At 41.5% G+C, this 72,089-nt stretch overlaps 2 protein-coding genes across 7 annotated transcripts; one reads left to right on the top strand and one right to left on the bottom strand.

The window, feature by feature from the left end:
* Positions 1-5,228: 5,228 nt before the first annotated feature.
* Positions 5,229-14,239, top strand: LOC139447906 (monocarboxylate transporter 14-like). 2 transcript variants are annotated; one of them, XM_071229385.1, is made up of 7 exons: positions 5,229-5,310; positions 5,500-5,721; positions 6,375-6,518; positions 7,293-8,222; positions 10,151-10,201; positions 11,179-11,299; positions 14,110-14,239. In XM_071229385.1, exons 2-7 carry the CDS (start codon positions 5,529-5,531, stop codon positions 14,132-14,134), a joined length of 1,464 nt encoding a protein of 487 aa, XP_071085486.1. In that variant the 5' UTR covers positions 5,229-5,310; positions 5,500-5,528; the 3' UTR covers positions 14,135-14,239. The 2 variants fall into 2 exon arrangements, with proteins under 2 accessions (XP_071085486.1, XP_071085487.1); XM_071229386.1 differs by lacking the exon at positions 5,229-5,310 and having other exon boundaries at positions 5,355-5,721.
* A 9,369-nt stretch (positions 14,240-23,608) lies between these two features.
* On the bottom strand, positions 23,609-69,673 carry LOC139447403 (monocarboxylate transporter 12-like). 5 transcript variants are annotated; one of them, XM_071228734.1, is made up of 7 exons: positions 69,663-69,673; positions 31,406-31,540; positions 29,490-29,714; positions 27,165-27,308; positions 25,882-26,823; positions 25,547-25,597; positions 23,609-24,057 (listed from the first exon to the last, which is right to left on the bottom strand). In XM_071228734.1, exons 3-7 carry the CDS (start codon positions 29,689-29,691, stop codon positions 23,921-23,923), a joined length of 1,476 nt encoding a protein of 491 aa, XP_071084835.1. In that variant the 5' UTR covers positions 29,692-29,714; positions 31,406-31,540; positions 69,663-69,673; the 3' UTR covers positions 23,609-23,920. The 5 variants fall into 5 exon arrangements, with proteins under 5 accessions (XP_071084835.1, XP_071084833.1, XP_071084837.1 ...); XM_071228732.1 differs by lacking the exons at positions 31,406-31,540; positions 69,663-69,673 and adding an exon at positions 68,108-68,195; XM_071228736.1 differs by lacking the exons at positions 31,406-31,540; positions 69,663-69,673 and adding an exon at positions 59,143-59,250.
* Positions 69,674-72,089: the final 2,416 nt, after the last annotated feature.

Genomic DNA, 72,089 nt, shown 5'->3' with positions numbered 1-72,089 from the left:
TGAGCTTGCAGTCTGTGTTGAGAAACTTGTACCTGCCATGTTCTCCACTAATAATGTGTGCTTAGACATTTCATGGGTGTTGTGCTTCACGTGCTGTATTGTGAAACATCAAGCACCTTGACAGTGGCATTGGCAATGGTATTGTTATCGTGCGCCATTTGTTCTAATATTTTATTAAATTTTACTTTTTCATAAAATGTCATATTGTTTTTTATGTCATTATGTATTACATAATTGGGCTATTATTTTATCATAATTTTTTTATATGTCATTATGCATAACATAATTGGGCTATTTTTTATCATAATTTTTTATATATGTCATTATGCATAACATAATTGGGCTATTTTCCATCGTTCAATTGTAACACAATCAGTGTAGCTTTTGAAATAGCATTGCTTCATGCAAACTCAACACAAAGGCCAAGCCTGTCTTGCCGCTAGAGTGGGCACTATGTGTCGCAATGACACAATATATAGAATCATAATTAATGATTGCCTAAAGTTTGGGTACTATTGAAACTGGGAGATGGAGAAAAATACCTTTAACCGAAAGGAAATGCCCACTTTGCAAATTATCTGACATAGGTGATGAATTCCATTATTTGTTTATTTGTCCATCTAAAACAACGAAGGAAATCATTTTTGCACATATTCTACTACATCAAACACAATATGCATACAACGAATTTACTTTTCAATAATTCACGATAAGGAACATTGAGAAAACTGTCCAAATTCTATAAAATCATCATGTCATTGTTTAAACCTATCAAGTAACTCTCCCTCTTGTTTGAATTGCACATATATTGCTACCCCAGTAAATCTGTATAAATATGCATACATGCTCGGCCAAGATGTTTTTGTATATATTCTATGTTTATATGTATATTTATCATGTAATTTTGTACCTCTGATGCCGCTGATATCGGCCTGAGTGTAAATAAAGTTCAGTTCAGTTCAGTCACACTTTTAATCACATGAAAAGAAACTATATGCCAGTTCAATGTTAGCCATAAACAAACTAAAACATACAGTTTGATCAAACACAGCCATCTGTGCGTTCTACCCCAGTAATATTAAAGCAAAGCAGAGCTGTCTAAATCATATTGTGAGTAGTATGATCAAAGCTATTTAATGACCTGTCATTAGGGAAGCACGGTATTCAGTAACGTGAATACCGTAGTCATTCTAAAATAAGGTACCACTAATATGACATATATTAAGCTGGCATTGGCAATGCTTGTATTTCGATTTTGTATGAAATCTATATAGTCATGTTCAAATTTAGTTACCTAAACTGATGTAGTTATTTATAACAATTGTTTTGTGTAATAATGTATGTATTCCGTTTGTTTACAACTTATCATCTATTATATGTATTACATATACTGAACCGCAAAAGAAACGTCACCATGGACAGATATATGAGGAACCTTATTTGTCCAAACACTTTGAGACATATCAAAAAGATGAAACTTGGCAAAACTGATCATCAAGGTTGAAATTGAAGTGTCAAATGTTCTTAATGTGAAACACAACACCAGTCTCTTAGAAAATGGCATCACAAGTCTGTATCTCGTGTGTCCTCCATGTGCATTGATGATTGCCGTGCAACGTCGATACATGGAATGGATGAGGCGGTTGATTAAGGCCATAGGCACTTGAGCCCACACTCTGAGGAACGCCTGATGCAGTTCACCTGCAGTTGTCAGCCTTGGTCAGACGTCATTCAGCCGTCTTTGAATCTCGTCCCACAGGTGCTCATTGGTATTTAAATCGGGACTGGGGGCAAACCACTGCATGATTCTGAAGTCATTCTGCTTGAGGAAGTATGAGGTATGGCGTGTGGTCTCAAGACTTGATCAATGTACCGAGCTGCTGTGACACCATTGCCTCTCCCTGGACCGATGTTCTGGAATTCCACAAGGCCGACCCTATGTGCAAGACCAATTCCACCCCACACCACGATGCTCGGACCACCCCACGAGTCTCTCTCAACAAGACAAGCATCCGAATAACGTTCCCCACGGCGTCGCCAACTGCTGTTGAGATACAGTAACGGCTCTCGTCAAGAAGAGGACTCTTCTCCACTGCTGGTGGCACCAATGCTGGTGCTGTGTTGCCCACTGAAGACGGTCCCGGCGATGACGTGGTGTCAGAATGGGTCCTCCGTGTGACCTGTGACAGTGGATGTGTCTGTTCGTCAATCGTCGACGCACGGTGTCCGAACTAATGTGTCGCTGGTGTGTCCCCATGGTCTGTCGAGCATTTTCCGCAGCAGTAACAAAGCGATCTTGAAGATGCTGTCGCACAATCTGACGATGCTTACGTCGGGTCGTGACCCTTGGTCTTCCACTTCGTGGTCGGTCATCTGCAGTATTGGTGGTCTGGTACCGTTGCTGGAGCCTGCATATGGTCCTTACGTGGACTTGAAATGCATTGGCTACTTGCCGGGTGGTTTGTCCAGCTTGCAATCGTCCAAGGGCTTGGTGTCGCTGCTTTCTTGTCAATCTTGGCATGTGGTAGCAATTCAATAACGAATGAATGTTATCCGATCTGGGTGGATTTTTATAGGGCAAGAAATGGGGGAACGCATGTGCATTTCAATTTGCAGGGAACTCACGTGCATCATGTTACCATGGCCGTTGTCGTGATGCGTTTGGGTGATCGGTTTTATTGTCATTTGTATTGTTTTTTATCATTAAGCTTCATTTTTCCCGGCAAGGTAATGTTGAATTTTAGACTCAAAAACAAAAATTAGAATTAGAAACAGAAATTACTCAGATATTTAAATGACATCTTTTCATGCAATGTTACTTGGGGTGACGTTTCTTTTGCGGTTCAGTATATATTCTACAAAAAGAGAATATAAATGCAGAAGGAATATAAATAATCAACAGATGGTAATCGATTGTTCAATATTGGCACACATCATTGTCATTGACCCAGGGTCCATATGGCACACATAGAACAGTAGATTTTCAAGGTGAAGGCCATCTGTTCTTAATATCTTGTATGGTCATCATTAGAGTCCAAAACTGACCCCGAATTGTGGCCTTGGGAATGTTCACCCACTCTACCTGCATTGTGCCAACTGTGGGAGGTTTTGTGGTCGTTGCTGGCGTTCGCAGTCGTTGATACAGTACATTCCATAAATGTTCGATTGGGTTTAAATCTGAGACCCGGGGGGAAATGGCAGGACTTGGACTTTGTGAATCCTGTAAAGGGCTGTTTTTCGTCTTGCCGTGGGACGTCGGGCGTCATCTTGTTGAAAATTTACTTTCGCTTGTTGCATAAGCGATGGAAATGTAGCCGAAGATTCTCATCCGTGTGACATTTACCGTCAAATTTTCCAGAACTTGCACCAAGTCCTAGCAATGTAGGAGATTTCTGCCCACATCATCACACTGCCACCATCAAATCTGTCCTCTTCCTGTATGCAGTTTCGTGTATATCGTTCCCCGCGACGTCATTAAACGTGGCGTCTACCATCCGCACGGCAAAGCATGAAATGTGACTCTTCACAAAACCAAATGTGTCATTATGGCGGTTGTGGCTGTACGCTATGACCGTGACTCCATTGACGTCGCAACCTGATCACAAACTGATCGTCTTGCGCGAATACCCCCAGCGTGTAAACGGTTCTTCTCTGCCTGGGCGGATATTATTCGCAATCGTGTATTGCCGTAGTTGTAGAGGTGGCCGTGGTGGGTCTTTCACGTAAGTGACGTAGCCGTATGAATCTGGGACCGAATCTTTGAAGGTCCCGTGTTGTCCCTTGTGTTTGATAACGGTTCCATGGTTGTAATGGTGCGTGGTGCAGCGCGCAAAACCTGGCTACAACTGAAGATGATTCTCCTGTTTGCAGACGGTCGATGTTTTCGCTGTTCACCTGCTGTAAGATTGTGGTGGCAAGCAAATGAAAACCCAACGTTTTTATAGCCCAACAAGTGATGTTGCACGTTGATGTTACGATGGTGTGTTTCGGCACCAAGCTCTCACGTGGTTGCGTTTTTGCGATTTTACCATCTTTTCACAAAATGACTACATCACCTCATATTTTTCACACAAATCACTCCCAATCCATGCAGAAATGATCAATTGTTTTTTAGCATTTTCTTTGTATGGATGTCGGCAACACTCCGTCAGATATGTACGCTTTTACTTATTTTGTGTTTCTTTCTTTGCAGAGTATATATACATGTATTGCTATCACTGTAAACTTATCAGTTTGAACGAATTATGTATCTACACCAGTCTGCTCCTGTAATAAACTTTGGAACCCTAACGTTACTCTACCTCATCTTGATCTACATTATTCTGACACTACTTTAAGGACTATTAAGGTTGAGACGAACGCCATCTCAATATGCTGTGAGGAAATATCTAACATATCGACACAACTTGCCCAATTTCAAAACGTTTGATTCTCTGTCATTTTGATTTTGGTGGTGCTTTATTAATTTCCAAGTTTAAATTTACATGTTTTGAGCCCCGCTTCTAGTTAACACATTCCACATTTCATTACATTTTGAACACAAATGGCCACAAATATTTGTTTCAATATGGCCGACGTGATATGAACCTCTTGAACAACTTGAGCGTCGTCATTGATGGGAACAAACCTGAAGATCTGAGAAAATATTTAAGACAGATGACACAATTTTTATACATATTACAATATGACTGATTATAGACACTGTCCCTTGTTTCTGATGTTTGCATGAATCTTCCTATAGTAACAAGCATCCACACAAAAGTTAAGCTGCATCCATCAAGCCATTTCGAAGAAGTCGAAAATGTAAATTGTTCAGACCAGGTGAGCTAAACATATATGGTGTTTCAAGAAGACATATCAGGCTGAACTAATGTGACGTTGTCCATTAGCATTCCAGCTAAATTCTACTCCATGCATTCGTTATTGGTGATAATCCAGGTAGACTATGGGAATTCCGGGTAAGAATATGGGTTTTGAGCAACCTACGCTGATGGCAAGAAGCGTGCAAATGTATCGGAATCAGAATCAGTCGATGACTTGGTTGATAGCGTGTTGTTATTGTAACAAGACAGCTTGGATCATTACACATTATGTCAATCATTGTATTTTCTGGTCAAGACTTGATTATTTATAAACCGCCATCACATAGTGCGTAGAATAGAGCATGTGTTTTTAGTTGCAATCTTTGTGTCCTATCTGTCACCACATGTGGTATTTCGCATGAGGAATCATGACGTAGATTGTATGCCTCATTGTATGTACCTAAGTGTTTGTGCTCGGTTAAACACTACGTGTATTACTACATGCCGTGTATGTACATATTGTTCGAGTTTCACAACTTTTGTAGCATTTATTTTATTATTTTTTCATTTCTCAACTGTGATTCTGAAGGTGTACATGGCCGAATTGGTTCCCAATGTCACATAGCTTACTACTGGCAAAACTTTTAAAACATACTGAAGATCAGGAGCGTCATAAGTGCTACAATATTTTTCACAGGTGACATCTAGGTCGACACAGTTGACGTGATGACGAAGAAGGACGTAGACGAAGGCTGGGCGTGGGTGGTCCTGGTGGCGGCCTACATGAACGGATTCCTGCTGTCGGGTGTGTGTTACATGGGAGGGATGTTCCAGGTGGTTCTGTTGGAGCACTTCCAGGAGGGTGTTGGCCTTACAGCCTGGGTCACGTCAGTGTATGGTTCACTCATGTTTTTCGCAGGTAAAGTCTATTTTGCGGTATTTTGGGAGATGTTACAGCTGATGATTCTTCAACCATTTGTTTTGTAATAACCAGGATTATGAAGACTTTTACAGTTGGTGGTGTGTTTCGTGTTAATCACTACAACATTCTAGTTTCATATTCGAAATAATCGAGCCATGGTCCGACATACCATTGACTCACATCAGGAACAACGAAAATGAATTTGAAAATTTTGAAAATTTAATACTTATGTATGTCCAGTGGTAACAATAATATATCAGTGGTAGGTTATTTCGTTGTTACGTAACGGTACGGTCACCTAGGGACATATTTGGTTTATATGCTTATGCAATGGAGAACTAGGGAGAATGTCAAACTACTATTAGCTGAGATTAAAACCCCAATTCAATGTCATGTATTTTGTTGTTGATAACCCAAGGCGTGTTCACATTAGTAGGTGAAAGTTGATGTTTATGGCGCCACATTCCATTGGTAAAGTTTTAAGCGACCTTCATATATGATGGTCACTGAAATGGTCATTAGCAAGAAGACCCGTGAAGATCCGGGGTAGAATAGGTCATCATTAGGTTGCACTGGCAAAACTCTTATGGCTCTATATTCTATACACAGCATTGTCTGATTGTGATGATGATGACCGTGTTTACTTCCAGGTCCTCTTGCGAGTGTCATCACTTCCTACTTCGACTGTCGGACGTCCGTGATGCTCGGCGGTCTGCTGCTCGCGGGGGGTCTCGTTGCAAGTAGTTTTGCAACATCTCTGGGTTTATTTTTTGTCTTCTTCGGAATTATTGCCGGTAAGTATTTAGGTTCTACTCAAGTTCATGCCTCAGTGAAAGGAGACTAAATAAATTAAGGGTTTATATACCAGTTCACGACTTAAAGATTTGGTCTCTCTTCAAAGTCGAAGCTTGTCATTATGAACTTAAGATAGTATGCCGTTTTCTTATGTCATGTCATTAACAGAAACGTCTCTTAATACTGCAGATAAGTTATCTATTTATGTCAAGTGTTTTTATCAGTTTTAACAGTGACTCAACACTTTACGTTATATACTAGTATCAGGTGGGAATGAACCATACCTGTGTATTGTCATATACGTTTAGACGGAAGAAGTGTTATTGACTGCAGGCAGAATTGATCAAGTTGAGACGTCGCTCAGTCTGATAGTTACAGTCTTTTTTTTACATATTATCAAATTGTACTTGAACACCGACGAGTGCCTGTTGTGTCCTTGTTGTTTGCTTGTTTGTCTACAATGCCACATAATAATCCAGCTACACAAGGCTGGTCTGTAAATACCACTCCTCATGCTGCAAAGAGGGTTTGGGTGATCCTGGCACAGTCAGGCTGGTTAGGCTCATCAGCTCAGGGCCCTTGCCCCCTCTACACGCAGCTCAGACAGCGAATGGGACTTCTCCCAGGAAGCGCTGCCTTGTCAAAGTCACCCAGAACTTTTCGAGGAGTGTGAAGACTCCCCAACAATGCAGTCTTCTGCCATTGTTGTTGTTATGTATTTTTAGGTATTTGTGATTTGCCTACATCATTCATAACTTGCTATTTGTACACAGGTCTTGGATTAGGATTAAGTTACACGCCCTGTGTCGTCATTGTCAGCTACTACTTTGCCAAGAAACGGACTTTTGTGACAAGTGTTGCCCTCTCAGCCGCCGGTACCGGACTCTTGGTCGCGCCATTACTGTTCCGATACCTACTGGACAACTTTGCATGGCGAGAATGTCTGGTCATTTTGGCGGGAATCTGTATTCATATAACCCTGTTTGGAGCACTTATGTTTCCTATACACGAAAGAAAAAAGGAACGGGTTCTCTCAGCGTTTTGCAAACATAGACGTGCAGGCATTTCAGAGGATGTCACTTCCTGTGACTTGATCAATGGATGTACAAACGATGACCTTAATCAATCAAGGGTAACGTCATGTGAGCCCGGTAGGTTTGAAAGTAGAATTCTTGAAGACGACAGTGAACCTTTGCAAATTGGAACAGACACCCAGAGTCGTAGGACTACTGAAAGTCAATTGGACATTTTCAGGAATCTGGCCTTCGTTGTGCTTTGTGTGAATCAGGTCATGGTGAACGCATCGTGTGGTATACTCAATATTCATTTGGCAGCTTTCTGTGAATTTTATGGTACGAAACCTCAACATGTCGCCTGGGTTCTATCTGTCAACGGCCCAGCCAACATTGTGTCGCGAATCCTGCTGGGGGCGTTTGCACACGCCAGCGAGAAGAATGTGTGGATCCTTTATTATGGAGTTTTGATGACTGCTGGTACAGTATTCTGTTTGATGCCACTATTTGCGAAGACATACGTCACTCAACTGATAGCTGTAATTCTCATAGGAACGTACCTGGGTGGATCATACGCTCTGATCCCTGCCCTGACACTAGAATGTGTTGGCTTGATGCGGCTAGCAACAGCGTTTGGTGTAACCATGATCTGTTCTGGGCTTGGCTTGCTAGTGGCGCCACCTTTAGCAGGTAAGCATGAATAAGTATATCACCAGGGTTTGGTAAAAAACATATTTGTTTCCTTTATGGTGAAAGTACTATGAATAATTTCTTTTGAAAATAACATAACACAAAACAATGCAAAACAATTATTGTGTTTCTGAAAAGGATCTAATTATCCGGAATATTAAATGGTAGGGATTCCTAGTAACAATATAGGTACCCAGCTATGCTTGTCGTAAGAGGCGACTATGCTTGTTATAAGAGGCGACTAAATGGATCGGGTTTTCAGGCTCGGTGACTTGGTTGATGCATGGCATCGTATCTCAATTGCATGGGATAATGCGGATGATGTCAATCACTGAATTGTCTGGTCCACACTATTATTTACAGATCGCCGTCATATATTGTTAGAGGGAAAGAAATTCCTGTGCACCATAGAATCAAATAAAAATAAATTGCCATTATTTTTTTTTTAGAATCATGCTTGATAATCACATTACAAACACTTTGTCATGATTACCCAGTGTTTCAACAAGGAAAAGCAACTTTATTGACAGCCAAGCATCGTAAGCGTTATACTACGCCTATCTGAAAAAATAGCTGTTCCGTGCAAATGGAATGCTTAGATCCGGAATTGTTTAAAGTATTTTGCAAGGTGTTTTTGTGTTAATCGTAACACCGTGAAGTTAATTTTGGGTCGGTACCACAATACTGGCAACACCTTCGACCGACCACGTTCTGGAATGTCCACGAATAACATCAGCAAGATAATCCTGACCGTTTTGTTCACCTGAGACATCTGTTTCAAGCTGCACCTTTGACAGCCCACAGCTACCCTGGCTTACTCCCGATTAGTACACCGATTATGACATCCGATCACGGCGTCCAGCGGTATATATACTTTTGCTGACACGTCATCGAGCTACACGACAACATGGTCATCTGAGGTTCAGATCACAGGACTGGAGGTCAGTCCTCTTCAGAGATGAGTCCAGGTTTCATCTTGAAAGCAGTGATGGCCGTCAGCGTGTTTATCGACGTCGGATGCCAGAACATCATGCCACGCATGTGTTGGTCAACGTTCAGCATTCGGCGGTGGATGTGGGAAGGCATCACATCCCTTCACAGCAGGACAATACACGCCCTTACGTTGCGGGGGCACGGGTGGCCCAGTCGTCTAAGGCGCCGCGATTCGCTGTGCAGAGTTTCGTCCCTTGGGCACGCCAGAAACCTATGATTGTGGGTTCGAATCCCGGTTCGCCCCGATTATGTTTCTAGGTTTGTCAGCACCATACCCGTGCTCGTGGGTTTCACCGAAGTTGTAAATGTCAGAGACCTGCATCCCTTCGGGCTTTCCTCCCACATTAAGCTGACACGCAGTGATATAACTGGAATACTGTTAAAAGCGGCGTAAAACCCAACTCACTCACTCACTCACTCACCCTTACGTTGCACGTGTGGTGACAGACTTCATTGGACAACAGAACATCCCACACTCCCTTGGCCTACAGTTTCGCCAGATCTGTCTCCCATTGACCATGTGTGGGATGAAATGAAACGTCGTTTACCCCCTGTTCCAAACCACCAGGGGAATTGGTGTAGTTGCAACAGACCTTGATCCAGATTGGCATGACATCCCACACGCCTTCCTCAATCATAGCGTGTCGTCGATGAGGCGCCGTTGTCAAGCGTATGACACTGCTAATGGTGACTTGTGACCTAACAATTGATCCCACGCCTCTTTCAGTCTGACTGTTTCATGTTTCATAACATCGATATATTGTTCTTCTTCCTTGTTTGCGTATTATTTTCCATGATAGTCAGTGATGCACAGGAACATTTTTTCAGCTAGTTTTGCTTGTATAATCAAAATTGTAAGATAAATCCTCGTAGAGTTACAGACCCAAGTCACATCATTGAACTACAGTAGTACAAACAGCCGTTGTCATTTTCAGGCTGGTTTGTGGATATAACTGGATCATATGACTGCAGCATGTATCTGGCAGGTGAGACTCAGTTAATACCAGATTGTTATCTTTTGTGTAGAAGTTACACTTGCAAATGTAAAACGTCAACGCCAGAGAATAACCAGTCTCGATTATCCGCCGAAACAGATTCAACCGGACTCAAAAGGCAAAATACACGTATATGAATAGATCATGAAGATCACTGATGACACCAGGTGTTCGCGAAAAGGGTAAGCATTCCCTGCCCCCCCCCCCCCCCAACCCCAACCCCCCCCAACCCCCAACCCCAACCCCACCCCCCCCACCCCCCAACCCCACCCCACCACCCCCCAAACACACCACCCCCACACCACCCCACCCCACCCCCACACACACCGGTAGCAGCAGCCACTCAAACATAATGTTCATGTTAACCCATAATTAACGTGTATCCGTTCAGATGACGATACTAAGGCATTTGCTCTCGTAATTAGCAACAAGGCTGCAAAAGAATGTTTCGTACTTTGTCTCAAATATAGGTCTAAGATACAGAAATTTGTTGTGCATGGTTGCGTCCCTTAAGCGTGCCAGAATCCGTTGCTCTTGGGTTCAAATCAGTTATTCGCCCTTTGTGTGTAATCACCTTACCTAATCTAGTTGGTTTTACTGAAGTGGTAAACAAGGATCTGCATCATATAGTGAGTGATTGAGTGATGGAGTGAGTGAGTGATTGAGTGAGTGAGTGATGGAGTTGGGCTTGAACGCCGCTTTGTAATATCATTCCAGTTGTATACCAGCGTGTCAGGTTAATCTGAAAGGCAACAACGAGCACGAATACAGTGCTGATAAACTCAGAAACATAATCGGGGAGAACTGGGATTCGAACCCACGATAAATAGGTTTCTGGCGTGCCCAAGGGACGCAACTCTGCTCAGGCGACTTAGACGACTGGGCAACCACCATCCCTCCCAACTTATTATATAAAACGAAGTCATGGTGACCATTTCTAAATATTCATTCAGTCTTCTCTGTCCCAGGTGTCTTGATGTTCCTGTCTGTGCCTGTGGGGTTGGTGGTGCCACAGCTGATCCAGCCTAAGAAAGAGCACAATATCCAGAGAGAATATGCTGTTGTCATGGCAACCAGTAGGGACTCCGGGTGAGAATATAGATTCCCAGCAACACATGCTTGTCGTAAGAGGTGACTAAATGGATCGGGTGGTCAAGCTCCCTGACTTGGCTGATGCATGTCATCGTATACCAATTGCGCAGATCGAGGCTCATGATGTCAATCACTGAACTGATCTGAACTCCAATATTTAGAGACCGCCGTCATATAGCTGCAATATTTATGAATATGGCGTCAAACATCCAACAATATTGTTGTCGTGCGAGTTTGGGGAAGGGCGAGGAAGGGTATTGCTATCTGTCCATATACGCAGAGCTGTATTTATTCAAAGTTTCGTAATCAAAGTGCCAAGACGAAACTGAGCAGATCTATAACATTTGGCTGCGCCAAACTTTCGTGTAAACGAAAAAGTCACGTGATTTTATTAATGATAATATTAATAAATGGGACAAAACACTTTCCATTTTCATAAGAAATCAGCAAAAAGCAGAGTCGATTCTGCGATTCCGACTAAATCATGAGCATGTGGTTATGAATCACTATCAAATAGAGATGATAACAGGTGTTCGCGAAAAGGTGAACTTATTCTGCCCCACCAATGATCCCTGTCACAAACACATGCAAATGCAAGTCAAAACATGGATAAAGCAGAGGTGGTAGTATGGTTTTACGCCGCTTTTAGCAATATTCCAGCAATATCACGGCGGGGGACACCACAAATGGGCTTCACACATTGTACCCACGTCGGGAATCGAACCCGGGTCTTCTGCGTGACGAGCGAACGCTTCAACCACTAGGCTACCCGACCGCCTTATAGCTGATTGCATTAGACAATTGTAAAATAAGCATAAAAGGCCACAACTCTGTCTTGTCAATATGTTGCTAATATCAATAAAGGTTTTTAAATTGTATTTAACCCATATGCGAGTAAATATAAATATGGTCATAGACTTCAATTTTTCATAGTGCTTTTTATTTAATTTGTAATAATCGACTGAATGGACTGTGAGAACTTCAAGCCAACAAACGACAGTACAACGGCTGGTAAAGCCTCTCATAATTATTTCTAAAACTACTTTTAACATACCACCATTCAAATATGCAAGACTATAAGTTATTGTCTATTAATGTGTTTAACTGTAAACCTCTCCACTGGAGGTTTGATTTTACGCCGCTTTTAGCACTATTTCATCAATATCACGGCGGGGGACACCAGAAATGGGCTTCACACATTGTACCCATGTCAGGAATGGAACCCGGGTCTTCGGCGTGACGAGCAAACGCTTTAACCACTAGGCTACCAGACCACCCCCTGTGTTATTATGATAACGGATATATATCCTTCGTAAAAATTAGCTGTGATCTCTTTACGTCACATTTCAAATTCAACCCATGGGACGAATGTCAACATTTTCACCCTGTACACTGAAATATAATAACTATGCGAAGTCGGTTACTTTAAAACAGAGCAATGGAAAAAGCAGTATTATAAAGCACTTTTATATAAGAAAAGACCATGTTTTACAATACCATGTGTGTAGCAGCAACAACCCAGTTTGCAGTTTTCGTCAAGTTGACAGAACACTTGTCAACTTGACATGTTTGTGTTCACAGCTGCTGGGGAAAAGTACTTTTCAATTACTAAGATTGTGGATGACATTTAATGTGAACTAACGACAAAAGAAATGTTACCAAACTGATAGTACGACAGGTTGGGTCCAAACCCCGAATAGTGTTACAAAATGGTTGAGTTTTAAACAATTTGCTGAGGAATGCAAGTGCTATAGTATCCAGATCAGTGGAAATTCAGTTTGAAGTGGATAGGGACAAATAACGCTGCAACAGAGAGAACAAGCCCTTGGTATGATACATCGAGGAGCAACACATCTACACGTCACAAGGTATTTTGGCTGTAGCCGAATGACAGTCACCGGGCTGATGGTCCAGTCACCCTGTCAGTCACTGGACAGTGTCCAGAAGACTGTGTCGGTACTATATGGTAGCTTACAGACCATTGGGAAACGTAACGTTGACACCAGAAGACCGACATCGATGGGCTCGAACACAAGTAGGACATAAACTGGTAAAGAGCCGTGTTCACAGGAGAGAGCATATTCCAGGTATTCACACATGTTGTTGCGTTGAAGATGTCGAACCGTTTGGAGGTGGCGGCATCGTTGTTAATGGCGGCATCTGTAGCCAAGTCGAGGCGGCATCATTAGCCAAGTTATGACAGATCTGGTGATTTTGGAAGAAAACATCACAGGACAGCTTTGCATTGACCAATCTCTCAAGCCTGTACTACCGTTGTGGCAACAGAAACCCCGGGCCCTTCAGCAAGATACCACGAAGCCCCACACAACGTCTTTCCTTGACCAACACAATCACCAGACCTATTACCTTTAGAACACTTGTGGGATCACCTTGACTGACAAATTTGAGCACGCCCAGATCGCCCTTATAACAATGAACAGTCAGCACAAGCCCTCCGAATAGAATGGCGTCAAATCCCATTTCTTGTGATCAGCCGTCTCACATCTGTACGTCGTCGTTGGGCGTGCATTGATGTCCGTGGATACTGACTGACAAAGTGTGACATACTGACGGATTAAACTGAGTTTCAAGTGCTGATTTTAGACTTGATGGTTGATCGATTAATGAACAACTGACCCCCATCCTTGGTGTCGTAACGCAAGCGTGCATTATTATTATGGTTGTATTTCATTTTATTTAAAAGAAATTGGTAAAACATATTTATGCATATATATACTAGTTTAAAACATAGTAACATAATATTTGAAAAACACTGACGTAAATATGCCTTTTCAATTGCGTTTCAGGGTCGAGATGAGAACAAGCGTTTAGTGACATGCACTGGTGCCATCAACATCTGTGATAATCAAACAGAAGTATATGTGTGCAAACGTCAAGGTGTGACTAACACGGAATAAAGGGTTTGATGCGTGTGAATGAATGTTGTTTAACGCTGCACTGACCCACGCCATCAGAACACAGTGACACACAGCAGTCAAGTCACAGAACCTGACCCCAGATCCCCATTTTAGTCAGCAGTTGTGACCAGCACGAGTTATTAGCAACCTTTTCTGATCATACACTCCACAAAACTGATTTGTGATGTGATTAAATGCTAGGTCTCAGTTATTCGTTAGATCATGTTAAAGCTGTCGATCACGTCATTTGTAGACCATGTGAAGAGAGAGAGAGAGTCGGCGGTTTGATTTGTTTGTTGTTTAAGGATACACTCAGCAATATTCCAGCTATATGGCGGCTGTCTGTAAATATTCGAGTCAATCTAGACAATCTAGTGGTCGATATTGTGAGCAAAGATCCACGCTACCGGTGTACGATGACACGATATCAGCCAAGTCACCGACCGAACCTGACCACCCGATCCATTTCGATTTCACTTATGACCAGCATAAGGTGCTGGGTACCCTTTCTAACACAGAATTCCAAACATGTTCGCTGGCTTGACGCGAGAGAGACAGAAGTCTTACCAATAGAAACAACATACACACAATAAATTCCGAAAATAGCATGAACTATTTATGGAACACAATGGTTTGTTTGGTGTCAAAAACGCAAATATATATAATAAAATATATTGCTTTCATTGCAACACCCGGTGGTCGTTCTTGCACCATTCTCTTATAGTTCTTGCACCACCCTGTCCATTGGGGCGGATAAGGCTGGATTTTGCCATAATTGTGCACTTTGGGTTAAAAGCACCAAACTTATACATTGAACCATTCCGAACATTTGTGGATATGGATCCACCCCAGCAGCGCCATCTGGTGGTAAAAATCCAAGATGGCCGCAAAAATCTCATAAAAATGCCAATTTATATTCAACATATGATAATTATTTTGTCAATTTCAGTCATTTATGCAAAAGTAATAGCAACGATGTTGTATCTTGTATGTAGCGTCCAATGGTGGTGAGGAAAAAATCCAAGATGGCCGCCAAAATGACCTAATCTTAAAAAAATGTCAAATATTTGTCCACAATATCAGTATCATTTATTCATTTCAATCATTTGAATCAAACTTGGCTTTAAAACAATTCCAAGTAATGCTTTAATGAATGTATAAGCTTTTGGTACTAAAATTAATTCATTTGAAGCAAGATCTGTATTCCGTGAGGCAGGTCTTGGGAATATAGTAGACTGCCTGAACTTGGTTTAAATTCTGTAACTGAACACAATACAAGACTGGAATCGAATCTTGTCAGCAATTCTGAGAGATTACAATCAAGCCAAAAAGGTCATATAGGAATTTTTTATTTTTTTTGTAATATTGGTATTTGGTAGTATATTTTGAACTCTACATCTGTAGATAAAGTATTTTGTGAACAGGATGATAAAATCAAACACTTTATCAGTAATAAGATTTTTTTTAAAGCCAAAAATAATAAATTCTGCTGAAAGATTTAGATTATGAATGTGTCCACATTTGTCATTTATCCAGCTCATAAACTGTTTCCAAAAATTCTGTACAATATCACATTCCCACATATAGGAATTTGATAAAGATATTGGACCAGCACTGAAACATGCCTTTTTGATTCTGCATCATCAAGGCTAACTGGACGAGCAACACTTATCCGCAGAGATGTTGAAATAAACTTTCAGGGGAACATTTCCTTCTGACTGCCATAAACAGTCTGTACCCGCCTCTTTGAAAGGAAATTTGAAGGACCAGGTATAACAAAAACCAATCCTCAAGCATCCAAAACTATCACAGAACATCTTGTCTTCAAAGCGTGAAATCTCGGTGCACCAGTTCATCAAAACAAAGACACCACTGAGACCGAGAAATGCAAGTCCCAGTTTACTTGGTGTTAAACAAGAAACGTGATCCTGTTGACACATTTCACAATATGGGTGTGTGCATTCAGCATGACTGTCTGGTGTATTTCCACAGATATAGCACAGTCTGTGGTGTTGATGAAGACGAAAGTGTGGTATGCCCACCGGCATTCTCAAAAGATAACATCTATCATAATCCATGCCCTACAGACCCGTGAAGATTCCGGGTTAGATTAGGTCTTCAGCAACCCATGCTTGCCGTAAAAGGTGACTATGCTTGTCGTAAAAGGCGACTAGTTGGATCGGGTGGCAAGGCTCGCTGACTTGATTGATGCATGTCATCGATCCCAATTGCGTGGATCGATGATCATGATTAATCACTGGATTGTCTGGTCCAGACTCGATTACTTACAGACCGCCGTCATATAGCTGGAATATTGCTGAGTGCTGCGTTAAACAACAAACCAAACCAACCAACAAACAAACCCTGCCCTACAACAGCAACATGTCGACAGATCAGCAAGGATAGGGAACATCACATGTTGTTCTTTTGACTGAAGAAAGCACACATACAAGGAAAACCATTTCCAAACAGCCCACATTATGTACTAAGGTACCCCATTCTGTTTTAGCAAGATGTGTAATTATGTTCCTCAATTAAAAAGACCTCACCCAAGATGTAGATAGTGTTAACACAATGCCTGACAATGAGTAAAACTGGTCATGTCACATGAAAGAAGTACTGGGAACACAAGACAAACATAGCCTCCAAAACCAATTGCGCATATGCCAATGTTCTAGAATGTGTCTTTTGCTATGATACAGCATTCAATTAATGTGGTAGAAAAGGGTAGTGGTCATTTGAATCCTGGCGAGATGCATGTGCTTGCTTGAATGAACCACTATACACAATTGCCATAACAATCCAGTGAAAATGTCCTGAATTATATGATGAAGTTCCTCATCATGTTTGGTAGATTTGCATGTTTAAATAGTTGCTTTAAGGATTCTCAGAAACTGCCCCGAAGGCAATAGATGGAAAACTGACAATATGTGCTGCAGAAACTGCCTCAGGGAGATTTGCTGATTCCTTCATCGTGTTGAACCTACCTTGCAAACAACATGAGGCATATGTGCAACATAAGGAAACAGAAGCGAACACAGAAGATCCTTTCAGAAACTGGTGTGCACCGAAGTAAGCTGCACAGTCCCTGTTTTAATCCTGGCCCCTTGTTCTTGAACAAGAACTATGAATGTTGGGCCTGGTGGGTGCAATTCAAAAAGCAGATTTCCCAAAGTTTGCAGCATCACTTGTCATATCAATGGCTTGCATTTTACAGGTATGTCCCTCTTACAGTAGAACACGTGCACCGCTTTACCACGAATATTATTCCGGTGGATAAGTGACACACAAGGGGGTGGCACAAGATCAGACAAAGGAACAATTCAATGGCCGTATGAAAGGAGATAAAGGTGCAGTTGGATTGACTGAAACAGCCGAGAGTTTTCTGCTAGATGCCCACGGAATTAAAAGACATTGTCACTATTTCATGTCTTCACCGGTTCATATGTTTGGGATACGTGTCAAGTATACTGAACAACAAAAGTTCCTGTGACATTGAATAAGATTTAATGCAAAGTTATATTTTTTACCAAATCTGAAACAATTTCGGTTTGCAACAGATAAAAGACTCCTGTAAGTGTTCAAATGGTTTCATTTGCCATACTGACTTCAGAAAATGCGTGATTTCATAAAAAAAAATCATGAATATGCCAAAATGTCAATTTACAAATCAATAGCGTGTGTGTCCACCTCTGGTTGCGATGCAAGCAACACATCGTCGTCTCATGGAATGGACCAGGCGTCGCACAAAGTCCTGTGGGATATCTGTTCATATCTGCTGGAGCATGTTTTGAAGTTCCTGGAGTGTCTGTGGAACACGTGGTTGACGTCGAAGGCGCCGATCCATCTCATCCCACATGTGCTCGATTAGTGAGAGATCAGGGAAGCAAGCCGGCAAGGGGATTACATTCACGTTGTTGTGTTGAATAGAATTCTGAACAAGTCGAGCAATATGAGGCCGGGCGTTGTCATGTTGAAAGGTAATGTCTGGGTCATGACGACGCAAGAACGGTAGAACAACAGGGCCGATGATCTCGTCGCGGTAGCGCTGTCCATTGAGATTTTCCTCTACCACTATCAAACGTGTCTTCTTCCATGACACAATGATTGACGTAACGTTCATGTCGACGTCGGTACACTCGAATCCGTCCATCGCTGTTGCTGAGGTGAAAACGAGACTCGTCAGTGAATAGAACTTGTCTCCACTGCATGTCCGTCCATCGTAGACGCTGTCTGCCCCACTGTAGACGTGCTTGACGGTGGTTTCCTGTCAAAATGGGACGTCTGGTGGGTCTTCTGGCGACAATCCCTGCACATCTTAGGCGACGACGTATGGTTTGTGAAGATATTCGTCGAAGGCCAGGGATGCTTCTTGCAGTCACTGTTGCTGGCTGGAATCCATTTCGTAGGTGTGTTGTTCGAATCCAGTTGTCTTGTCGATTATTGGTTATGCGTGGCCTGCCACTCCGAGGATGGTCTCTGACTGTATTTGTCTGTTGCCAACGTTGCCATAAACACCAAATGGTGTTTCTGTGGACGTTAAATTGTAACATCACATTGACTCGATCCTGCTTTAAGCATACCAATGGCTCGCAGACGATCATTTTCGGACAGGCGTGGCATTTCGTACTGTAGAATAATTGCGTAATTTTGTATTTTTTTGGAGTGGTTGTTGTCAGCACGATGCTAAACAATGCATACGGCTCTCGTCTGAGAAGAGGACTCCCCCACTGCTGGTGGCACCAATGCTGGTGCTGTGTTGCCCACTGAAGACGGTCCCGGCGATGACGTGGTGTTAGAATGGGTCCTCGGTGTGGCCTGTGACAGTGGAGGTGTCTGCTCGTCAATCGTCGACGCACGGTGTCCGCACTAATGTGTCGCTGGTGTGTCCCTATGGTCTGTCGAGCAGTTTCAACAGCAGTAACAAAGCAATCTTGAAGATGCTGTCGCACAATCTGACGATCCCGACGTCGGGTGGTGACTCTAGGTCTTCCACTACGTGGTCGGTCATCTGTAGTGCTGGTGGTCTGGTACCGTTGGTGGAGCCTGTATAGGGTCCTTACATGGACTTGAAATGCATTGGCTACTTGCCGGGTGGTTTGTCCAGCTTGCAATCGTCCAAGGGCTTGGTGTCGCTGTTCTCTTGTCAATCTTGGCATGTGGTCGCAATTCAATAACTAATGAATGTTTCCCGATCTGGGTGGATTTTTATAGGGCAAGAAATGGGGGAACGCATGTGCATTTCAATTTGCAGGGAACTCATGAGCATCGGGTTACCACGGCGGGTGCCGTGATGCGTTTGGGCGTTTATTGTCATTGTTTTTTTTATCATCAAATTTCATTTTTGCGGACAAGGTAAAGTTAACTTTAAGAAACTTTGACAAAAATTACCCAGATATTTACATGACAACTTTGCAAGCAATGTTACTTGCGGTTTGCGGTTCAGTATATGTATAAATGGATCAGATAAGTATCGTATGTTAAGTATATATTGATATCATAGGAGATTTCAGCTATGTTTGCGGCCATCTTGGATTTTCTACCACCAGGTGGCGCTGCTGGTTCCATATCCAGAAATGTTCGGAAAGGTTCAATGTATAAGTGTGCCAAGTTTGGTGCTTTTAACCCAAAGTGTACAAATTTAGCCTTTACCGCCCCACTGGTGGTAGTTCTTGCATTGTACAGGGAAATGTCAGAGTATAATGACTACAATGTAGATATCACTTGATCTCACCCAAGCGATATCTCCTGTGGGAGCCAGTTTTGGATGATAATTAGTATCTCTAAACATTTAAGGATTGAAGTTGTATTTGTTGACGTGCATCAGCTGATGAAGACAGTGCCTCACGTGAGCATATTCCTTATATTGACAGATACATATATCATAACAAAACTATCCATTAAACATCAAACTTAAATTATTTGAAGCGAACTATATTCACGTTAAGAGTCGTGACGTCGTGACGTCATTCGTCCCAAACATTCCATGTGGAGTGACATCCCTTGGTTTTACAAACAGCAGAAAATGGCGGCTACGGCAATGTCATTCACTTGAAATGATCACCCATTAAAAGTTGGCGTTGGAAAGAAATCCAGACCCGGATGATGCTGAAAATGGATTTATATTAACGTTCTGTGAACTTTGGGTGTGTGTTTGAGTCATACTACGGCTGCTGATGACGGGGATTACCGCTTGAGGCGGCGCGGTTGGATTTCCCGAAGCAATACACGACAGTTTGGAGCTCAGTGATTTCTTTTGGTAAGTCGAGCATTCTCTGTTATAGCTGCCAAAGAACGCTTCATGTCGGTGACCCGACATAAACATGATCTGTCTGCCGTCAAAGCCCGCAACATTCTTAGCCTGAATCCATGTCGTCAGTTGTCTCTAATGATTTTTAATGTTAATTTTAGATATTGAGGCATTCCCGTAAAGTAGTTCTGTATGTCTACGCTCGCTGGACAAGGTAATCACGTGACATACTGACGTTCAGCGGGAAATGAACGACAGTCAGCTTGGTAGTATTCACCCATTCGAGGTCACCCACTACAGTCAATTTTGAGGAATAAAGGACAATTCTACTTGTTTTTCAAAAGATATCAATTTGATATGTGCATAAGTCCTTATTGCTGAAATCAAAACCGTCGTATTCTAGAAAGTTGTTTTTTAGTTTTTTAGTTGATACAGTTCAGTTAGAAAGTTGTTTTTTAGTTGATACAGTTCAGTGAATTCATCATAACACAAAAACATACCATCGCATTTCAGACAATCGTTGACAAAGTTAACATTTGCTTTTAAATAGTGCTTATATAAAATTCTACCATGAATTTTGAATTTACTCGATTCTGATTGGTCAATCAGAGGCTATTAAATCACAATAAACCCCCTCTGATTGAAACAGCTGGTTTGACGGCCGCATCACCGCGGAAGCTAATATTCACAGAATAGTATTATTTTCAGTTATTGTCGGTAGGCATATTTAAATAATTATATCTACAATTACAGGTTACGAAATGCACAGATGCGGTTACTACAATATTCAAAGGATGTGTGGCAATACATTTCGTGCAGAAAAACACGACAGAAATCAACAAAGGGAATGTATTTACGTTTTGGAGACAACAGAGAGCTTGGAATTTTGGCGCTTTTCTATATACGACTGTGACGTCATATCTTTTGCGTCACAATGAGCGATATGACGTCATAATGGTGATGCGCGATGTAGAGCGAAAGCCTTGCAAAGCTTGCTTTGTTTTCTTTAGGGATGCCCACGTCATGTTAGCTTACCAAGTTGCCGTGCTTATATGCTTTCAATGCTTGTCATATGTTCGAGTGAAGTATAACGGTGTAAACAAACTGCTTGAGTATATACAGCACCATATTTTGTTCGGTTATTCCGTAATTCAGATCGATAACCCACTCAAAAGACTGAACTCAACCCATGCCGCTTCACTCAGTATATTTGCTAACACCAAAGAGTTCGCGGTTTTTTTTTGTCATGGTAGAATGGAGATAAACATACTGTGTTTTCAATGTAGAGCTAGGTTACCTGTAGATTTAACCGCGCTAAATTTAACATTTGAAACCTCACGCTGCGCGTTCGGTTCCAAATTCAATTTAGCGGGGTTAAATCTACAGGTAACCTAGCTCTACATTGAAAACACAGTATGTTTATCTCCTAATTGGTTTTTTCTATTTTTATAGTATCAGTTGTCCATATATATTGCGTGCGAATATCTCTACATTCTGTTTGTTTAAATGACTGTAATTTTGACCACGAATTATATATCTTTTCACTAAGGATTTCTGACGTTTTTTAGTTATTAGTTATTTATTTGTACGTTATAAGTATTTTGAGTGAGTGAGTGTGGTTTTACGCCGCTTTTAGCAATATTCTAGCAATGTCACAGCGGGGGACACCAGAAATGGGCTTCACCCATTGTACCCATGTCGGGAATCGAACCCGTGTCTTCGGCGTGACGAGCATCAAGTATTTTGAATCAACTTCTGTTAGGTGCAAAGTGTAATAAGGAATAAATATATCAATTCGATGTTTGGGATTTGTGATTTTAGTGTAAGTAAGCGGTCCCGACCCCTAGGGCATGCTCTGTCCACCAAAACCGAGGTAAAAGTGTTTTTCCATACTTATAAACCGTCTAAATTGATAAATTGTTATAACGAACATCTATAAATGAGGCGCTTCATTATAGCGCTTCCTTGAAGACGTGATATCATAACTTGCACGTGCAATTCGCTGACTTGCCAGGCGTTCAAGAGCACTTGGATGTGTCAACAACAAAACACAACTGAAATACTTACTTTTAAATGAAAGTGAAATCTTCGATTTCTAAATGTTTGTGTTGCAATATTCCACTTCTTTTAAACTTTTCAAAACAAATATTCGCAAATTTTAAAGGTGTTTTTTTGCTTTACAAGATTTTCGACTTTAAACAATCTAACTGTTTCATAGAGATATTTGTGACGTAACGGTTAGCAGTTACTGCACGTGCAAATTGTGCAGCATTGATAAGCACTTGTTTAAAAGCACGTGTTTTGAAACCTCGCTGTCTTTTCACCAGAGACTCTGAAGTGATGTCGCTTTTAAATGTCCACGTGGAACTGTACACATGACATTCAATTATAATTGAATTAATATTTTGAATTGCTACTTGTCATTTTTTCATTTACTTGGTTAAACCTGGGAATTGAGGTTTTACATTCAAAGTAAAACCTCCCGAACGAAAATAAAACCTCATAATAGGTTTTTAATGCCTATAGAAAGAACTCTCTTACTTCATAGAGATCCAATGAATAGGTTTATAATCAGTGTAATAACTTTTTGATATTTGCACAGTGTACAATTAGTGATTCTCGAAGCTGATTGGACAGTTGAACCAGTTGATCAGACCAAAATCCTGTTGTTTTCGGCGAAAGTCACACTGCCAAACGGACATGGTAATCTCAATACCAAACTGTCACTCGGATCAACTCGGCTTATTCCGTTACCTGCATCATACCTCGGCCGGGGTAGGGATATTGCATAACCGCGTAACGCCAGATCCCGCCGCATATACATGTAGTTGGCCATACTTGGTGGCCATTTTTGAAGACAGGTGCTTCTGTGCGATACAGAAAATAAGTTTTCACTCAGATTTGAAGATGAAACCAAACGGATATAATTCTACTGTTATATAATGTTCCCGTCAGGTTATGTTGTGGTATGTGATAATCACGTGATAGTTATGTGATACGTTCTTGAATCAAATTCCAATATGGATTCCTGCCGGTGGTGGATGAGGCCGTATTTAACCGTGTCTAGCCGAATGATTATCCCGACTTACCTATCGAGGGACAGTTAACGAAATCATAACAAGACAAATGTTTTTGTTTGATAGCAATGTTTGTTCAGTATCGTGTACATGGTAGAGCGACCCGTGAAGATCAGAGGTAGCATAGGTCTTCAGCAACCCATGCTTGCCGTCCAAGGCGACTCTGCTTGCCATAAGAGTCGACTAACGGAATTGGGTGGTCAGGCTCGCTGACTTGGCTGATGCAAGTCATCGTATCCCAACTGCGTGGATCCTCATGATGTCAATCACTTGATTGTCTTGTCCGGGCTCGATTATTTACAGACCGTCGTAACATAGCTGGACTATTGCGGCGTTAAACAACAACCAACATGGTAGAGCACAGCGGGGTACATCAGGTCCATGTCTGGCTTTCTTGTTGGTCAACCTCAAGCGACATGTCGTCGGGGTGATGGAGAGGGTGTTGATGACGACGTCCACCGCAGACGGGCATCAGCATGATCACCAACACTGACACAAACAACAGCGCACCTGAAAAGTGGAGACTGATAACTTGTAAATCGGAAAAATCTAAAAGAACTTATCAGCCGGCGAAAGAATGTGTTTGTTTGTATTGTTATCGCCTAAGTGGTGTAGCTGATAACAGAATGGTAGTTTAAGGTCGGCTGCTGTGACATAACAAAAAAAAGCCTAGAAAATGGAAAGTAATACTTAATGACTGAGACCGCCCGTAAAGACCAGGGTTACAAAAGGTCTTCATCAACCCTTGTTTGTTGTAAGAGGCGATTATGCTTGCCGTAAGAGGCGACTAACGGGATCGGGTGGACAGGCTCGCTGACTTGGTTGATGCATATTATATAATTATCGTATCCCTATTGGGTAGATCGATGCTCATGATTTCAAGCACTGGATTGTCTGGTATTTACAGACCGCCGTCTTTTAGACGGAAGTGGTGCTTTAAACTAACTAACTAACTATTTAACTAACTAACTGACCGAGAGGTTTACGTTATATGGTTGTGGCACCATGTAGTGCAAGGATACAAGGTGGGGGTGAGTACACTATTTTACACACCGTCAGAGAAGAATAAAGTCCGATTTAACGACTATGAGTGAGTGAGTGAGTTGGGTTCTATCGCCGCTTTTAACAGTATTACAGTTATATCACTGCGTGTCAGCTTAATGTGGGAGGAAAGCCCGAAGTGATGCAGGTCTCAGACGTGTACCACTTCGGTGAAACCCACGAGCACGGGTATGGTGCTGACAAACCTAGAAACATAATCAGGGCGAATCGGGATACGAACCCACAATCATAGGTTTCTGGCGTGCCCAAGGGACGCAACTCTGCACAGCGAATCGAGGCGCCTTAGACGCCTGGTCCACCCGTGCCCGCCTATGAATGTGCAAATGAATACCTGGGCACTTGTATTGAGACTGGTGATTCAGGGATATGAACACCTGTGAGAAACAATCGAGAGAGTGTTTAATTGTTGTTACATTGCCTGGCGCTCGATTAAAGATAAAGGACTGGTCGACCTAGAGTCGGTATAATGTGTCTGAGTTGGCTGACTGTTTAAACTGTGGCAAGGGAGCTCAGTGGGCTATCAGTATAAAACCGCATACGTCAAGTACAAGCACACACACACACACACACACACACACACACACACACACACACACATATGCACGCAAGCACGCAAGCACGCATACACACACATTCAAGCAAGCACGCACGCACGCACGCACGCACGCACGCACACACACGTGCATGCAAGTCGCTGTGTGTCATATGGCTGAATGTTGCGTTTGCAAGTATTTCACTTTTATCTTTTAACATGGGAGCCCAAATTCAGTGTTCACACTTTGTCACAACCCATGTGAGGTGGGAGCTGACGAATCAGCAGCTCATAATCCGGGAATCGACCTCGCACCCACTCGCATCCTGACGTCAATCTGAAGCAAGCTGTGAATCTTTAGTACATAAATATGGAATCAAAGTTAACATTTCTCTCTTGAATTACCTGACAGATATATACTGTTGGAATAGGAACCAGTAGAATCGACAACCCAACCTGAAAACAAAACGAAAGACTGAATAAACTGATTTTTTTCAGTTTTAAAAACATGGGTGCTATATATGCCTGCAAGTAAAAAAACAAGTCAAACACGATATTATCTGAGCGACATGAAATCATAAAGTAACGAAAATGTTAAGTAACAGTATTTAAATTTGACGCCCATTTTAGCCTTGATACTGCATTATACATACTCCACTAAACCATTACGCTGCCAAAGGGGCGGTTTCAATTGTAAGCTAATTTACCACTATAGTCCAATATTGTCCAAAGATACTAACCGGCAATAGGTGGCGCTACTAGGTATCCGCTTCCGGCAGCAATCATTTCCCAGCCAAAGGCAGCAGCTAGTTTCTCAATGCCAACACATTCGATGGTTAAAACGGTCAGAAGCGAGTACGACCCACCGCAATACAAACCAATTAACACCATGACGAGCGTCTGTGTAGCAATCGAGGTAGCTATGACAGGCGTCAGCATTACGACAACACTTGATATTAGCATCAAACCAACAAAGACAGAGAGAGGGTCCGTTTTTCTATCATTTCCCATTGCACCGATCATAACTCTCGAGATTATTAGTGATGGGCCGTTCATCGCCATGGCGAAGGCCACTTCCGTTTGGGTGACGCCAAAAGTTTTAGCGAAGCTCGGAAAATGAATTAGAAATATACCTAGGCCAGAATTAAGGAGAAAAAGACTAAGACACAGAATTAAAAAGCCTACATTAACGTAAAGTGGTTTGGATTCTAAGTTTTTAATCTTTGACATTTCAAAGCTGATAGAACTTGAAATGTTCATGGCTGAATTTATTGAGTCTTTGACAACCAAATGTTGGTCTTTCCAAGAAACAGCCCGTTCTGTCTGAGCTGAATCGTTATCCTGTTTCAACATTTTGCCCTTCTCTGGTTCTGTATTTGCCTTACATGATTCACTGGCTTTGCGGTTCCTAAACAGCTTGAGGCACATACTATTGTCGTTGTGTTCGTGAACAGGAAACATAACAGCTCCGCACACCACCATCTGCAAGGACAAACCTGCAAGGATTGCCAGAGTTTCTCGCCACGACAAAACGTCGAGCAGGTGGCGACACACAAGCGGAAGTATGAGTATTCCCGCGCCGGATGCAGACAGCGCTAGTCCCGTGACAAAGGTCCGCCGCTTCACGAAGAACAGATTAACGATGACTATGGAGGCAGAGTAGGTTAGTCCGAGGCCTATTCCTGTGCAGAAGAAACAGAATCATTGGAAATAGGTCACAATTTCAAATACATACCTGATCTACATTTCAGACGGAAAAGTATGGATGAATATGAATGACATATACGACCGGATTTGTTTATATTACCAGTCTAGTCACGATCTAATGACCGCACCGCTTCCCCCTCTTTTCATTGTTCGGCTTCCGTCCGTCACCATTCGGCAAAGTCCGGAAGAATGAGTGAGTATGGTTTTATGTCGCTTTTAGCAATATTCCAGCAATATCACGGAGACATCAGAAATGGGCGTCACACGTTGTACCCATGTCGGGAATAGAACCTGAGACAATACCTTGCATCCTTACCTGAAACAATGCCCATGAAAACGAGAAGGAGACGTATACTGTGGACGAAGCTGCTGATTATGAGGCCAGCCGCCAACAACGTCCCCCCTGTGATGACCGACGCCCGGCAGCTGACTTGTGATGATATAATGCTGGACACTGGGCCTGGTGGAGAAATCTGACATATGATATAACACTTGACACTGGGCCTTGTGGAGAAATCTGACATATGATATAACACTGGACACTGGGTCTGGTGGAGAAATCTAACATATGATATAACACTGGACACTGGGCCTGGTGGAGAAATCTAACATATGATATAACACTGGACACTGGGCCTGGTGGAGAAATCTAAATATGATATAACACTTGACACTGGGCCTTGTGGAGAAATCTGACATATGATATAACGCTGGACACTGGGCCTGGTGGAGAAATCTGACATATGATATAACACTGGACACTGGGCCTGGTGGAGAAATCTAACATATGATATAACACTGGACACTGGGCCTGGTGGAGAAATCTGACATATGATATAACACTTGACACTGGGCCTGGTGGAGAAATCTAACATATGATATAACACTGGACACTGGGCCTGGTGGAGAAATCTAAATATGATATAACACTTGACACTGGGCCTTGTGGAGAAATCTGACATATGATATAACGCTGGACACTGGGCCTGGTGGAGAAATCTGACATATGATATAACACTGGACACTGGGCCTGGTGGAGAAATCTAACATATGATATAACACTGGACACTGGGCCTGGTGGAGAAATCTGACATATGATATAACACTTGACACTGGGCCTGGTGGAGAAATCTAACATATGATATAACACTGGACACTGGGCCTGGTGGAGAAATCTGACATATGATATAACACTTGACACTGGGCCTGGTGGAGAAATCTAACATATGATATAACGCTGGACACTGGGCCTGGTGGAGAAATCTGACATATGATATAACACTGGACACTGGGCCTGGTGGAGAAATCTAACATATGATATAACACTGGACACTGGGCCTGGTGGAGAAATCTGACATATGATATAACACTTGACACTGGGCCTGGTGGAGAAATCTAACATATGATATAACACTGGACACTGGGCCTGGTGGAGAAATCTGACATATGATATAACACTGGACACTGGGCCTGGTGGAGAAATCTAACATATGATATAACACTGGACACTGGGCCTGGTGGAGAAACCTAACGTATGATATAACACTGGACACTGGGCCTGGTGGAGAAACCTAACATATGATATAACACTGGACACTGGGCCTGGTGGAGAAATCTAACATATGATATACCGCTGGACACTGGGCCTGGTGGAGAAATCTAACATATGATATACCGCTGGACACTGGGCCTGGTGGAGAAACCTAACATATGATATAACACTTGACACTGGGCCTGGTGGAGAAATCTAACATATGATATAACATTGGACACTGGGCCTGGTGGAGAAATCTAACATATGATATACCGCTGGACACTTAGGCTGGAAGACAAAACTGAGATACCATTTAACGCTGGGCCTGTAACATTTAGAAACGATATAATGCTGGACACCGAGACTGGATAGTGACTGAGTTTGATTTTACGCCGCTTTTAGCAATATTCCAGCAATATCACGATGGGGGACACCAGAAATGGGCTTCACACATTGTACCCATCGAACCCGGATCGAACCCGCTTTAACCACCGGAATAAGACATATAACGCTGGACGCTGAATTCCAGTATGTAGGAGAAAAGTGAATATTGTTTAAAGCCAGCAATATGCGATTTATGTCTAGCTGACATGCCAATTATCGAGACAAAGACAAAACAGTGATTGATAGTCACCGAGCCTGACCAACCGATCCACCGTGTCGTCTCCCACATCAGGCACAGGGTGCTGGGTCAAGTCTAACCCGGACTCGGTTCAACTGCCACGCCCATTCCAGATTCAATGAGCTCATAAAATGATTAGCATATTTAATACAATCAATAGTTACAGCCAGGTTTACTTCACGGCCGACCCGTGAAGATCCGGATTAGAATAGGTCTTCAACCCATGTCGCAACGGGCAACTGTACCCGTCGAAAGAGGCGACTTACGGGATCGGGTCGCTGACTTGGTCGATGCATGTCATCGTATCACGATTGCGTGGATCAATACATATGATTATCAACCACTGGATTGTCTGGCCCAGTATATTTACAGACCGCCGTCATATAGCTTGAATAGCGATGAATGTGGCGTTACAGAACAAACAAACAAACTGAACGGCCAGTCTGGCCACAGCTATTACAAACAGGCTGTGTTCTATTCCGTACCTGCCAGCTGCAAGAGTGACGCAAAGAGTGACGTCACCCATGACGTCATTGCGACACTCTCCTGAAACTGTTCCAGGAATACCGTCTGGAAGATGCCTCCCACATACGCCAGGCCGGGGCCTATCAGGAGATTTATGTAGGCCGCAAACAGCACGACCCAAGCCCAGCCGCCGTCTATGTCACGTGACTGTCGTGACGTCATGTCCGGACCCCTTTAAATCATATCTGAAAGAGATCAGTTATAGTTGCAATATTTGTTTGAACATTTCTTTACAAAAACATATTGTGTTTGTCCATTGACAAAGAGTGAGTGAGTATTCGCTTTTAACAGTATTCAAGTCATATCACGGCGTGTCAGCTTAATGTGGGAGGAAATCCCGAAGTGATGCAGGTCTCAGACGTTTACCACTTCGGTGAAAGCCACGAGCACGGGTATGGTGCTGACAAACCTAGAAACATAATTGGGGCGAACCGGGATTCGAACCCACAATCCCACAATCATAGGTTTCTGGTGAGCCCAAGGGATGCAACTCTGCACAGCGAATCGCGGCGCCTTAGACGACTAGGCCATCCGAGTTTCGGTATGGCCATCTTGCCATCCGTCATGCAATAGTGCAATGGTGATCACTCTGTCAATAAGATTCGGTACCTAACTGTGGGGGTCTCAATATGTAAGTTCCGTTTCTTTGCGATATTTTTAATTCGGACCTTATTTTGACAATGCTCTTAATATATATACTCTCGTTGGTACGCTGACTCTGTAAACCTCCTCTGAACCTTTAGCATGTATATTTCTCCTGCTGTTTTCATATTTTGTTAAAAGCATTAGATTTCAGTCTTATTTTTAGTCCTTAGAATTTTTTTTGAATATCTGGCAATTGTTTAACTGTCTGTCTTTGTTGACATTATAAACTGGTGACTACATATGCAGGTGAGCTACAGTGTAATATATGTACATTATTTAATAAATATAGTTAATAAATTACCTTAAACAAGCAAATAAAGTGAAACATAACAATAAAACATCACACACACACACACGCACACACACACAAACAAGAGTTTGCCACTAACGTGGCTATATCCCCCACCCCTGTTGCAGAATTTATGACATAATTAAATCTAAACAAACCCTAACCTTTTTTAACCGAGGTGGAACTTGTCATGGAAATTGTAAAAAAGAAGAGTTTGGAACCTAAGTCCATCTTGTTCATTTCTAAATAGCAAAAGGCACCAGTTTAGCATGTACTTGACAGACCTGCAAAGTTTGATGAAAAAATATTGAACGGTTTCTGAGTTATGCTCCGGAAACGAAACATGACGGACGGAGTCCGTTTCTATATCCCCCGACAACTTTGTTGGGCGGGGCATAATAAACGAAAGGTAACGTTGGAGCATACAGGCTTCACGTCCCTCCCAACACGATGACAAAATGAGTCCAAACTTCACTCCAATGTGTGACTCTTAACAATACTACTCAATTCCTGATAGGGATACTGTGCCAGCTGACACTGTTACCAAAGTTGTATGAACAACGCATATAAACGTTTATTTTTGTTTATTATGAAATAAAGATTTATCCCACAATTTGACACCCAGAGTGGGTGAGTTGGGTTTAACGCCGCTTTTAACAGTATTCCAGTGACGCATGTGTCAGACGTTTATCACTTCGGTGAAACCCACGAGCACGGGTATGGTGCTGACAAACATAGAAACATAATCGAGGCGAACCGGGATTCGAACCCACAATCATAGGTTACGCAACTCTGCACAGCGAATCGTGGCGCCTTAGACGACTGGGTCACCCGTTCCCCCTGGACACCCAAAATATCCCTATCAAATGTTGAATAGTCACAGAATGTCACCTATGTTTAGCATCTATTGTATCTGATCGACACCGCATGTCACATACATACCAGTGTTTCCAGCAATGGTTGATCAGATATGTGAGATCACCTCCACAGAGTGTTAGAAAAATGCTCGTCTTGCAAATGTCGCACACTGCTTCGTCTTGACCTTGTCCTACAGTTTGGGCTTCAGTCACTGTACACCTTATTTGAACAGGACAGAGCGCTCGGGGACAAAAAACATACAAGCAAATAGGACAGACGGGCAAAGAAACACTTGTCAAATATTTACTGTGTCGTTCGTACAGCGATCACTGACTGTCTTCGGTCATACACGAAATGAGGGCGCCTTTTCAAGGTCGTATTGACCTGTCGCCGACATACATTAATGGGAATATGATACCTTCGTGGCGGGACGGAATGCGTGTTGTGTTTGAAGCTGTGGTAGGATATAGCCCGTATCTACCACATATGCAAATTGTGTCGGTGGGAGAGTACACCAGGTGTATGATGAAGTATAATCGGGTGTATGATGAAGTATAATCAGGTGTATGATTCAGTGCATCCAGGTGTATGATGGAGTACGCTCAGCTGCATTATGCAATGCACCCAGGTGTATGATGAAATACACTCAGGTGTATGATGAAGTACAACCAGCTGTATGATGAAGTACCACCAGCTGTACGATGAAGTACAACCAGCTGTATGATGAAGTACAACTAGCTGTATGATGAAGTACAACCAGCTGTATGATGATGTACACTCAGCTGTATGATGAAGTACAACCAGCTGTATGATGGAGTACAACCAGCTGTATGATGAAGTACACTCAGCTGTATGATGAAGTACAACCAGCTGTATGATGAAGTACAACCAGCTGTATGATGAAGTACAACCAGCTGTATGATGAAGTACAACCAGCTGCATGATGAAGTACACTCAGCTGTATGATGAAGTACACTCAGCTGTATGATGAAGTACAACCAGCTGTATGATGAAGTACAACAGCTGTATGATGAAGTACAACCAGCTGTATGATGAATTACAACCAGCTGTATGATGAAGTACAACCAGCTGCATGATGGAGTACAGCCAGCTGTATGATGAAGTACAACCAGCTGTATGATGAAGTACAACCAGCTGTATGATGAAGTACAACCAGCTGTATGATGAAGTACAACCAGCTGCATGATGGAGTACAGCCAGCTGTATGATGAAGTACAACCAGCTGTATGATGAATTACAACCAGCTGTATGATGAAGTACAACCAGCTGCATGATGGAGTACAGCCAGCTGTATGATGAATTACAACCAGCTGTATGATGAAGTACAACCAGCTGTATGATGAAGTACAACCAGCTGTATGATGAAGTACAACCAGCTGTATGATGAAGTACAACCAGCTGTATGATGAAGTACAACCAGCTGCATGATGAAGTACAACCAGCTGTATGATGAAGTACAACCAGCTGTATGATGAAGTACAACCAGCTGTATGATGAAGTACAACAGCTGTATGATGAAGTACGTGATATAACCAGGGTCCTAGCTACCCACATGTTGTTAGGTCATTGTATAAAATGTGTATATGGCTACAAATAGCACGATAATGTATGCAGCGCTTTGGCTGATGACTACCTCCATCGCGCAGTTGCGCAGTTGCTGATCTTGTTCTAAGTTATCAAAACGTCCGCGGATAACTAGTGTGAAGATCGGCCGTACGTTTACTAGTACATGACAGTTCTCTGTTACAATAGCATCTGGAGAGGCATACCAATAAGTCTATCATGTAACGTATGTGCATATACCTTTAGAATTTATAAATAGCTTCATTTGAATCAAACCGATCATATGAGTTATTAATCTGTATTCACTTTCAAATCATTATTTTTATTTTATTTTATTTTATTTTATTTTATTTTATTTTATTTTATTTTATTTTATTTTATTTTATTTTATTTTATTTTATTTTATTTTATTTTATTTTATTTTATTTTAATTATATACAGATTAAAATAAAAAATGCAGCAAAGAAGGTTTGGGTGATCCTGGTTCTGATTTCTTAGCGGGCTACATGGAAAAAAACCAATTGCCCTCACCTTAACCAATCACGGCACGTACTTGTTTACGCTAATTGGGCCTTCACACAGGATGGCGACCTTTGAGCCACGCGTGTGCGACCATAAAATTTGTCAGGTCGTCGTTGGAGGCTGAAAGGAGGCGATTGGTTGCCTAGGTCGTTCCAAGGTGGTACACATGGGGTTCAGACATCGCCATGGACACCATGGTCGCTGTGAACGTTTGAAAATGTTCAAAACAGTCGCACGGGTTTGCCGAGGAGGATGGTTACTCGAAGGTGGCAGAAGGGAGGCACAAGCATTGCCGTTGTTGCAGAATGAAGGCACAGTGGTCGCCTAGTAATAGATGCGTTTTGCTGAAATATTTTCCCGTCAATCTGGGCCATGCTTCTGCCTCCTTTCTGCTTCCTTGAACGATGACGGTGGCGACTGCCGTGCCTCCATTCGTCGACCACGGCAACACTTGAGACACCATGGCAATGCCTCTGCCTTTTCTGCCTCCTTTGAGCTACCTGTAGTGCCTCTTCAGCCTGCCTATAAATTGAGGGCGTGTACCTGCAGTGTTTCATTGTGGTTACAGACGCTGAACAACTGAAACAGTTGCCGACCAACTGCTGGAGCAGTTACATGGAAACGTGATTTTCTGGGTTCAGGCGACCATTGAACGTCCTGGCCAGTTTCTGATCGCTCACAGGTGGCACAAAGGTCGCAGCCCTATGTAAAGGGGCTTTTACTTAGTCCATTACCCGTGAATACATTCTGAAACTTTACACCAACGAACAAAAGCCTCCAGTCAGAAGAAACCAGACCATTGAGCACACACATAACAACGGCAATTCTTCTCATGAAACAGGTGATATATTAGAAGGGGTAACAGAAGGGCTCGCAAAACGTGTGATCACGGAGAAGGGTCCATTACAAATACGTCATATGAATACACGAGTGATGGATTCAAAGTGTGTAGAAACCTGTGAAGCATTGACGAAGGGTGTTTCCTGGCAGTCAATACTTTCTATCTTTTCTGTGGCAACAAACATAATACAGCTGACAACCTTCCTTGAACATCAAGCGGAAGAGTCTCCTTGTCCAAATTATATCAGCATTTTTTCTAAAGAATTTGTTTGAATTTTAGATGAAAAAAAAAAAGTAGAAAAAGACAACCAGCCCCATGGACGTTCAGGAAATGAGTGCCTGGTTATTTTGCGGGGGAAATGGTTAGGAAACACTTTTTTCACGAATCAAATGAAATTTACACATGATATGGATTTAGTACAACTATTATATACTAGTATAGAAAGACACAAAGTATTTATTGTGAGGTTAATGTGTTATACATAATATTATACACAATAATTATAAATACACATTTCATTTTGATGGGGGTATAAGCGTATCACATAGTAGAGTTTGTATACATCATAACAATTATAATATTTCATTTTTCACCACAACATTGGATAATAATCGTTTAGGAACGATTTATACAATTACTTAAATCATATATCACTTATACCTCAAAGTTTGTCATAGAAATCCTATATAAATGATATTTGCCGTTGAACCTAATATGTGTATTGGTTCTCTATCAGCATATGATTGATCATAGAAGAGTGCACGGACACTATTTATGACAATAGATCTAATTCATTTATATATTCAAAATGACAGAAATATTATGCACGACAATATTCAAGGAGAGATTATTTAGAAATACACAAAATACATAATATTTGCCACTTTCTATTCATCATAAATAGTAAATTTCTATCATGATATTATTTGACATGATATTAGTTTATACATGTGAGCTTACCTTAAATTAGAAGTGAGAATTCCGTGAGTCAGTGATCAGTCAAAGTGATGAGGTTGGGGATTTTACGAGCGCTTTCCGACTGTAAGCGTATGTCGCACACGGGTTGATAAGAAATCACGGACCTCTAGTCTAAAAAGTACTGGAAACACCACTGGTCAAAGTAGGAATTCTCTTGATTTGCCAAAACATACAATGTGTCCTTTAATTTCAATTTTGGTTGGTTTGGTTAGGTAATTTACTAATAGAAATTTGATTGGACAGGCCGAAATGAGTTCTTATAGGACGTGTCACGTGACCGAGAAAAAATGCGTTCATTACATCATATGATTTATATTGTGGTTTTACAGCTGCTGCCTGGATGTCTATACAATGGTCATTAAGGTAATTTCAATCAATAGATTGTTTTTTTATGTTAGACACTGGCGATAGCATATGGTTGATGTTAATTAGGATTGCTAGGTCAGCTTGGCCTTGACATGATGGGTAATTAAAGTGACATTTCAATGTAGTAACTATATAGAAATAATTGTATGAAATATGTGCAAAATATATACATACTAATCAATATAAAAATTTGAAACGTTTTATCATAAATTGTGCACTGTCATAATATCATAAGTATCGATCTACACAAATGGGATACGATGACATGCATCAACTAGCCGATGATGCATGTCATCGTATCTCAATTACGTGGAACGATGCTCATGATGTAAATCACTTGATTGTCTGATCCAGACTCGATTATTTAGACCGCCATCATATAGCTCGAATATTGCTGAGTGCGGCGTTAAACAACACACAAACATATAAATATTATTTATACGTAATAAGGTCGTGCTCATCGATAAAATACCATAAATATTGGTTAATATATGAAGAAATACTCATATTCAAGAGATATTAGACTGGTTCGATGCAAAAACGAACATACAAATGTACGTTCTGGTATGTTGTGTGAATCGACACTCATGAATGCATTACATGTGACGTCATAGATCCATGACTCGCGATGCACCAATTGTCTCGTGCAGGATTAGTGTGTAAAGTTTTGAAATCATGTGCAACATATCGTGATAATACTAAAGACGCCGTTGTAACACTTGACTGATTGTTAGTGCTACACATGTGACATTTCAAATACATGCTGGTTTTTTTATATCTCCGAAACTGGGTCACCATTCGCCTGTAGGAGGCCAGTTGAGGAGCCCCTGGGTAAGCCATTGTTGGTACACACCGGCACGTCTCCCCCACCTATTATTTAAGTTATGATACTTCTGCAGTCTCAATTCGCTCCGTCACTTCCTTCCTCACAGGGGCGGTCGGATAGCAATACAACTTAAACCGAATAATAAGAATACACAAATATTAATAAATATCTCACCCATTACTAAAATAATATTATATGATCTTTTGATGTTTATGAGAAACGTAAAGATGAGCTTTACTTCAATACAACCTTACAGAATTATAAGAATATACAAATATTAAAAAGGTTTCAATCTTCTTATTAAATAATATGGCCACATGTTTTATATCTAAACTACCGTTAATAACCAAAAGTCATATGCCTGACGAATGGTGACCCAGTTTCGGAGATATAAAAAAACCAGCATGTATTTGAATTTCATAAATGTAATACATTCGACTTATCAGTGTACACTTCGTAGCTCAAATCCGGTATGGTTTTGTTTGTTAACAACCCACCCTGCAATATTCCAGATACATACTCAAATGAAACGCGAACTTTAGAACCATACAGAGAAGTATGCATGTTAAGAGGAGATATGTCACATGTGTAGCACTAACAATCAGTCAAGTGTTACCACGGCGTCTTTAGTATTATCACGATATGTCATATGCCTGGCGTCATTTAATGTGTACAATGTAGAAATAAATAGAGCTTAACAATACTGAAAATATAGCAATACATGAGCAACTGAATTAAACAACAAGTGTTATGTGTGCTGACGGGTTTTGCGTGTACAATATAGTTGCCTCGCTTAATAAGTACATTGTTTAAACATTCATTACATCAAGGGTAGTTTGAATCATTTGAATGGAACACACGCAGTAATCATTTAAAGATACATTCATTTACATATACTTTAATTGCAAACATTCAATTAAATACACAATTGACAACAGATGCACAGGAATTACTTTGCTTCCACGAGACCGATTTTGTGTAATTTTAATTTGCTGAACCAATGTCTAAAAACGTTATCATATCATATTTTATACTATTTTAATATACACTATATTGTTAGATTGTTTCTCGTGCTACATGATCTAACCTAACTATAATACTAACTTTACTGGTTACCTTAATCATTATTGCCTAATTTAGAATGTTAACGTTGATTATATTCAAAGCAACTAAGAACATAGGAATATAGTTTAAGAACATACAATATATATGAAGTGAGCATATCTTACCTTAAAACAACCAAGAAAGCATCTATTAGTGGCCAGTCTTTATTCCGTGTATCTCATCAGTGAGGTACCCGACTACTTACTTACTTTGGAGATTTAACGTGCGCTTTCCGACTGATGCGTATTTCGCCCACGGGAGGTACCCGGTATTAATGCCGTCATTTATACCACCGATGCTCTTAGGTCATCATATGGCCATATTTTCAATTATCACTTACTTAAACAATACCTACACAACGTTGCTAAACTAACGTGCTGACTATCTGAATTTAGAGATTACCTCGCAGTTTTGAAGAACATGAGTATGCAGAAGTGACTAAAATTAAAAGTTTTTTTGAAAAGCGCGTTACCATGGAGTAATGTTTACTTCTCTCACTGGACATGTAGTCTTAACGATTAGCTCATAACGCTTATAGGCTAAATGTTGGGAATGAAGGCAGGCGTATATCAACACCGACTGATAACAGACTTCGGACGGTACATGCATGTAGTCTTAACGCTTATCAAAAACACATCTGTGACGTCATTCCATTGTTTGAACGCTCCATTATTTTTCAGGAATGGAGAGTTGCTTGTCAACTGTACATTATCTTGAAGCAACATTTGAATTAATTTCCACTTGGAACAGACGGAACTATTTTTTTACATTTATTTACAAGTGAATATTTTTATTTTTTTCCGAAAACATGTGTCGCAAGCGGGGTTCGAACCCGTATCGTTAGATTTGAAAACGTGTAATTTTCAACCTCAGCTACTGCGGCATATGAAGGCATAATGTGAAATTAACTATTAAATATTTTCACAATTTTGCATAATGCTTAAAAGCTCAAAATTATATGTATATAGTTTGTGATAGAGCACGTTACCCACAACAATGTTCATATTTATAGATAGTTAGATAAACCTTTGACGAGAAAAAACAAATAAGGTAACATAAATATCGCTTGTTCGGGGCCCTATATTTCCAATTATACCCATCAGCATGTATTAACAATGTGCAAGCGATTGATAAATACTAGTTTAGGACCCAAAACAATTATGAAGAGCCGTGTACCATGCATTGTAAATGTCAACTCGCCACGGAGCTTGGCGCACGTGCAAAAGCGGCAGAGAACGCATTCCTCGTGCATCACGCAAGGTCGACTCACAAGTATAAATACGGACAACAAAGAGTTCTGGTTTATTTTTCAAATATTTTCAACTACAAACTATTTTGTCAAAGTTTAAAAGTAGGGATGAGTTTTAAGTAGGGGAATATCCTCGTAACTCTCCATTCCTTAAAAATAATGGGCCTCGGCCCCTGCGGGGCCTCTGCTCCATTATATTTAAGGAATGGAGAGTTACTCGGACATTCCCCTCTACATAATACTTATTAACCAAACCTTGTGAATGAAGGCCACATCAGTCGCAGTTTGTACTCCAAGCTAGCAACACCTCTCCAGCCTACCAAGCCACCCAAGCCAACCAGCCACCAAGCCAACCTTACCCAGCAAAGCCTCCCAAGCCAGCACAGTTTCACTGATAGCCAGCAGAGGAGGTAATTATCAAAACACACACCCACATTCTCTCTTAAATCTACTCACACCCAAGCCCGCAAATCCACAAAAACACTAAAAATCCTCATAGGTAAACAATAGGATAATCCACAACCCCTAAATAACAATCTCAAAAACCTAAACACATCTCAACAAACCTGCTCAACCAGTACCCACCACCTACTCCCTAAAAACACACTCTCACTACCAACTCACTCCACACAAACCCACTCACCACATCCACTCACCTCACCCCACTAGCCGCAAAACATGTCCGACTCCCGCAACACTACCCAGGCAGACATCCACCAAACAGAATCACCCACACCTTCGGACGCCCACAACACTTCCGGGAGGACATCCATCCCACTCATACCTGACGGTTTCGGCTCCAAATCACCAGTAGCTTCACCCACCAAAACAGCCGTATCGCCGATCCCCACAACAAACACCAAAAAAAGGAAGCTGGACAGTTCCAACACACAACCACCACCAAACATGTCGCCCGCATCCATCATCACCACATTCGCCCTTTACTTTTGCGCTACAGGCCCCATAAACGTCCTTTCTAAATGTCTCACAGCCAATAAAGTAGGAATCTGGTTCAAACAGCACAAAATTCACTTCGACAAAATTAAAGAGGCTAACAAAGGTTTCCAAATAATTTTCCCAGACCAGGACTCCCTAAACGCAGCCAAAAAAATCACCCAAATCTTCCAATGCACAGTAACTCATCAAACCCCAAACTGGCAGCTATTCACTAGGGGCGTAATCAGAGTAAATCCTAAAGAAAACAACGAAGACTTAGACATGTACGCACAAGATGCTAACGATAACCAAGATATGTACCCCCAACCTAAAATAACTAGCACCCGAAGAATAACTTCAAATAGAAACGGTAAAATCTCAAACACACCAATAGTCATAATCAATTTCCAAAAATCAGCTAAATATCCAGAAGCACCTAAATTTATCTCCTTCGGAGCAACCACTAAATTAGAAGTCAAACCATACATAAAACAAGTTAAACAATGCTCTAACTGTCTCCAATACAACCACACAGCCAATGAATGTAAATTCCAAAAAACTAAATGCAGGAAATGCGCCCAAACTGACTGCCCAGGGACATGCACACCCTGGTGCATACACTGTAAAAGCATACAACATTCCTCACTATCCAACCACTGCCCTCATAGACACACCCTCACACAACAGGCCAACAAACACATCAATATCGACACGGCCAAACTCCAAACAAAAAGACAAGCACAGCATACAAAACAACCTCTGCTACCCACACCACAACCAAACAACACCCCACACTTAAACTCGGCATGGGATGGCATCCTGCAAAGAGTACATCCAGCACCCAAAACACACATCCACCACACGTCCATCCCACAACCCTCCACTAGCACATTCACAACATCCACACCTGCACGCAAAACAAGCAACAATACGCCCGCCACAACCCAACCCGGCACCATACAAACCACAGCCGCTATGGCAACAACAACCGATCCCAAGCAATCACAACCCGAAAACCTAGACAGTAAGGAAACCACATCCAGACCACAAACACAAGCACGCACGCAAACCACCCCCATGGAATGTGAGGAAACTAAACTTAACAACACAGAAGAATATGAATGCACAACCGAGGAAGACATAAACGAAATAACTCTCTCAACCCCCCAAAAAACCAAAACCTTTAAACACAGGCCTCAGCAAATGTCAAACAACAAACTAAACAACTTAACCATCCTTCTCGCATACATGCTAAAGGAAATAAACCCAAACGCTAGCACTAAAGCTTTCTATACCGTAGCAAATAAGCTTAAACTGACAACCCTTACCTTCGAATTCTTCAGCATAGGCCTCGAATTAGTTAGCCCTACCTCAACCAAGTAAAAACCCCTAGCCTAAATAAAAACCTAACCTCCAAACACTAAAAGCCCAAATAATGGAAGGCCTAAACATATTTCAGTGGAATGCCAATGGACTAAATTCCCACGGCCACGAACTAAAAGTAAAATTTAAACAAGATAAGGGCCCGCACATTGCCTGTATCCAAGAAACCAAATTCTCAAAAAAATCTAAATTTACTCTACCAAACTACAACTCAGTTAGAACAGACCGAGCCAAACCTAAAACCGCTAGAGCCGCAGGAGGATTAATAATACTAATCAGAGAAGACATTAACTATGAAGAAATCAAAATAAACACACCAAACCTAGAAGCAAACGGCATCCAAATAACTCTCAAAAACCAAAAAATAAACATCATTAACGTATACCACTGGGCAGAACAAAAAATTCAAGCTGAGGACCTAAACAAATTACTGCAAATAAGCAATAAATCAACTATATTCCTAGGAGACTTTAACGCTCACCACCCCACCTGGAGCATAGATGAAAAAATAGATAATCATGGCAAACTAATCTCTGAATGGATAGAAACAAATAACCTTGTACTCCTAAACAATAACCAACCAACTAGATACGATAAGAAAAACCATAAAATGTCGGCTATCGACCTAACCATATGCACCCCAGATCTGGCCCAAAGTACTCAATGGGAAGTCCACGACGCCCCACTAGGTAGTGACCACTTCCCTATAAACATTACCATAGGCAATACAAACGTTCCTACCCAAACAGAAAACCTAGAACCAAAATTCAACTATAACCAAGCTAACTGGGACAAATTTCAGGATATCTGCAACCAAGCCAACCTAACCAAACTAGAAAATAAGGACCCAGAAATCTACTGCAAAAACCTAACAGACTACATAATTAACGCAGCCAAAGCATCAATACCTTATAAAACAAATAACGTAGGCAAACCCTCGGTACCATGGTGGAACGAGGAAATAGAACAAACTAGACGCAAACGTAAAACAGCCTTCAATAGAGCCAAACGCGACCATAACCATATAACGGTAGCTCACGAACTAAACCACAAGGTCCAAAAACTAGTCAAAATAGCTAAAACCAAAGATTGGAAATTATTTTGTGAAGGAGTAAATAATCGCACAGATGCCAGAACAGTCTGGCGAAAAATCCACGCCATTAGAGGCTTAAAACGTCACAAAAAACACCCAACATAAACAATTCAACCAACCCTACCGAAAAGGCAAATAACCTAGCAAACCACTTCTCGGCCATAAGCAGCAACAATAACTTCAGCGAAAAATTCCAACATAAACTTAAAGCAGAAGCCAAACCTACTAAAGTACCAAATAATGATAACCTCGAAATAAACCAACCTTACTCAATGGAAGAACTCCAGTACGTACTCCAAAATAGGAAAAAGGGAACTGCCCCAGGACTAGACCTAACATCCTACCAAATAATCAAAAAACTCCCCCCCAACCTACTCCAGGCACTACTTAAACTATATAACCTAATCTATCAAAACGGACAGGTACCAACTCCCTGGAAACAGGCACTAGTCATCCCTATCCCTAAACCCGATAAACCAACTAACCAGGCAAATTCTTATAGACCAATATCCCTAACCTCAAACCTATGTAAAGTAATGGAATCTATGGCCAAAAATAGACTACAACACTACTTAACTCAAAATAACATCATAAACACAGATCAAAGCGGTTTCACTCCTGGCCGCTCAACCTTAGATAATCTCGCCCGACTAGAACAGGACATAAAGACGGGACAACTCAACAAACAATACACAACAGGCATCTTTCTGGATTTCTCCAAAGCATTCGACATGGTTTGGCACAACGGGCTAATACAAAAACTTAAAAAAATAGGACTAAAAGGACAAATAATAAACTACATTCAGGACTTTCTAAACGAACGTAAAATAACAGTGGGGATAGACCATACTCTATCGGACCAGTGTCCCCTAGAAAATGGCACTCCCCAGGGCAGTATCCTCAGCCCCACACTCTTTAATATAATGATAAACGATCTCTTCGAGGGCCTATCCCCTAAAGTAAACACATCCAAATTCGCGGATGATGGAGCCCTCTGGATCCGCACAAAAAGTATTAATATGGCCCAAAATTTACTCCAAAAATCTCTTAATAAAATACAACAATGGGCTGACAAATGGGGCTTCTCCCTTAACTCAGAAAAAACAACAGGAATAGTATTCAAACATAAAAACATGAAACCCGCCTCCCCAATCCTCCAGCTAAACAACCAAACAATCAAATTTCAAAAACAAACTAAATTCTTAGGACTTATCTTCGATCAACATCTCACCTGGGATGCTCACATCCAAAACCTAACAACTAAATGCAGTAAAGACCTAAACACCCTAAGATGCCTCACTGGCTCAAACTGGGGAGCCTCCAAAGATACCCTCCTCTCACTCTACATATCACTAATTAGATCAAAACTAGACTACGGCTGCGCCATATACAACACCCTAAACAACTCTCTATCTAAAAAACTTGACTCAATACAATATCAGGCTCTCAAACTAATTACACGCACCCAACATGGCACCTCCTACACTTCACTCCAGGCCTTAACAGGAGAAATGCCACTAAGTCTACGCAGGGAACAGCTAAGCTTAAATTTCTGGGCCGCATCCCAATCAAACCCTCTCATCCAAAACCTAATAAACCAAAATATCAGCCCCAAAAACCAAGCTCTAGCTCGTAAACACCCCTTACTTACCCCAATATCTCAAAGAATAACAAACTACCTAAATGAACACCAAATTAAAAATCTTAAACAAAACTGCAAACAATCAAATATCTTCACCCCTAAACTTAAAATACCCAAAATAGACACAACACTAGCTAGCCAAATAAATAAACAAACCGACCCAAACATAGCTAAAACCACCACACTAGCATACATACACGAAAATTGGCCAAATTGGTGTCACATTTACACGGACGGATCCTCAGATCCGATCTCAAAACACACAGGTTTCGGAGTCCATACCACACAACCAACTAAAACCACACAATCCTTCCGACTCCCAAACAACCAATCAATATTCACGGCAGAACTAATGGGCATGGCCTCAGCCCTCCATAGTCAAGAATCCAAAAACCACAATAAAATCCTAATACTTACCGACTCCCTAAGTGGACTGCAAGCCCTCCAAAACAAAAATACCAAAAACCGACCTAAATTAATAAATCTAATACTTAAAAGCTCCAACGACCTAACTAACGCAGGCAAACAAATAACTTTCTTGTGGATACCCGCCCACGTAGGAATATACGGTAATGAAAACGCCGATAAGGCAGCTAAACTATCCCTCAAAATCCCAGAAATAAGCTTAAACTTACCCATCTCAAAATCAGAAATTAAAAGTGTAAATAAGCAAAAAATCACCAAAAAATGGCATAACCTATATCTAAACTCAAATAGCCAAATCAAAAAAGTACTCAGCAAACCACTAACCAAACCAAAAATTCACCATCCATCAAAAAAAATCGACAGAGTAATCACTAAACTCCAAACAGGACACACCAACCTAAATAACCACCTAAAAAAAATAAAAAAACATACTACAGGTAACTGCCCACACTGCAAACAACTAGAAACCCCAGAACACGCACTCATCTACTGCACACACTACCTAACACATCGAACCGCATTACAAACCACCCTCAATCTAAACCAGGCTCTCACTCTAGAAGCAATACTAAACCCACAAAATAAACTAGAAAACTTCAAGGCCTTAGGCGTATTCTTAATCAAAACGGAACTAATAAAACGCATCTAAAAACACTATAATCCACCAAATCAAAATTACATAAACACACAAAAATCCACCATACCCAGCTCCCTTAGTTCTCCTCCCTTACCCCATCGGCATCTATTCCAAATCTCAAAATTCCCAAATTCTATATAAGCAACCCCTAAAGCCCCCTCTTGGGTTGCACACACCACTTTCGCCCCTTTCGGAAACACATTAAATGGCCTGGCCGGGCCCGTGTGCGAAATACGCATCAGTCGGAAAGCGCACGTTAAATCTACAAAGTAAGTAAGTAAGTGAAGGCCAGTTGCAGTTTGTACTCCAAGCGAGCAACACCTCTCCAAGCCTCCACAGCCTCCTGAAGCCCACGCACAGCACCGCTGATAGCAAGCCCAGGGAGACTTACTTACTTACTTACTTTGGAGATTTAACGTGCGCTTTCCGACTGATGCGTATTTCGCACACGGGCCCGGCCAGGCCATTTAATGTGTTTCCGAAAGGGGCGAGGGTGGTCTGTGCAACCCAAGAGGGGGCTTTTGGGGTTGCTTATATAGAATTTGGGAATTTTGAGATTTGGAATAGATGCTGATGGGGTTGGGGAGGAGAACTAAGGGAGCTGGGTATGGTGGATTATTGTTTGTTTATGTGATTTTGATTTGGTAGGTTATTATGGTTTTAGATGCGTTTTATTAGTTCCGTTTTTATTAAGAATACGCCTAAGGCCTTGAAGTTTTCTAGTTTATTTTGTGGGTTTAGTATTGCTTCTAGAGTGAGAGCCTTGTTTAGATTGAGGGTGGTTTGTAATGCGGTTCGATGTGTTAGGTAGTGTGTGCAGTGGATGAGTGCGTGTTCTGGGGTTTCTGGTTGTTTGCAGTGTGGGCAGTTACCTGTAGTGTGTTTTTTAAAATTTTTTAGGTGGTTATTTAGGTTGGTGTGTCCTGTTTGGAGTTTAGTGATTACTCTGTCGATTTTTTTTGATGGATGGAGAATTTTTGGTTTGGTTAGTGGTTTGCTGAGCACTCTTTTGATTTTGCTATTTGAGTTTAGATATAGGTTATGCCATTTTTTTGTGATTTTTTGTTTGTTTACACTTTTAATTTCTGATTTTGAGATGGGTAAGTTTAAGCTTATTTCTGGGATTTTAAGGGATAGTTTAGCTGCTTTATCGGCGTTTTCATTACCGTATATTCCTACGTGGGCGGGTATCCACAAGAAGGTTATTTGTTTGCCTGCTTTTGTTAGGTCGTTGGAGCTTTTAAGTATTTGATTTATTAATTTAGGTCGGTTTTTGGGAGAACTTCAAAGGTAATTATATAACCACTCACCCATCCATTCACAACAACCTACGCCTCCTAAACAACGCTCACACCCAAGCCCAAACCTAAAACTACACTCACAAAGCCCACCTAAACAAAGACAAACACTTCAAATTAAAACACAAGCCCTCTATAATTAATCTCTTAAAGCTTAAAACAACTCACAAACCCTAAACAACCAAAACACCGCAAACACTACTCACCCCTTCCAAAACACTCCATCCACAACCCCTCACCTCAAATACCACAACTCACACACACATCCTATACACCCAATCCCAGCATGGCAGACCAAAGACAAATCGAGATAAGCGAAATCTCTGGCATTACATCCCCTACACCTGCGGAGGCGCACAACACCTCCGACAGGGCAACACCCTCACTCATCCCCACAGGCTACGGCGATCAAGACCCTCAAGCCTCCTACATGGAAACTCAACCCAGCACCCAACCTCCCCAAGCATGCAACTAAAAAAAACGCAAACTAGACGCATCGGCATCACCTACCTCACACACCCTCTCACCCGCAGCCCTCATCACCACGTGGGCCCTCTACTTTTTTTCGGCCACCCACTCAGTACAACTAGCTCCAACACTAACCATAAATAAAATAGGCATGTGGCTAAGGCAACAAAAAATCAACTACTTAAACATCAAACGTAGCTTCAAAGGATATCAGATAATCTTCCCAAATCAGGAATCCTACATAGCGGCAACTAAAATTAAACAAATATTCCAATTCACCGTAAATAGCTCTAAACCTAACTGGCAAATATACACTAGGTTGAGTTATTCGAGTGCACCCAAGGGAAACCGACGAGGACCTCGATATATAGAAGCTAACACTATCCAAACCCAACCACAAAGAACTAGCCTCCGCACGATTAAATCAAACAGAAACGGGAAAACCACCCCCACACCTATTGTAATAATAAACTTAATAAACAAATAAAAATAAAAAACAAATAAACACCCTGAAGCCCCAAAACATATCACTTTCGGTGCTAACCATAACTTAGAGGTCAAACCATACATCAAGCAAGTAAAGCAATGTTCTAATTGCCTACAATATAATCATACCGCTAATCAATGTACTTTCAAAAAAACTAAATGCCAAAACTGTGCCCAAACGGACTGCCCAGGCATATGCACACCCTGTCGCATCCATTGCAAATCCATAAAACACTCATCACTCTCCAACCAATGCCCCCACAGACTATCACTCACCCAACAGGCCAACAAACATATAACTATTAGACATAAACACGGCCAAAATCCAACCCAAAAAACCCACACTGCAAGCATACAAACCACTACTACCAACACCACCCCCAAACAACAACACTCACGCACGCAAAACGGTATTACCAGGCTCCGTATGGGACCAAAATCAGCAAGACGCATACATCGCAAACGAAACAAACACCCCACACATCCCACAAATCCACCCTCCCCGCCTCTCTCCCCACAATTACCACATCTACACCCGCAAGCAAAACCCAACGCACAACGACCACCACACAACCAGCACCAACACAAGCCATCACAGCCACAAGGGCAACAACACCCCAAAACCTACAGGCACCCCCCGAACATCCAGTCAACAGGGAAACTACAGAAACCACTCAGACTCTCACACCCAAACCCAGCATGCAACCCACCACCGAACAGAGTGACCAAACTAAAGATAATTTAACAGAAGAGGACGAGTACACATCCTCAGAGGAAATATACGATCTAACCTTGTCAGTCCCCCAAACCAAAAGCCATAGAAAAAAAACTCAACCAAAACGTAGCAAGCAAAAAACTAAACAACTTAGTCCTCCTACTAGCTTACATGTTAAAGCAGTCTAACCCAGAAGCCAGCTCCAAAGCCTTCTTTGATGTAGCACATAAACTAAAACTCGTCACCACCCCTTTCGACCGTTTCAGTAGCAACCTTAATGACCTCCTAAAGTAAATACCTAAACCAAGCCTAAACCAAACATAAATCAACTTAACAATATGTACGCCAGACTTAGCACAAAGTCTGATGTGGGACGTCCACCCAGTACCTCTAGACAGCGACCACTTTCCCATAAATATAACCCTAGGAAATCTAAAAATACCAAATCAAACACTTCTCTAAAGTTAGTAGCAACAGTAACTTCAGTAAGAAATTCCAAAATAAACTAAAAAAAGAAACCAAATTCTCCAAAGAAAACAGACAAGACAACCTAGAAATAAACCAGCCTTACACCATAGAAGAACTAAATCACGTACTAAACAATAGAAAAAAGGAACAGCCCCTGGCCTAGACCTCACCTCTTACCAAATTATCAAACACTTACCTACCAAACTACTCCAAACTTTACTTAAACTATACAACCTAGTCTACCTAAACGGACAGGTCCCATCCTCATGGAAGGAAGCTCTAGTAATCCCAATACCTAAACCAAATAAACCAACAGATCAGGCTAACTCCTACAGGCCCATCTCCCTAACCTCAAATCTCTGCAAAATAATGGAACTTATGACTAAAAATAGGCTACAGCACTACCTAGACCAAAACAACATCATAAACCCTGACCAGAGCGGCTTCACTCCTGGCCGATCAACTCTCGATAACCTCGCCCGACTAGAACAGGATATAAAAAACAGGACAGCTAAACAAGCAATACACCATAGGCATATTCCTCGACTTCTCTAAAGCTTTCGATATGGTATGGCACCACAGGCTAATACAAAAACCTAAAAAAAAGGACTAAAAGGCCAAATAATAAACTTCATCCAAGATTTCCTAAACAATCGCAAAATAACCGTGGGTATAGACCATACGCTATCGGACCAGTGTCCCCTAGAAAATGGCACTCCCCAAGGCAGCATCCTCAGCCCAACCCTCTTCAATATAATGATAAACGATCTATTCGAGGGCTTATCCCCTAAACTAAACACTTCAAAATTCGCGGATGACGGAGCCCTATGGATCCGCACTAAAAGCATTAAAATGGCAGAAAACTTAATCCAAAAATCTCTAAATAAAATACAACAATTGGCAGACAAATGGGGCTTCTCCCTTAACTCACATAAAACAACAGGAATAGTATTCAAACATAAAAACATGAAACCTGCCTTCCCAATCATCCAGCTAAACAACCAAACAATCAAATTCCAAAAACAAACCAAATTCTTAGGACTCATTTTCGATCAACACCTCACCTGGGAGGCTCACGTCCAAAACCTAAAAACTAGATGCAGCAAAGACCTTAAAAAACTAAGATGTCTCACCGGCTCTAACTGGGGAGCCTCCAAAGATACCCTCCTCTCACTCTATACAGCACTAATTAGATCAAAACTAGACTACGGCTGCCCCATATACAAAACCCTAAACAACTCTCTATCTAAAAATCTTGACTCAATACAATACCAAGCCCTTAAACTAATTACACGCACCCAACATGGCACCTCCTACACCTCACTTCAGGCCCTTACAGGGGAAATGAATACACTAAATCTACGCAGGGAACATCTAAGCCTTAATTTCTGGGCCACGTCCCAAACAAACCCTCTCATCCAAAACTTAATTAACCAAAACATTAGCCCAAGAAAACAAGCTCTAGCTCGCAAACACCCCTTACTCACCCCAATATCCCAAAGAATAACTAACTACCTCAATGAACACCAAACTCAAAATCTTAAACAAAACTTCAAAAAATCAAATATCTTCACCTCTAAACTCAAAATACCCAAAATAGACACAACGCTAGCAAACCAAATAAATAAACAAACCGACCCAAACATAGCTAAAACCACCACACTCTCATACATACACGAAAATTGGTCAAATTGGTGTCACATATACACTGACGGATCTTCAGACCCGATCTCCAACCACACAGGCTTCGGAGTCCATACCACACAACCAGTTATATCCACACAATCTTACCGACTCCCTAACAACCAATCTATATTCACGGCCGAACTTATGGGCATGGCCTCAGCCCTGCATAACCAACAATCTAAAAACAACAATAAAATCCTAATTCTCACCGACTCCCTTCGTGGACTACAAGCCCTCCAAAACAAAAATACCAAAAAACCGACCTAAATTAATCCGACCTAAATTAATAAACCAAATACTTAAAAGCTCCAACGACCTAACAAAAGCAGGCAAACAAATAACCTTCTTGTGGATCCCCGCCCACGTAGGAATTTACGGCAACGAAAGCGCCGAAAAAAGTGCTCAGCAAACCACTTATCAAACCTAAAATCCTACACCCCTAAAAAAAATTGGACAGATTAATTACAAAACTCCAAACAGGACACACTAACCTAAATAACCACCCAAATAATCTTAAAAGGCCCACCACAGGCAACTGTCCCCACTGCAAACAACCCGAAACCACAGAACACGCAATCATCCACTGCACCCACTACCAAACACACAGAACCATGCTACAAACCACCCTCAATCTAAATAAGGGTCCTACTCTAGATGAAATACTAAACACTCAAAATAAACTAGAAAACTTCAAGGCCCTAGGCGTGTTCCTAATCAAAACTGACCTAATTAAGCGCATCTAAAAACTAATTAATCTACCAATCCAAAATCTAATAAACATACAAACACCCACCTCACCCGGCTCCCTTAGTTCCCTCCTCCACCCACCTCGACATTTATTCCAAATTTAAAAATTCCAAAAATTCAATATATTAAGCAACCCCTAAAAGCCCCCTCTTGGGTTGCACTCACCACTTTCACCCTTTTCGGAATACACTAAATGGTCGGGCCAGGCCCGTGTGCGAAATACCATGCGTGTGACGTCACTGCCCGCTCTCCCATTAACCTTTTCTTGAAACCACACCCGCAATTGTTTATGTCAACATGACCGACCAATGGGATTAACTGGATTAACGCTTGAAAAGGTAAGAATTTATGGCTAACCCTTGCCCAAAGCCAGCTGACCCTAATGACCGAAAAAGGGGTTTTGGATTGTAAAGACGTGTAAGTTTCCCTAAGACCGAAAACGGGTGTTGGATCGTAAAGTTGTGTAAGTTTCCCTAAGACCTAGAACGGGTGTTTGATCGTAAAGTTGTGTAAGTTTCCCTAAGACCGAAAACGGGTGTTGGATCGTGAAGCGGTAACGGTACAACGAGACAGCGGTGGCACTATAGCGCGGTAATTGAGCGGATAGTAGAGCTCGGGTTGCGCCCGGTAAACTGCATTGTTGCCAATGTCTTATTTTATAAAGTCAAAATTATTTACAAAAAATAGAAGAAAATATTATGTATTTTTGATCTATGACCTGGGCGTTGTGGAGCTTTTGTCCTCAAAGGCTTTTAATTTGAGAACATTATACAATTATACAAAATATAATCAATTAGACAAAGAAATGAATGCAAAAACAAACAGATCAAACATCAAATTCATAAATGGTTACATGATGTACAATATAATGTATTGCTCAAATGCAATGCCCACACACTAAATTAACTGCAACATGTTTGGTTGATCAATGACTTGATAAAAACTGTTGTCGACTTAAAGAATGTATGCACTAAACATTTGTGTTAAAGTCTTATGGAGTTTACGGGCATTTAGAAAGGAAATTCTTATTTTATTAGGGATAACAATGGAAGTTGTAGTTAGCTTGTTCGTAACAGTGAAACGTGGCCATTTGACAGAGAGATTGGGGAAGAAACAAGTGCAAAAGTGAGCGTGGCTCACTAATACCCCTGACCCGCCTGGTTTGAAAACTTCATAACAAAATGGAAAATTAATAAAAGAAATTTTTTTTCTTTGGACTGAACCCCTTCATATGACACAGATTATATGTACTAAGTATGAGATGAATCCACTGAATATATAGTTTAAGAGAAATCGCGCGGACAGAGTTTTCGGACGGACGTTAGGGTTTGAAAAATTCATAAAAAAATGAAAAATTCATAAAACCATTTTTTTCTTTTGACTGCACCCCTTCATATGACACAGATTATATGTACTAAGTTTGAGATGAATCCACTGAATAGTTTAAGAGAAATCGCACGGACACAGTTTTCAGACGGACGTTAGGGTTTGAAAAATTCATTAAAAAAATGAAAAATTAATAAAACCATTTTTTTCTTTTGACTGCACCCCTCCATATGACACAGATTATGTGTACTAAGTTTGAGATGAATCCACTGAATAGTTTAAGAGAAATCGCGCGGACAAAGTTTTCGGACGGACAGACGAACGGACGGAACCTTGGTATAACTATATACCACCGACATTTTGTCGGGATATAATAACCAGAGATTCGAAAGTTGTCAATAGTGTAAGGTGGCTGAATGTTCCAATATGAAGGGCAAAGAGTCAGAGACTTAACTGGGACAGTAGCACATTCAGGACCTGTAGTGAGTTCTAACAAGAGAGCCGTTCTGAGAAGTAGAACGTTGGCGATACTTAATTGCGCTATATCATGTGTATTATATTTTCAACCAAATGTAAAGTGTCTTCGTTTTATTGTCAAATGCAATTGTTATTGTATGATACATTGTAAGTTTTATACTGTAACTGTTAGTTCATAATTTGCGGAATACTTTAATTGTCTTAGGTTGTACTTTGTTTATGTTTATTGTGATATGTAAATGACTGATGAGATACACGGAATAAAGACTGGCCAGAATAGATGCTTCTCTTGGTTCTTTTAAGGTGTGCGGTCCCTTGCTAATTCCCCTACAGCTAATTCTAGGATTTATAATTTGCCTTGACCAAACATAAACCTTTAAAGGTTATTATAGGTCATAAGGGTTATTATAAATGGTGGAGATTTGTGTAGCGTGAGTTTCCTGTGACCCATGCACGATCCCCCTACCCTAACTCAGCAAAGCAAATGGTAGTTCAGAGGTGATGGGGGACAAAAGCAGCGTCAAGCCAGCCGCCATCTTGACGGGAAAACAAAGTCTTTGACAGACAGCAGCCCAGCCAACCCGACCGTCAGCAACAGACAACAGCCCAGCATACCCGAACGTCAGCAACAACGACATCAAGACAATATTCATGTGATCATGCGAGTACGCCAACGTTCAGCCATGCTACGAACACTCAAGATCAAGTCGTCCAACGTCAAGATTCTTTAGCAAGTGCCTACCGATATATGTGTGTGTGTGTGACAATATATTTGAACTTTCGTTCCAACTCTCAACCAGTACTGTGCTTATTTGATTCTCATGGGCACTCTTGTTCCTTTAAGGTATGTTATGTAATCACGTCATTATTGTTTCGTTGTCTTAAAATTTTGTCATGTTTTTCTATAACGAGTATGTATTGCAGTCTATGTATTGTTATCAGAGGTACATCCTTATTAGATTAAGTTTTTGAAATCGGCTAGGCTCTTACTCTATTCATGTCCTACACCCTACGCTTATACGCATTTAGTGCAGATCAACTATATCAGCGGGTTCCTAGTCGTCCCAGGGGCGGTCGGGTAGCCTAGTGGTTAAAGCGTTCGCTCGTCACGCCGAAGACCCGGGTTCGATTCCCGACATGGGTACAACGTGTGAATCCCATTTCTGGTGTCCCCCGCCGTGATATTGCTGGAATATTGCTAAAAGCGGCGTAAAATCATACTCACTCACTCCTAGTCGTCCCATACAAATCAGACTCCCGGTTTCAAGGATTTTTCTTTTAATTTGTGGTCCTATAACCATTTATTTAGACAATAGCTTTCAAAATGTTATCCAATACCCTACAGTTTCCTGCTTATATCTTCATTTATTCCATTTTGTATGTAGGCACTGAAATTATGTGTACGCTTTGTGAAAACGGATAAAATCGATGTAGTAGCAGCGATTGTAGAAGTACAATTTTATAATAAGTTAGGGAGCCTCGTTGCTTACCAAGCTTATTCAATGGAGACTGTGTATACAGTCTATATCCCACTTCTTCGTTTTGCCAACGTGATTTTGTGCTTAATTATGATACCGGCGAAAAGTATGTATATTCGTTCGATCAACCGTTAATGGTCTCTGGCACACAAAATACGAATCGTTCAAATATCTTCAAGACAATTTCACATGATTGAATCTTTCATTACATTCCAGTTTAGACTATTGAAGTTGGTTAGGTTTTGCATACACATTCAACTTTTTAGCGCAGATCACATCCCACATCTGCTATCCTTGCCGAGTCTAGGCTCACAATATAAGACTCCCAATTTCAAAGATCTTACTGTTATCATGAAAATATTACTTTCATATGCAAACGACAACGCTTTACGCACATTATGTTTTTGTCCCTACGTCATCAGTGTATTTTACTTCAAAATTGTTTATTGTCTGTTTCAATGTGATACCTGTGATACTAAATGTATCTAGCAGTCTGTTATTCTGACTGCAAGGGCGACCGCGGGCAGGATGTGCCGCTCGATGGAAACTCGTCCAATGTTCTTTGTGTATGAGCCGGAATCTCCGCTCACCAGTATTTTGTGTGTACGAGCCGGCACCTCCGCTCAACTTGTTAATGTTATGTATAGTTGTTTCACCCGTATTGACAATGCTGTTGTTCACTTATTTACTTTTACACGCCTGTATATCTTATCTAATGTCATTTCACTCATCTCAGTTATGTGTAGTGCATGAAGCAACTTCTTGTCAACCTGTCGATGTTACTTCCATTGTACTGTACTTGTACTTCTACTCAATATTGTCACTATTTTTAAAACGTTTTTGAGAACAAAAGCTCCACGACCTTCAGGGGTATTGTTATAGTGCAAACCATTTCAATACTTTTATTTAAAATATGCAAACATTTCAATACTTATTTAAGGTGAGGTGAGGTGAGGTGAAATTGGGTTTAACGTCGCGTCCAAGATTATTGCACTTATATAGCGACGTGCATGCACGTGTATGTGTGTGTGTGGCTGCTTGTACTAGTCCGGACTGATGCCGATTTATAGTGCTAGCTCACTGAGATACCATGCCGCAGTTTAACACGAATACCCCACTCAGACACAGTATACTGACTCCGAGCCGACCAGTCCTTGTTTTAGCCCCTTAATGCCGAGCGCCAGACAGGGTAACAACAAGTACAATCTTTTAACGTCTTTTTGTATGACGCGGCCTGGGATCGAACCCTGGACCTTCCGCTCTCCGGGCGGACGCTCTACCACAAGACCACGGAGGCGGTCTACTTATTTAACATTTCATTTATCTAAATACCTAACTGGTTCAATATGTGTCCATGCGCACCGAAATTCTATGCCTTTGTCTGTTTAACATATTCAGCAAACATTCGGCGTTCCCCTCTTATCATAAGCCCCTCCGGGCAGGACCCTTAATCTCCAGCGCTATCTAAAATTTCAATTAACACCTCCTAACGTCCCGGATATACATACTAGCCACACGTTACGTAATACCTCGTTCTACAAAACCCGACTGACATGGTCAGTCAGGGAAACAGCCAGAAGGTAAGTGACAGAACAGTTCTCCAACCCGGGAACTGGCCACTCGGTCCCGATGTGCGTTCTTTCACGTTTTATCAACATGTACCTTTTCGACTCATTTCAACCATCAACAATAAATATGGCTGCTGTCGTCTAAACTTCATCCCTGAGTTTTGTCATCCGTCATCACCCTGAGCTATCATCCGAGGGCCGAAACTTACGCCCTTGGGCAGTACCATACCCGTGCTCGTGGGTTTCACCAAAGTAGTAAACGTCTGAGACCTGCATCACTTCGGGCTTTCCCCTAACATTAAGCTGACACGCCGTGGTATAACTGGAATATTGTTCAAAGCGGTGTTAAACACAACTCATCCACACTCACATGTATTCATAATTAAGGGGCCCGTGAAGATCCGGGGTAGGATAGGTCTTCAGCAACCCATGCTTGCCGTAAGGCGACTAACGGGATCGGGTGGTTTGCGGTAAAATCACACAGATGAATCATACATTACAACAGACGTAGAAGTGATGTTCGAAAACTGACACTGCAACAGTCCATATGATTACCCCTACTCACATCTTGAATTTGAGGGGGCACGGGGGGCCCAGTCGTCTAAGGCGCCGCAATTCGCTGTGCAGAGTTGCGTCCCATGGGCACGCCAGAAACCTATGATTGTGGGTTCGAATCCCGGTTCGCCCCAATTATGTTTCTAGGTTTGTCAGCACCATACCCGTGCTCGTGGGTTTCACCGAAGTGGTAAACGTCTAAGACCTGCATCTCTTGGGGCTTTCCTCCCACATTAAGCTGACACGCCGTGATATGACTTGAATACTGTTAAAAGCGGCGTTAAACACAACTCACTCACTCACTTGAATTTGACTGTTGGGCATACCCGCATCAATAACTTTATAAAGAAACATGTAAAGACAGATAACCTGCGCCCTGGTATATCCATACCCTACTGAGGCCATAAGCATTATGTGGTCGACAAGGCGTGCTGCTTCTTCCTCTTAGAACAATAATGGGCCTGTCCAGAGGACAAACATTCTGGGTAATGCCTTTAGTTCTGTCCCTCAGAGTCTGGTCGGGCACAGAGTACTTCCTGGCTGCTTTGTAGACAGAAGAACCTCGTTCAACTACTTCCAGATAGGCTTCTTTCAGTTGTGTTGGACTATACACACGCACAGGATTATCCTACAAAGCACGATTTACGATATGGCTCTACTCAGCTTCCATAGTTTTTAAAATTGAGCGGGGATTCCCCTTAGTACACATTATTGTTTACATCAGCTAGCATACGAACTTTTCTTGCTGAACTTGAGTTGAATATTTTTGACGATCTCATTTTTTATAATGGTACAAAAAGTGCATTACGTGGAGAAGGTTAGTTTTAGTTAGTTTATCGTAATATTAAGCTGTACTTACGCAAATAGATGCAATTCTGAACATTTTTCGCTCGAAGCTGTCACGATCGAGTTGTCAATCTCTAGGGGGTGCAAATCCGTGCGAGGTGCGCGAGAAATGACCGCAATAAAGAATACTAGTTTTATACACACTCACACACACACACACACACACACACACACACACACACACACAAACACACACACATACACTTGGGGCTGTATAATATTCTGTTAGATTACTAGATCACAAAGACAAATTGACTGACTTGGTTGATGCCTATTATCGTATCCCAATTGCGAAGATCGATGCTCATGATGTCAATCACTGGATTGTCTTGTTCCAGACTCAATTATGTACACATAGCTGGAATATTGCGACGTTAAACAACAAGCAAACAACCATATCTCACTGACATGGCTATATAACGTGTTGCGGGTCTATATAAAGCAGGTGTGATAGTGTATAGGCTGAAATCTTGACGAACAGGTCTCAGAGAGAGTTTTGTTCAATTCAACACAGCATGATATTCAACTAAGTATATCAGTGTTACAAATACAATGATATACTCACATTGAACTGCACGACGCCGATGGGGAACGCTCATACAAAAAGTACTATTTAAATAATGCCAAGTTGTGGGAGACAAAGCACAGAGATCCGGGCCCGCAACAAACCGACGCACATAATCCCGCGAACTTTATGATACGAATAGTGAGAGTTGATAGCATATTGCATGGGCGTATGAAGTACAGACGGTGGCGCGGCAGTCTCATAAAGCCACTCTTATGAAGAATGAGAAGACGTTGACTAGTCAACAGGTCACCAACACTGATACACGTGGCATTTACTGCACTTCAATGATACCCCGTATACCAGAGAGCCTTTTAACTGCGAGTTGATTTTTATGCCCCCTCAAAGGCGTGGCTTTGAGTAGGGGACATGGTGACAAGATGAGCAGGCCAGTCAAGGTCAAGGTTATGTATAGGATGACTGAAGATACAGGATGATATTGCTAACACTGTACATTTGTTTGTTTTTGTTTTGATTGTTTATTTTTAACGTAGCACTTCCAGCTGTACGACGGCGGTCTGTAAATAATCGAGTGTGGACCAGACAATCCAGTGATTGATATCATGAGCATCGATCCACGCAATTGGGATACGATGACATGCATCAACCGACTCAGCGAGCCTGACCACCCGATCCCGTTAGTCGCCTCTTACGACAAGCATAGTTGCCTTTTACAACACGCATGGGCTGCTGAAGACCTATTCTAACCCGGATCTGTACCTATGTGTGTATGATGTACGAATATAACGAACTAATTCGAAAGTCCATGACGTTCGGTATATCATTGTAATGGGGTGGTTTCATGCAGGTGTGATGTTAGGGTATGTTCGAGACAACAGTATTTCAAGGTAACCAGGGAAAGAGATCGACAGTTGATACATTAAGCATGAATCTCGCGTTGATAAGGCAATGCCTCATTGAAAGAGGCAAAGACGAGAAAATTTGAATGGAGTTACCTACTTCGAGATAAACGATAGTTCGGGGCACACGTTTGTATCCCAATGCCTGCAAAAAAAAAATTTATCACCACAGGAATATGAAGTTTTGCCAGATATGCCATTGTATGATTCCTGTCAGATCGCCTCCGTGGTCTGGTGGATAGAACGTCAGCCCGGAGAGCGGAAGGTCGGTGGGTCATACCAAAAGACGTTAAAAGATGGTACCTTTCTGTTTCCCTGCCTGGCGCTCGGAATTAAGGGGATAAACGGAGTGGTCGGCTCGGAGACAGTACACTATGTCTGAGTGGGGTATCCATGTTTAACTGTGGCCTGATATATCAGTGGGCTAGCTAACACTATAAAACCGGCATTGCACCTGGTTTGTACAAGCAGCCGCACACACGCGCGCGCGCGCACACACACACACACACGCACACACACACACACACACACACACACACACACACACACACACACACACACACACACACACACACACACACACACACGAGCATGCACGTCGCTATACAAGTGCAATTATCTTGAACGCTAAGTTAAACCCTATCACACCTCAACTCACCCCACCTCATACAGATTCCAGTCATGTACTTACCGCGTCAGTTCGAGCAGTGTATTCAGTTATTGTGTCAACATATGTCGGGGTGGGGAATAGGCGCACTGGCTGAAAGTATCTCCGATCACGTAGATTTATGCAGGGATATACCTCGACAAACACCGCCATGCACAGCCTGAGGATAAACCGTGATGACTCTTTATAAACATGGAACACCTGTTTTCGAAACACGTCATGCGTGCAGTCTTTCTTCTTTACAAATACCGGTAAATTTCTTAGTCCATAGAAATAGTACATTTTGTTTGAACAAAGCGCAATGTGCACGGAAGCATTCAACCTGCTCTGTGTAGAAAGCCGTACTCAGCAATATATAGACAACTATAAGACGGCGGAGGGTTAACGCCGTACTCAGCAATGTATAGACAACTATATGACGGCGGTGGGTTAACGTCGTACTCAGCAATATATAGACAACTATATGACGGCGAGGGTTTAACGCCGTACTCAGCAATATATAGACAACTATATGACGGCGGAGGGTTTAACGCCGCATTCAGCCAATATATAGACAACTATATGACGGCGGAGGGTTAACGTCGTACTCAGCAATATATAGACAACTATATGACGGCGGAGGGTTAACGTCGTACTCAGCAATATATAGACAACTATATGACGGCGAGGGGTTTAACGCCGTCCTCAGCAATGTATAGACAACTATATGACGCCGGAGGGTTAACGCCGTACTCAGCAATATATGGACAACTATATGACGGCGGTGGGTTAACGTCGTACTCAGCAATGTATAGACAACTATATGACGGCGGTGGGTTAACGTCGTAATCAGCAATATATAGACAACTATATGACGGCGGAGGGTTAACGCCGCACTCAGCAATGTATAGACAACTATATGACGGTGGTGGGTTAACGCTGCACTCAGTAATATATAGACAACTATATGACGGCGGTGGGTTAACGTCGTACTCAGCAATATATAGACAACCATATGACGGCGGTGGGTTAACGTCGTACTCAGCAATGTATAGACAACTATATGACGGCGGTGGGTTAACGTCGTACTCAGCAATATATAGACAACTATATGACGGCGGTGGGTTAACGCTGCACTCAGTAATATATAGACAACTATATGACGGCGGTGGGTTAACGCTGCACTCAGTAATATATAGACAACTATATGACGGCGGTGGGTTAACGTCGTACTCAGCAATGTATAGACAACTATATGACGGTGGTGGGTTAACGCTGCACTCAGCAATATATAGACAACTATATGACGGCGGTGGGTAAACGCCTCACTCAGCAATATATAGACAACTATATGACGGCGGTGGGTAAACGCCTCACTCAGCAATATATAGACAACTATATGACAGCGGTGGGTTAACGTCGTACTCAGCAATATATAGACAACTATATGACGGCGGTGGGTAAACGCCTCACTCAGCAACATATAGACAACTATATGACGGCGGTGGGTAAACGCCTCACTCAGCAATATATAGACAACTATATGACGGCGGTGGGTAAACGCCTCACTCAGCAATATATAGACAACTATATGACAGCGGTGGGTTAACGTCGTACTCAGCAATATATAGACAACTATATGACGGCGGTGGGTAAACGCCTCACTCAGCAACATATAGACAACTATATGACGGCGGTGGGTTAACGCCGCATTCAGCAATATATAGACAACTATATGACAGCGGTGGGTTAACGTCGTACTCAGCAATATATAGACAACTATATGACGGCGGTGAGTAAACGCCTCACTCAGCAATATATAGACATCTATATGACGGCGGTGGGTTAATGCCGCATTCAGCGATGTATAGACAACTATATGACGGCGGAGGGTTAACGCCGCACTCAGCAATATATAAACAACTATATGACGGCGGTGGGTTTAACGCCGCACTCAGTAATATATAGACAACTATATGACGGTGGTGAGTAAACGCCTCACTCAGCAATATATAAACAACTATATGACGGCGGTGGGTTAACGCCATACTCAGCAATATATAGACAACTATATGACGGCGGAGGGTTAACGCCGCACTCAGCAATATATAAACAACTATATGACGGCGGTGGGTTAACGTCGTACTCAGCAATGTATAGACAACTATATGACGGCGGAGGGTTAACGCCGCACTCAGCAATATATAGACAACTATATGACGGCGGTGGGTTAACGCCATACTCAGCAATATATAGACAACTATATGACGGCGGTGGGTTAACGTCGTACTCAGCAATATATAGACAACTATATGACGGCGGTGGGTTAACGCCATACTCAGCAATATATAGACAACTATATGACGGCGGAGGGTTAACGTCGTACTCAGCAATATATAGACAACTATATGACGGCGAGGGGTTAACGCCATACTCAGCAATATATAGACAACTATATGACGGCGGTGGGTTAACGCCTCACTCAGCAATATATAGACAACTATATGACGGCGGTGGGTTAACGCCTCACTCAGCAATATATAGACAACTATATGACAGCGGTGGGTTAACGCCTCACTCAGCAATATATAGACAACTATATGACAGCGGTGGGTTAACGCCTCACTCAGCAATATATAGACAACTATATGACGGCGGAGGGTTAACGCCTCACTCAGCAATATATAGACAACTATATGACGGCGGTGGGTTAACGCCATACTCAGCAATATATAGACAACTATATGACGGCGGTGGGTTAACGCCTCACTCAGCAATATATAGACAACTATATGACGGCGGAGGGTTAACGCCTCACTCAGCAATATATAAACAACTATATGACGGCGGTGGGTTAACGCCTCACTCAGCAATATATAGACAACTATATGACGGCGGAGGGTTAACGCCGCACTCAGCAATATATAGACAACTATATGACGGCGGTGGGTTAACGCCATACTCAGCAATATATAGACAACTATATGACGGCGGAGGGTTAACGCCGCACTCAGCAATATATAAACAACTATATGACGGCGGTGGGTTTAACGCCGCACTCAGTAATATATAGACAACTATATGACGGCGGTGGGTTAACGCCGCACTCAGCAATATATAAACAACTATATGACGGCGGTGGGTTTAACGTCGTACTCAGCAATATATAGACAACTATATGACGGTGGTAGGTTAACGCCTCTCAGCAATATATAGACAACTATATGGCGGCGGCCTGTACATAATCGAGCCCAAACCGGAAAATCAAGTGACTGACATCATGAGCATCGGACGCAAATAGATACGATGACATGAATGTATGTCTTGAAGCACTGAGACTCAAACAACAATCCATTTTTCCACAGGTCAAAGATCATTGCACGTACGACAATATTAGAAATCGACACTGATGCCCCTTCAAGTTACATTACCGTATTTGTGTTAACAAAGAACTGCATTGAAATACATCACGACATAACAACCATTTGATCTTAGGGACTGGTCATTTAATATGGATTGGGTGGGGTGCGGGGAGAAATGACGGAAGAAAGGGAGGTGTGTCGCCGATTAGTTTATTTGCTGTAGTTCTTTAGGCCTTTCTACAGAATTCCATAATTGGAAATGTTTGTACATATGACATGTAACACCTGTTGCATCAATTCAACAAAAACAGATATGATAGATAGTGGATATTATTAACAATTGAAGCATCTGTGGTTTGTCACATGGACTGATTGTTGCCGTTGTAACTGTACGATGGTCTATATAGACATCCAAATACATGAAAATAAATTATTTTCTTCAGATCCACAGACCTTCCTATGGTGGCCGAGGGGGGAAAGCGCATTCTCGCTCTATCGCTTTCTCGCAGTGAAGAAATGTGCTATCTGCTTCAACTGGGAGGGAATGTTGAACTTTTCTCACTATTTTTACTTAAAACATTATTTAACTTACAGACGTAGGTGATTTTAAAACAATCCACAGATTTTTGCGTAAAATGTAATTGATTGATTTATGGCCCATCACGCCGATCATGGCAATACGCTCTTAATAAATAAGGTTATATCTAAATAGAAGAAGAAGAAAGAAGAAAAATTGTTTATTTTTGTCTCACCCATGGTCACAAAATACATTACAACACAAGATAAAACATGGCCACCCATTCAGGGTTATGACAGACATTTAACATATTAACAAATTATAAATTAAATCACATATTTAAAACATATAAGTATTGGGTCACACGAGCAACCTGCACTTACAATATCAAATATTACCCACGATCTAAACATAACCTGCAATACAATGCTTAAAGACGACCCGCAGTGTAATATTCAGACACAGACCGCTGGAAACAGTACTGTGTACAAATAATAAATTAATATTATATTATGATATATTTACATCCATACGTCGTCGAAACATCAGGGACACTGTATATACTTTTCAAAAGAAGTTAAGAAGACTATGGTTAATTAGTCATGGCTGTTCTATAACTTGTTTTCGTTAGTATATGATGTTACGGTGTGTCATGCAGGGAATCGAACTGGGTCTTCGGCTTGACGAGCGAACGCTTTAACCACTAGGCTACCCCACTGCCCCCATCGCTGTACTTGTGTACACTACACATATGGAGAGACATAAGAATTAGTGTGGCCACATAGTTAACGTTGATAACAATATGAAGTGCATTACTATGATTATCCATAACATATGTTACATCAGCTATCATTGTGATACTTAATGCATCGTTTTGTCAAAATTATGTATGTGTGTGTGTGTGTGTGTGTGTGTGTGTGTGTGTGTGTGTGTGTGTGACTCATTGTCTGTGTACACATGTGGTGGATAACTACATGACTCAGAACGTACAACTGTTAACCATACAGTTCAATAGACAGAGAATTGTTTCATAAATATATATATTCCTGCTGGAGCCTATATGCTATATAGAGGTTATCACGCGTGTGTGTTTGGGGATGGTGAATATCCTGCATTAGGAATAAACATTGTATTTAGCGAGCCTTGGCAAAGTTGCCAAAAGTATAAAATGCCTTAGTTGCGTCGCAGTTATACACTGATTTTCAGTATATTAGACTGTTCTTTTGATAATTGTAGCAATTATCCCTGTAGTTTATCCAGATTCACGATAGTTAATTCTGACTCGATCGCCGAATGACAAGTGCGACGCCATGTTTGTTTAAAAACACTGAAAGTATTCCCTACTTGACCTTTGATATTTGCATCTCTATCCGCATATGACCCCAACGGATATCGTTTTTATCCGTTGGCTTTATCCTGCCGAGAAACCTACCCATTATATGATAAAATCGGATATCTAGTCTCCCCTGGCGGGAAAGTTAAACTACATTTTACAAGCAATTTAGTATCAAATTTAATTCCCGAAGACAGTTTGATGGAAAGGAATTATAAGAAACGCGTTGTTTTTAAATAATATTTACAACGAATTTCATTTATATTGTCCAAGGAATGAGGTTACGGGATAATGGCGCTCTCAAAAGTCGTATAGGTGACAAGGTAGAGTGAGTGAGTGAGTGAGTGAGTATTGTTTTATGCCGCTTTTAGCAATATTCCAGCAATATCACGGCGGGGACACCAGAAATGGGATTCACATATGGTACCCATGTCTGGAATCGAACCCGGGTCTTCGGCGTGACGAGCGAACGCTTTAACCACAAGGCTACCCAAACGCCCCTCTTAAGGTAGAGACGTATGCTTGTATCTAATCGATCTGTGACATAACTTTTGTCTGCATAATGTACATGCATCTTTATCAATATAATTGTCATCCCGACATCGGACGAGTTCACATTCGGCTTCAACTCTGATGACCGACAAAATAATTCTTTGGACGTTACAAACAAAACAAACAGTGGCTCATAACACTGACAATTAACTGTCAATATATGATCTATATGTAAATCATTTTATCTACTACAAGATGCTGAAAACATCTAACTATGAGAGGCAAAATAGCGGTGATGATTTTAGGAATGGATCACTGAATATCAGCAAAAAACGTTTTAATGAACGGTTTTATTGTAAATATCACTTTCTCGCTCTATCGCTTTTTCTAATACCCTCATCATATGAAGGAATCGGGTGTTCTTTAACTTCTTTTGAATAATCTGTACTGTACAGAGTGACTTAATTAATTAAACTTTGCATTTATGTATCAGAAATGACTTGATAAGACGGCCTCACTGCACACTTTGAACAGCGGAAATACCAACTTGAATATAAAACCAATCAACTATATATTTCCACATTACGGTTTACTAAGAACAATATGCCATTCAAACGCTAGAAATAATAGTTATCCGGTAGTATTACCATTGCTGGGTCGAGGACTGTTGGTGACATCTACTCCGCAAACAGAATAAACACTGATATAACCTAAGTGTTGTTTTTAGGAAAACACGATTGTTTTTTAGGAAGTACTCAACTCAGCGCTAAGATGCGCTGTAATTTGTTTTGATAACTAGGCCTGGGAGCGGGGGATCCAATAACACTCCTAAATATTGCCATAAATCAATCAAATACTTTTTCGGGCAGAAATCCGAGGATTGTTATAAAAACACCTACGTCTGTACTGTTACAGACAATTATGTTTAAGTAGATAGTGAGAAAATTTCAACATTCTTTCCATATGTATATGTATAATTTGAAATGTGACTGGACAAATCTCAGCTCTCTTTTATGATTAAAACCCACCTCAGCCTCCGCCCACTGGGGTCAGGTTTAATAAATCATTAATGTTGTTTTACGTATATACTTAATATCGTATAAAAACCCACAACATATGCGACCCCTATAGTGGCCAAGAGGGAATATGGCTATACCGCGAGAAAGCGATAGAGCGAGAAAGCGATGTCCCCTCTCGGCCACCATACCTTCCATCATCCTACCCTTTAATCATAATTTTTTAGAGCTTCACCATTTTTAATAATTTGGAAAATGAGTAATTAAGGTTGATTAAGAAGAAATAATGTGTTATTTCGCTCGCACCGTTAATGTACTCTTACTCCCTACGTCACTGAGAATAAGACAAAGCCATTTGTCAAGTGATAGATCGCTTTCTGGAGGTTACACGCCAGTACTGGGTTGTATATCTCGTTCGTGATTTACGCTGAGGTTTACCACCTGGGTTTATATATTTACGAGTCTTGGAGAGTCTTGGTTTATTTGTTTGTTGTTCAACGCCGCACTCAGCAATATCCCAGCTACATGACGGCGGTCTGTAAATAATAGAGTCTGGACCAGACAATCCAGTGATTGACATCATGACCATGCATCTACGCAATTGAGATCGATGACATGCATCAACCAAGTCAGCGAGCCTGACCACCCGATCCCGTTAGTCGCCTCTTACGACAAGCCTAGCCGCCTCTTACAGCAAGCATGGGTTGCCGAAGACCTATTCTCTACCCGGATCTTCACGGACCTAGAGAGTCTTGGTAATAATTTTGGGGCTTTAAAAAGAGTGCCCCGGATTGGTAACTGCACCAGCAATAAATAAAGTACAAGGTTTGCGTGATGCCTTATGTTTGTTATCAATGGGGATGTCCTTTTAGAAGTTGGATCTTAGCGATTGAGTCTCCGAACATGGAAAGCAATTTTTATCAGAACAGAAATATAACAAATAAATCTTTTGTAAGAAGTTAAAATGATTCCAAAATCCAAAATCTGATTTGCTTCCGATGGGACTCGCATTGGATACTTGCGTCCATTCTTAAGTTGTATGTCTGTCCGACGCTACATTTTGCGTACTGTAAAACCATGTTTACGGAACTGCTTAGACTAACATTTAGTCTCTGAAATCTTATATTACACAATATCCTTCTTGACTCCCTTTGCTGATTTCAGCTAGCTTGAGCTGGCAAGACTTGCTTTTGTATGCGTTTCTAGATTATTATGTTTTCATAAAATAAATATATTCCACGGTCATGCTGCAGGACTAGGAACTGCTAATTTCATAAGATTATGCAAGGTAACTGTCCCATTCTCGTGAACCGCGAAGCACGTTCTTTACGACAATTGTAAAACGAATGTGGGTGTATGCTGCAATCTGAATTAAAGACGTGAGTAAATGGTATCACACTCCGGCGCAGTGGTGATTTAACTACACGTACTAGGTTGGCGTCAAGGAACGCTGAGTTGGAGAGTAGATGCGAAGCCCGAAAATCTCTAGACTGGAACCAGTTTTGAAAAAATGGACTATTCACTGCGCATGAATATTTTTCTTCTTTAGTATTTTTTTTCTTAATCACAAATGTGAAAAAAATAATTAAATATTAAGTTGGATCAATATTAAGGGGATAAAACAAGGACTGATCGGCACGAAGTCAGTGCAACGTATCCATGTTAAAATGCAGCATGGTATCTCAGTAGGCTAGTATCGTTGGCACTTCGGTGGGACATGGGTTTTAACAGAGCGTTTATATAAGTTTTACTTTCCTAAGTCAAATATGTCATATTTATCTAAATATTCACAGGGTAGTCTGTTATCATGGCCAGCAGCATATATAGAGCCATGTGATGGTCAGCGCTGGACTAACGCTGTCTCAGAAAATATATATTTTTTACAGAAACAAAAAACTACACGTACTATTAAACTGATAGGAGCTCCAGTGAGATGGGCGCGTTTCAGCCTGAACAAGTGGAAAATCTAGACTTGCTTGAGTTGGAACTGTAGCATTACAGTAAGGTCTATGCGAACAGGAAAATAATATGGTTCAGGGATGTTGAGACAGACTAGTCAGACCAGTAATTAATTAGAGAAAGGACGGTAGGCTAAGTATGGCTTTGTGGAAGACTAACATTTAACGTAAAGTTATCTCATTTAAAAAATATATGTACAAGATAAAAATAATAATAAATGCAATGGAGCCTAGAACAATTCTAGACTTAAGATGGATTGATATATAATTTATTCTCAATTGTCTGGGAGAAAGACTAAAATTTAATATCGAGTAACTACCGATCTACCTACCTGTGGTTTGAATGTTTCAATCACAAGGAGTCCTATCGACAATTTTACAGGAGAAAAATTCGAAAGAAAACAGCAGATGTTTAAGTCTGAAACAGACTAAAGAAATATTCGCATTGGACTCTGTCATTTTACAAAAATAATGCAGTCTTCATAAATTAAACATCTAAATATATAATCCACATAACACCAAGTCAGTTGGGGAAAATTCTAGATGTGCATCTAAGAAAATAACAAATGATGCTGCATTTGGTTTGTCAATGCTCCCATGATGCATGTTGCACAACACTTAGCCATGATACACGACATGGAGTCGGTAAAAGGAAATATATACAAGTTCTTTACACTTGGGAGAGACAGAGGGAAGCCATTTATTAGTTTAGATAGGGTGTATTACCGAACTGCCCAGGTTCTGGGGCGTTCATACCAACAATTCTACGGTGGTTTCCGACTTTAGGCATTGTGGATGAGGGCAAAGTCTGTCATGCAGACCCTAAACAAATATATTTAATACAGCCCATGCAAGTCTATAATATTTGGCAAGTCTAGATTACTGCAGTGTCTGAAAATGAAAAGAGTCTGGGTTCCTTTTTATTATATTTCTAACAATAAGTTAACAAATGTTTTTATCTTTAAAATGTGTTCACTTCAGAGAAAAATGTTAGTCTAGAAGGGGGGCATTGTGGGATACTGCAAGCTGACAGTGACACGATACGTGACAGTTTTCCTGAGGGCTAAATATAGTGTGTTTAGAGTCAGTCGAGGTTTGACCTTCGGACAGTGGCACGGCAGGGTTGCCTGACGAACGCCTCCAAGATGCGCCTAGCCATTGTTGTACCATCATTACTATATACAGTAAACTACGGTTATAACGAACACGTTTATAACGAACTTATTTTTTAGTCCCGGCGATTAGTTCTATATATGCTGTATATATGCTTATAACGAACTACGGTTATAACGAACAAAAATTAGTGGTCCCTTTGAGTTCGTTATAACCGTAGTTTACTGTATTCGCATTTGTACTGATACCAGGAATAAAGGTGCAGTGGCCCACTGATGGACTCCTGTGGTTTAAGACCAACAAACAGATATCCCAAACTATATAAGCCAGGATACTAGCCCTAGAAAGTCGACATGAGCCCGGAGTACTACAAGCAGCCATGCGCACACACACACACACGTGCATGCCACATACACATGCATTCATAGTGCATTAACGTTGAACGCGACGTTAAACCCCATTTAAGCTCGGTGACCACGCCCATACATAAGAAGTTAGGTGAGGTGAAATGGGGTTTAACGTCGCGTCCAAGATTATTGCACTTATATAGCGACGTGCATGTACGTGTATGTGTTTGTGCGGCTGCTTGTACTAGTCCGGACTGATGCCTATTTATAGTGCTAGCTCACTGAGATACCATGCCGCAGTTTAACATGAATCCCCCACTCAGACACAGTATACTGAATCCGAGCCGACCAGTCCTTGTTTTAGCCCCTTAATGCCGAGCACCAGACAGGGTAACATAACACGGAAGTGAAAAACTGTTAGAAATACCTGGCTGACTCGATTCATCGTGTCTCGGTGACTTGGTGCGTTTACACGTTGTCAAGGTCGCTGTGATATCCACATCTCAGTCAGACAGTCATAAGTAACATTCTACACAGTTAAACATTGTTAACACTCTCTCGGTTAACATTGCACTTGGGCCTATTTAGGGGGAGAAGATTATTAAATGGTGTATATTCAACCTCTGTGTTGGAACATTGTCTATTATAATTATATTATCATTTTAACCAAAGCTTCAATATATCACAAGGGACTGTCAAAACATATCAAACCATTGTTAGAACATACACGTCATTAAACATACCATTGTTGGTGTTGCCAACATTATTGCTGCGAGCACTTTAACAGTAATGTCTGTGGTAGCAGCTGTATAATGTCGCAAGCAGCAGTGTACATGTGTGCGTGCGCGCGTGTGTGTGTGCGTGTATGAGTGCCTGTGTGTATGGGTGCGTGTGTGTATGAGTGTCTGTGTGTATGAGTGTGTGTTTATGAGTGTGCGTGTATGAGTATGTGCGTGCGTGTATGAGTATGCGTGTGTGTGTATGAGTGTGCGTATAACTGCGTGTGTGAGCGTGTGCGTGTATGAGTGCGTGTGTGTGAGTGTGTGCGTGTATGAGTGCGTGTGCGAGTGTATGTGTGTGTGAATAAGTGCGCGTGTGTGTGCGTGAGTGTGTGCGTGTATGAGTGTGTGTGTGAGTGTGTGCGTGTGTATGAGTGCGTGTTTGTATATGTGTGCGTGTGTGTGAGTGTGTGCGTGTATGAGTGCGAGTGTACGTGTATGAGTGCGTGTGTATGAGAGCGTGTGTGTGCGTGTATGTGTGTGCGTGTATGAGTGCGTGTGAGTGTGTGCGTGTATGAGTGTGTGTGTGCGTGTATGTGTGCGTGTGTGAGTGTGCGTGTATGAGTGTGTGCGTGTATGAGTGCGTGTGTGTGAGTGTGTGCGTGTATGAGTGCGTGTGTGTGAGTGTGTGCGTGTATGAGTGCGTGTGTGTGAGAGTGTGTGCGTGTATGAGTGCGTGTGTGAGTGTGTGCGTGTATGAGTGTGTGTGTGTGTGCGTGTATGAGTGCGTGTGTGTGAGTGTGTGTGTATGAGCGTGTGCGTGTATGAGTGTGTGTGTATGAGTGAGTGTGTGCGTGTATGAGTGCGTGTGTGTGAGTGTGTGCGTGTATGAGTGTGTGTGTGTGAGTATGAGTGAGTGTGTGCGTGTATGAATGCGTGTGTGTGAGTGTGTGCGGGTATGAGTGCGTGTGTGTGGTGGTGGTGCAAACAACTGTCAACAGTTTATAGATATATACTCACATATAAAGGACATCATCAACATCTTTCTTCTCCCTACCACGTTTTGGTAGGCGCCTAGCTGAACATAATAACCTACTTTTACTTGCCTGAGTTCTCAATGACCCTATGGTTGATCCAACAGCCTGTCAGCTCGGGATTGGACAGTACATTGACTATGATGTAGCAGCTAGTAATTTGGTACAGGTGGACGTTTCCAAAAGCAATATGCAATGCAATGTATCCATGGTAACCGTGGCGGTCTGCGAGTATCGAGTTTGTTCGGTGATGACAAATGAAGTGTTGAATATTAATGGGAGGTAACTCGTGAGAGAACTGATCGTAATACCTTGTAATTGTACGAGTTGTGGAAACACGTGATCGATTCCCAGTTGACTATGAGAGAGAGAGAGAGAAATATTACAATACACACGTATTAAAAATACGATGCAGATTTAATGGGGATTGTGTCTGTTAGTTATTTGTGCGGCTATATAGAAGCCCAGTTCGCATGCAGAACTTTTACGCACGTACTCAAATTTACGTGTGTTTTTGCACACCTACTCGTACGTACAAGTAAAATTACTTGGCGTTCGCAAAGCTTTAGTCAGATGTTGTATATTAAGGGCAGTACTTGTAAATCCAAAAGTTACATTTTCGGAATCATGTAATCACAAGCATTCAATATGGAAAAAACTTATTTCACATGGCAGAAGATAATGGAGACAGTTTCCTTACCAGCTTAGTTTGGCATTAATGGCTGGCTTGCACAAAGACAATCTGTTTTGAAGATTTCTGCATGGGACTACAGAACTGTGGGAAACCTTTTTAGTGTTGGATAGTATCCGTGAAATATACTCTCTCAAAAAAGAAAAGCATATAAGAATTTTAACTACAAATTTCTTTTTTATTTTGATACACTGTGGTTAATAGCAAATGGAGTTCAAAGAAATTTTACACAGGAAATGTCAAGGTATCACTGTTGAATAAGACATCGGAAAAAGTCAGTTTATGAATCACACATCGACGTTTGATGGCGCTGAAGTCAGTACCTCGTATGACCACCATTGGCGTTCAGAACTGCGCGACATCGTCTCGGCAGAAAACGAATTAGTCTCTGAATCTGATGTTGCTGCAAT

Source organism: Haliotis cracherodii, unplaced genomic scaffold (assembly GCF_022045235.1).
Source record: "Haliotis cracherodii isolate W230 unplaced genomic scaffold, xgHalCrac1.p SCAF_7, whole genome shotgun sequence".
In the NCBI taxonomy this organism is placed as follows: domain Eukaryota; kingdom Metazoa; phylum Mollusca; class Gastropoda; order Lepetellida; family Haliotidae; genus Haliotis; species Haliotis cracherodii.
Note: the sequence above shows the minus strand (reverse complement) of the source record. Positions and strands in the feature narration are given on the sequence as shown.

Coding starts and splice junctions, on each gene's coding strand:
- LOC139447906 (XM_071229385.1), top strand. CDS start 5,529: ATGACGAAGAAGGACGTAGACGAAGGCTGGGCGTGGGTGGTCCTGGTG. Junction 6,519..7,292: donor CTTCTTCGGAATTATTGCCG/GTAAGTATTTAG, acceptor ATTTGTACACAG/GTCTTGGATTAGGATTAAGT. Junction 8,223..10,150: donor AGTGGCGCCACCTTTAGCAG/GTAAGCATGAAT, acceptor TGTCATTTTCAG/GCTGGTTTGTGGATATAACT.
- LOC139447403 (XM_071228734.1), bottom strand. CDS start 29,691: ATGACGTCACGACAGTCACGTGACATAGACGGCGGCTGGGCTTGGGTC. Junction 27,309..29,489: donor GTCACTCTTGCAGCTGGCAG/GTACGGAATAGA, acceptor TTTCTCCACCAG/GCCCAGTGTCCAGCATTATA. Junction 24,058..25,546: donor CAACAGTATATATCTGTCAG/GTAATTCAAGAG, acceptor TCCACTTTTCAG/GTGCGCTGTTGTTTGTGTCA.